Source organism: Phyllostomus hastatus, unplaced genomic scaffold, assembly GCF_019186645.2.
Source record: "Phyllostomus hastatus isolate PE091 unplaced genomic scaffold, TTU_PhHast_1.1 phas_scaffold_555, whole genome shotgun sequence".
Classification (NCBI taxonomy): Eukaryota; Metazoa; Chordata; class Mammalia; order Chiroptera; family Phyllostomidae; genus Phyllostomus; species Phyllostomus hastatus.
In genome coordinates this window covers 8,422,659-8,493,420 of record NW_025334036.1, presented here as the reverse complement: position 1 = coordinate 8,493,420, position 70,762 = coordinate 8,422,659, and the positions used below count along the sequence as shown (strand labels likewise).

General features: G+C 51.9%; 2 long non-coding RNA genes across 2 annotated transcripts; both read right to left on the bottom strand.

Moving 5' to 3' along the window:
* Positions 1–19,619: 19,619 nt before the first annotated feature.
* LOC123809755 lies at positions 19,620–26,806 on the bottom strand. The gene is made up of 2 exons (XR_006784087.1): positions 26,684–26,806; positions 19,620–20,019 (listed from the first exon to the last, which is right to left on the bottom strand). It is a non-coding gene; the product is annotated as an uncharacterized LOC123809755 (long non-coding RNA).
* Positions 26,807–29,409: 2,603 nt separating this feature from the next.
* LOC123809754 lies at positions 29,410–58,774 on the bottom strand. The gene is made up of 5 exons (XR_006784086.1): positions 58,643–58,774; positions 33,976–34,025; positions 33,020–33,132; positions 30,047–30,243; positions 29,410–29,650 (listed from the first exon to the last, which is right to left on the bottom strand). It is a non-coding gene; the product is annotated as an uncharacterized LOC123809754 (long non-coding RNA).
* Between the last annotated feature and the right edge of the window lie 11,988 nt (positions 58,775–70,762).

The following is a 70,762-nucleotide window of genomic DNA, read 5'->3' as shown; positions in this document are numbered from 1 at the left end:
ATAAAATCTTAAAAAAAAAAGAAAAAAATTAAATTATAATTAATAAAAATTGGGGGCAAAACAAAGGCAAGTGCTGATGAGCTGGCCTCTGCCCAGTCCTTTCTGGAAACCTGGATGAAGCCAGGGAGCAGGGGTGGGCCGGATGCACAAAGCCCCAAGCAATAGCCAGGCCAGCATCCCAGTTGCGCGCCTGTTGACCCCGAGAGAATTCCACGTGACGCTGACTCCTTGGAAATGCCTTCCAGCCTGGGTGGAACCGCCTGCTCTGAGCAAGCTGGGGGGGGTGGGGGGGGGTCTTCAGGGGAATAGCTACAGAGAAGAACAAGAGGAGTCCCCAAGCTGCTTTGGGAGACTTGTGGCCACATCATGGATGCATGGTCCACCATAGGGTCCAGAGGGTGACTCCCTCTTCTTTCTCCTTTACCTGCCTCCAGTTCCATCAGCTCACAGCCCAGATAATGCCTCCCCAAGTGCCAGAGCCAGGAAGCACCTTTGAGACCAGGAGAACACCGACTCCCTCCGTGTCAGATGAGGAAACTTATAAGTCAGCTCTCCAGTGTGGGAAAACTTCCTTACCCTTGAACAAGCCATCTTCTCATATTATATTTATCTTGCCTCTTTTCCACGGCTCTTTTTGTTTCTTCTGCTGCTGAAATCACCTATGCTAAAGCCCTCCCGAATTAACTGAACTTTCAAACCAACGACATGAAGGACCAGAAAAGGGCTTCCAGCATTGAAGTGGGTGAAGAACATGTTGAATTGGGAGCAATTCATCTGCAGCATTATCATCGACCTCATGGTATTATTTTAGCTAAAAACCTGTCTGCCTACAGTACTGCATCTTTTAGGACAATAATTTGGTTGCAAATGCATTTAGAAGATGTGACTTTTCACTATTTAGAGAAGGGAATCAAGCATGTTAAACATTTATGTGTCACTGTAGGCATTGTTTTGAATTCTGTGGAAGGACTGCTTCAAGAGAAAATTAGCTGTGAACTCCAATTTATGTTTTTATCTTTAAATAGATTACACAAATTGATTCCTTTTTAATTGAAAATTAGTTGGTTTGATTATGCCACTTCGATAATAATAACAAAGTCATTCTGCAGTCATGTGATTTGTTTCATGGTTTGCCACTCTGCCATTATTAAATTAATTCACCTTCTAATAAAAATAATTCCTAATGTTGAGAAAATACAGATAAGTAGAGAGAAGCTTTATTAAGATCATCAGTATTAAAACTAAATCCTTTTTTCTCATTAAAGAAGATACAGTCAATTTAATTAATTCACATTAATCCCTGCTTGACATTAAATTCATCTAAAAATCGACACTCATAGATTATTAACACCAAGGCATCAAAATATTTAAAATGATTCATACAGAGAAGAAACACATTTTTAGAGATCCAAGTGGTTATATCTTAAAATGTTCTATAGATGAACTAATCTTTTAGAGCAGTTTCTTTAGTTTCTCAAATGCTTTTGATTTAAAAAAATAAGAAATCGGGAATGTCTTTTTTTCGAAGGAGAATAAAATAGAAAATACTCCTAGGCTATTAATTTCAAGTTGATATTTCCTTTTAAATTAACTCAAAGTGATCACAGCAGAACCACTGAGCCCCAAATTTGACATCCAGATATCATTTAAATTCCTTGTGTAACTTTCTGGCATTTTTTCCAATTACTTTTCCTAGAAATGGGAAATTCTTATAAAGCAAGCAAGAATTCACTTCCCAAATTTTCTAACCATTCGAGATTATAAAGCGATTTAACTTCAAACCATGTGGATGTCCAAAAATTATGTTAATTGGCCTTTAGAACTAACCTCTAGTTAGAAGTGGAGGTTACAGTTTTAGTCTGGTCCAGTTTTGGTCTGGCCTTATCAGTCTGTGTTCAGGCTACAGATCAGCTAACAAAGAATGTCGTCGTGTATGTTAACGCCAGTTTCCGACTGAGTTCCTGTCTCACATCCCAGCAAATCCGCCGTATAAAAGTTTAACTCCATTATAGGTCTCCGATCGGAATCGGGACAAGCCAAACCAAACAATTATCTTCCTAACAACGTAAAGAACTCACCTTTCCCATCAAATAACCACAAGAAAGAGGCTTGTGTTTTATCCAGCTTTTTAGCTGGATGATAAACTCCAGAGCTAATTAATCGAAGAGATTCCGAGATGCCAATTTTCCTTATTTACCTTTTCCTCTTTTTGTCTTGATAAACATTACTCTGCTTGAGTGGATGTTTCTACTTTCCGTAGGGTTTTAAAGCTTCCTTTCATGTATGTGAAAAATGGGCACCTGTGTCAGGGTTTATCAAACAGAACCCGCCTTTTTTTTTTTGGCTGGTCCCTTTCACCTTATCTGGCAAACACATTACCCTCTCCATCAAAATGTGGCAGAGCAAACAGCGCCGAGGCCGGCACATAGAACCGGAGCTACCTTTAAACGGACTCGGTCTCTTTAAACTCAGCTCGAAAGCTGATTAGGTTCCAGATCTTGGACATTATCTTATTTTTGATAGCCGTGCTATGAAATGGTAATCAAAAAAAAAAAAAAGCTGTCTAATAGGACGGCCAGTTAAAGCGTCTGCTTACCTAAGGGCCAGACTTAAAAGGGAGAGAGAAAGGAAGAAACTGTGTAAACTGGTTTCACTATTTGCAAATCGCAAACGGAGCAACGTTTTTTTACCAAAAGAATTTATACGTGAGTTCAAGGCGAACCGTGATACTGTCTTAAATCTCAGCGTTCACATACAGGAAAAGACAGGTCACCATGGGAATATTCTAGGATCTTGCCTTAGTCCTTGTAGGTACCTTTGAAGCTTTGATTAGTACCATTATGAGAAAGTCAAAGGTCCCTTCCAGGCCTGCAGAACAATGATGGGAAGACAGGCGGGCAGTTTTGTCTACTTCACTGAAGCGACCTTCCCCATCCAAAAGAATGAATGAATGAAGTCATACATGACTCCCTAACACGGAAGCTGTGGCGAAACATCCGAGATTCACTTTCTCACCCAACTCTGCCCTGACGGATGCTAGTTAGATGGAAATTTCAGAGCAGTCATAACCTCACACAAAGCCCGTCTTCTCCGGACCTCATGGATTTCTGGCTTACGGGTGGCAGCAGACTGGAGGGGAAAGATGTGAGTTGGGAGGTCACAGGCTGACTTGAAGAGATGAGGGGTGTGGTTCCGAGGGGCAAAGGTCAGTGTTAACACGAGTAAGAAAACATCAGCTCCTGTCTGGGCTTGTTGGTGTGATGTAGTCCAGGGAGTGACATAAAATGGGAACTGTCGGTGCTCAGCTCTGTGATCATGCGCTCTACCTGCCTTGCTGGGGGGGCGGGGTGGGGGGGGGCGAGCAAGAGCTGGGAGAGTGCTGTCCCCTGTCCTTCAGGCACTCTGGTTTCCCTGGAGCTCCGCTCTCACGTTGCTCTCTGAAGTGGCAATAGATGATCTCGAAAACAGAGAGATATCCCACGGTCCAGGTAATGCCGATACGATTACCAGTTGAAACTGGTTCTGCCTTCCTTTGAAAAGTCGACTGGTGGAAAAGGCAACCTCGAAAAATGCTATTATTTAATTCCATCCATCTGCCCAGGAAGATTCTCAGGTTTGGGGTTTTTTTTTATTTTATTTTAATCATTGTTCAAGTACATTTTTCTGTCCTTTACTCCCATTCCAGCCCACCCACCCATCCCTCAGATGCTCAGGTTTTAATCAATATGTTAACATACTCTCAAGGAACATCTCTGTCCTTTCTTTTTTTTTAAGATTTTATTTATTTATTTTTTAGAGAGGGAAGGGAAAGAGAGAGAGAGAGAAAGAGAAACACCAATGTGTGGTTGCTGGGGGTCATGGCCTGCAACCCAGGCATGTGCCCTGACTGGGAATCGAACCTGCGACACTTTGGTTTGCAGCCCGCGCTCAATCCACTGAGCTACGCCAGCCAGGGTACATCTCTGTCCTTTCAATATCAGCTTAAACTTGAGTAGCCTGCCAGGGAACAGGGGCTCTATATGATCAGCGTATCATCAACCCCAACGTATGTGAAAATAATGACCCGAAGGACGTAGGTCCCTGAGTCAAAATGAGGAAGGAGCCTTCAGACATCCTCGAGAGGCAGGCTGTTTGGACAGCAAGCTGCGGAGCTGTTAGCCTTTTTAGGCTGTTGGTGCGGCCCAGCTGCTGTTCGGCGTACATACATTTCCAGGGTGTACCCACCATGCCCCGGGGCTGCATTCAAGTTTGCCATTGACATAGAAGCCTGTGGGTGCATCCGGGGCTAGGGAGACAGGAAGAAAGACAGCAGTGCAGAATGGAGAGAACCCCATGCCTTGAGAGAACCACTTCAGATTCACAGTCTAAGTTTTGGAGCCTGGTCCCAGCTTTCTGGGTGAATATAACGAAAACAAATGGTTGTCAATAATAATAGCACTAAGGAGATACTAATGCATGCTAAGGGTGTGATAATAGCAGATGGGAATGGAGCACCACGTGTGTGAAGGTGCGTTTGTAACTTCACATGAGGAAGAACGGGAGGCACAGAGAAGTCAATTATTAACTTGCCCAGGGCTGCACAGCCAGGAAGTGGTCCAATTTCAAGAAGTGCATTTGTGTGTATATCTGTGCACATTTATTAAGTATGGTCCACGTGCCCCCTTGAAAAGAAATAAGACCCCACCCCATTTATTTTTCTCCCCAGGAGACAACCTGTAAAATATTTTCTTCATGAGAAAGGGTAATGTAAGTTGTATTTGTGTTTTTAAAGGGTGGTGAATGGCTTCTGGAAATGTATTTTCAGTGCAAATCAATGATTTCTAAAACATTTTGGAAAATGGCTGTGAATCCGTTTCATACGATATCTCAGAACTCCTTAGTTTAGTGATTAAAACATGTAACTTTGCCTGCAAAGAAATCAACCTTTATTTCACCTTGCTTGATCTGCCTTAGTAGCCCGTGCCCGACACTGAGTCAGAGGTGAGTATTTCCTTTGTCAGCCTGTTCTCTCTCCCTCCCTCTCTCTCCCCCTCCTCTCTCTCTCTCTCCTGTGTCTGTACTTAAGTCTGATACCAGCTGTTTTCTCAGCAGAAAGATGTATCTCCTGGAGTTTGGCAAATATTTGGGGTTTTGTCCTTGAACACCATCTAAGGGTACATAGCAACACCTAGGGATAAAAACAAAGTTGCTGAATATGATGTTATCAGCAAAGAAGGCGTGCCATCCGGGGCTTCCCAGCCTGCCCCAAAGGCACGGAAGTATCCACCAGAATGGGAGGTGCGAACCACACCGGTCAGTTCGTTACCGCCACTAGAAAGTGCACAGCCAAGATAAAGATGTACTTCATGCATACCAATATTAAAGAATGAGATGCATGAATAAGTGGAGAAGAAATGTTTAATTATAAATGTTGCCATTATCGCCATCACTGGCTATATAAGGATTTTTTTCCTCAATATTTACTTGAGAGCTGAAGGGGAAAAAAACTACTCTACATATGTTGACTTATTGAGGAGATAATTCTGCCCTTAATATCTCTTTTAAATCCCCACCCTCCAGGGCAGCATTATATACATATCTAATAAACCACCCTGGTAATGACCTTCCCATCTGACCTAGAATGACCAGAAGAACCTCGACTGGACAAAGCAATTCACATAGCAATGCTAAGATTGCCTATCCTGGCTTCAAGAGTCACCCCCAGGTGACTTTGCAAAGGACAAATGTCAAAATAACCAGCACGATAAACAGCATTTCTGTTACCAGAATAGAGTGCACATTTGAAATTTCCCTTTTCTACACAAATACACATATGTACACACAACCACGGCTAGCCAGAATGATCATAATCCAGAAAGATACACAAAAAGTTCCATTTTCATTGTAGCAAAAAAAAAAATAGTGTTTATCAGCCACTCATTAGTTAGTACATATATATGTGGGTGCTGGCAATAATAGTAATAATAATAATAATAATGTGCCAAGGAGGAATGTTTCTTCCTTATAGAAACCTCCTAGGAATATTATTCATTATTCTCTCAGCAGCTAATAATGTTCATTTTAAGTCACACATTTCAGAACCTCTCTAGGATGTGCCAAGACCGTTGGGATAATTTATTTTTAAAAATAGGAATAGGATAAAGTTTGTTCCCCCCATTGGAGAGTTTGTCACTTGTAAAAAAAAAATTTTTTTTCCCCTCACCTACGGGGATGATACTAGATCTCGGTGGGCTGGCAAAGGACTTGAGAAACTAATTCCCAAAGCAACTTCTAGAGACTGGGAGAAGGAGCAATTCGCCTGTCCCCCTACGGCGTCCACACCCCATCCCCTGTGGCAGAAAGAAAGAAGCAAGGGAAGCCCACAGCCGCGGTCATTGTTGCCCCCCTCACTCCATCCTGGAGCCGCTCGCCCCCAGCCCAGGGAGTGTTGGTCCAACTACAGATTCAAATAAATAACCGGCCCACATTCCTGGAGCGGTTCCGGGAGCAAGGTTCAAGAAAGGGGGCGTGCCCTGTGATTGTACAAACTGACCCGTCTGGGGAGGTATGCAAAATATTTGGGGGTGGCAGGTGGAGAAAGGTGCATAGTCGTTCATTGAAATCTCTCAGAGGATTTTTTTTTTTTCCTTCCCCTCCTGAAAAAAAAAACCTCCTCTGCCGTGTGCAACCTGCTGGGCGGAATTACGCAGGGAGGGCTCTGGGGTGGGAACCATCAATCAGGATACCTGGGGCGGTGTGTAATGCGCCTGCTCCTGCCAGCGTGAGCGGGCCGCCCTCCACTCTGTCCCCCAGCGGGTTCAATAAATATGATGCTATAGACAAACCGACCGGATCGCACCGCCTCGTCAATCAGCTCTTGAGAAAATGCAATCTTCCTTTCATACACGCTGAGAAAGTTATTTAACACTTACAGAACCTGTGTCCCTGTCTCGTCGGCCCTCCCCTCCCCCCGCCTTTTTTTTTTTTGAAGTTATCTTGTAAAGTGTAACTCTTTGAAGGGGCAGGGGAGGAGGGGGCAGGGTGGGGAGGCGGAAGGAGAATGAATGGCAGCAAAGAAGCGGCGGGGTGCAGGCCTTGAACTCGGGGTGCGCAGGTAACAGCGGTTGGGGGCGGGTACTGGCCAGAGCCACAGGCGGGCGAGGGCCCACGCCACACCTGAAGCTTTAAACGGACACCCTGTGGAAAGTGTCCCCGCAGGGAACCCCCCTGCCGGAAAAGCAATCCCGTTCATGTCAGCCCTGAGTCTGCGTCCCTGAGTCTGGACCAGGGGAGGGAACTATTATTCTGCATGAATGGTGGGGGGCGGGGGGGAGAATAACCGGACAGGAAATCATTTAAAAGGGGGGTGCCCGGTGAACTTCAGAGAAAAGGGACCCCACAGGGGTGATAAAGGGGAGCTCAGGAGGGCATCACAGCGGTGACACCTGGGGGTCGGTAATGAGGACTTCCGCAATGTTCCCCCCTTCGCAGCGCACCTCCAGGTGTTGGCGTCTGCGTGCTGTGTGGTTTCTGCAACAACCACAGCTCCTCGCTGCGATTTGGACCCTGCTCTCCCCACTTGCGATTGGGCAACCATGACACAGGCTGGCGGCAGGCCCGGGCCAGGCTGTCCTGGGAGTTGATTTTGGCTCTAACCTCCCGCGTGCAAGTGGCGTCTCCAACGGGCTCCCCTGGCCCCCGGTTTAATCCCTGGTTCCTCGCTGTCGTGCGTGGACCTGCTGCGGCACTGCGCCCCGTGGCCGGGCCAGGGGAAGAGTGGCCCAGCACTGGGGGGACGTGCTCCGAGGGGCCCAGAGTTGACAGGCTATCTCTTAACAAGGGAGGATTAACGTCCCATCTAAAACTACGATCTCCTAAGTGCCGTGGGGACAGCATAAATACTGGGAGTGAGGAAAGGCGTCGCCTGCCGCTCAAAATACCGATCTTTCCCAGACTGTTGAAATAACTCGCCAGGCAGCGGGAGGTGTTGACCGCACGATTGTCAGCGCGGCCAGCCTCCCCGGACCCTCCCGGGCGGGCGGGCGGGGACGGGCGCTCGGGAGTGAACGAGTCTGGGTGGCTGCAAGCAGTCAGCGTCTCCTGCCGCCAAGGTCCCAGCGCTGCCACCCGCTGCGGTTTGTCAAAAATCCACACCAGGGCAGAGGCTGCTGCTCCGGGGACGGAGAAGCCAGGGGTCCCCGTGGGCTCAGACTGCTGCACCCCCCCCCCCCCCGCAGCACGTCCCACTTTGCGCAGCAGGCTCGCCCTGGGGGCCAGGCCATGTGGACACCCAAGTGCGAACAAATAGAGACCCGGACAGCGCTGGGGAGGGGACAACCCGGGCCTGGACTCTCCTTCTCCCTCCCCTCCCAGCTCCCCTACCCAGCGCCCAGGTCCCTTTGTGAGGCAGGTTCTCTGGACCGAGGGGCGGAGGTGACGGTAGCACGTGGGGATCTTGCTGTCTTAACAGCTCAGTAGTTTGCATCCCAGAAACTCCCCTGAGGCTCCCTCCTCCCCCAGGTGAGGACGCCTCCTCCTACGGTGGCTGCTGGCGCGACCCTGGCTGCAGGAACTTGAGGTGGCGCTGGAATCCTTGTAACCTTTTTTGGAGACTTGGCTGTTTCCAGAGCTCTTTACCTGAGACTGTCACGCACAAGCACTCTCCAGGGGCCTGCTGGGCAGATGGAGTGGCAGGGCCAGGCGGGGCCTGTTGACGAGACACGGGGACGTTTGTCATGGGTGACCCGGCGCCTCGGCTTCTGAGCCCGCGCTAATGTAATAAAGCGAGAGCGACAAGAGGAAAGGCCTCTTCTCGCCCCGGGGCCGCCACACGCTCGCTGGGTTTTACTGTCAGGGCCGGTGGAGCCAGTACCTTCATTTCATATTCCATTAATATTTACAGCAGCGATTGAATTGCCCATTACAAAGTTCACCATACACACCGCTAATGTGAAATTTTAATAGTATCGTGCGCGTGATGAAAAGTCCCACCATTGCGTGGGGACGTGGGAAAAGTTGCCAGGAAGTTCTCCCGCCCCTGAGCGCTTGAAACGCATCCCCCCCTCACCACCCCCCCACCAAGCTGGTAAATGTATTCATTTGCAACTATTACCATAAAGATGGGAACTGGTGGGCTTTTTATCAATATTGACATCCAAAGTGGAGGAGGGAACGAATGGGTAGAGAGCTTGCTGGTTAAATGGAGTTTGCAAAGTTGTGTATGACGGTGCACTGCCTGCCCGCTCCGCAGAAGTTTCCAGATCTTGCTGGCTGCAGCTGCCTCCTAGGGCTTGGGGACTGGCAGGTGTATGTGTGTGGGGGGTGGGGTAGCCCTCCCCTCCTTCCTAACTTCCCCACCCCCAGCCCCAAGCCCCAGAAGTCCCCAAAGCTGCAGTCCTTGGGGTGCCCCCCCCAAAACAAACTCCTCCAAGAATTATGAGAATCATCTGTTTTGCCACTTTTCAAGAGGAGCACCCTAGGGTGGTTTTCCTGGGAAATGTGGTTCCTTTTTCCTGGACCAGGGGGACAAACGCTGACTTGGAGTGAAGGGGGTGGGGCAGAGGGGGAAAGAGAGAGAGGGGGAGAATTGGACTCGGACCTCCGGAAGCAGTGGAATACAAACAGATCCCGGAATCTGGTTGCCTAAAGTGTCCCAGAAGGTGTGGCAAGCCCAGACTCCAGGCCAGGCCAGCCAGGTGGTGGGGCAGTGTTTGTCTCACCTGCCTCTGAAGGACCAAGAGGGGGAGAAAAGGTCTCAGGTGTGTGACAGCGGCTGGAGATGCACGTTGGACACAGAGGCGTCCCAGTGAGTGTCGCCCTCTGCCCCAGGGGGTGGAAAGGTGCACCCACCTCCTGTCCCCGACCTGCCCTCAGCCCTTCTGCCAAGGTGCCCGAGTGCCACCCACTTGTCGCCCACTGGGACGTGGCAGGCCCTCCCACTTCCCAGAACTAACTGCAAGGACAGCCAGCTTCCCAGAAGATGGAGCTGGTCTCCAAGCCTCCCTTCCCTTTTGCCCTTAAACTTGTCCTAGTTAAGCAGATAGTTAAAACAGAAGGAAAGACATACTTCCTGTATTTTGTTGGGGGTAGGCGCATCAGACGTAATTTCTCCAGTCTGCACCAGGCTTCCCCAGGCCCCCCTGCCCGCCCACCCCCTCCCCACCCTCCTAGGGTCTAAATTAATGGCAGCACTTTGCAAGATACTGTGGTATCTTAATAAGCTTTTATAAGAAGGCCGTTTCTGAATCTTTAGGTGACTTTCCTGCTAGGGCGAAAAAGACGGTGCCAGATGGTAAAGACCAGTGACATTTCCACAGAAAAAACCTGCTGTTTTTCCCCTCCTGGATTTTCAAACTTATGACTATTATCATTATATTATTATTCCCCCCTATTTGTGTGTGTGTGTGTGTGTGTGTGTCTTTTTCCCTTTACAGCCCTAAATGTGTCATGCTTTGTCAGACACTGTGTGTGTGTTTAGAGAACATTTGAATAAAAGGCGCGGTGCCAGGTATTGGTGACACTGGGGGTGGAATTTTCAGCCGCTCCACAAAGAGTTGGTCGCCTCTATTTGCATAAGGTCAGGGGAGTGCTTCTGATAGAACTTTAGCAGCATCTCTGTCTCTTAGCAACACTCTTGCACTCTTGGTCCCTGCATTAAATTGACTGGTCCCTTCCTTTTCTTCCTTTCATTGGGAGGCTTACAATAAAATGTCACCCTTCCAACCTGTGCCTGTCACCCAGTAGGTCATCTGTATCTCCCCCCTCCCCCCTTCCTCCACCCCCCTCGCCCCTCCCCCTCCTCTTTCTCTCCAGTTCCAATTAGGCGAGGACGACGACGAGAGGATTCATTTGGTGGATCCCCCAAAACTGTTTCATTTTCTTACGTTAATTAATATTAATACCATTTCTCCCTTTGTTATTAAGAAAGGCCCTCGTAAACAGAAGCGTGATAAGGAGCAAATTGCTAGCACCTGCTGCACAATAGGCCTGGAGAGGGGTAATAAGACGAAAGGAGATAGGGGGAGACAGAGCCCGGTTCGGGTCGACCTCCCCACCCATTCAGCTGATGCGGGTGGAGCACAGCCCGAGAGCCCCCGGCCGCGAGCCCCCCGGAATACGCCAGGCAGCCCTCTTGGCTCCGGGATGGGACACGGTGACAGGATCCAGATGCTGATAGGTGGTGTTAATGGAGGGTCACGTTTGGACAATAGGATCCATCACTTGCCTCCTGCCTTTCCTGTCCGAGGGAGTCATTTCTGATGACTGCTTCAGTCACGTTTGGGATGGATTCAATGCCCGGCACCTTGGCAACAGAATAGTCAAACCTATACCCAAAGGACAAAAGTATTAGTGTTATGGTTATATCTCTCCCCTTGTTCATTTTAGAAGCAGAGACCACCCCCCCGCCCACGTGTTTAAATATTCCTTCTTGTTTTAGCCTAACCACAGCTGCTGAGCTACTCGGCGGCTGCTTCATGAGCACAAAGAAACTTCGGTTGGGATGTCTGAGTGATTATTGCTGATTTTTATAACATGACCTGTGTCCCACTTGCAATAGCCTCTCTAGACAGTTTCTGAAGTATTGGAAGAGTCCAACTTGGAAAGAGTTTGTGGGTTCAAACCCCTTAAAAAATAGTGCCTAGAAAATGTTTCTTCACTTTGGGGAGATGTTTGCGACTGGATGACGACAACGGTTTGAAATCAGGTTACAGAAAAAAATAATAGAATCCTCCCGAGCTCTGCCTGGAGGGAGAGGTAAATAGGGTGATGCTGATGATTCTTTAAATTCTGTCTCTGCTTTCCTGGACCAGGAAACAGACCCTCTTCCTAAGGGAAGGTTTATTTTCCAAAACATAGTCTTCATCCCCTTGAGGGGAGCGAATGGGGTGATAAAACGCCTGCTTTTCCCCTGTATTTTCACAAAACCCTCGCTTTGCTTTCTCCTCTCTCCTTCCTAAGCCTGCACGCCCTGTAATTCTTGCAGTATATTGCTAGATAAATGTGCAGGTAATGGGGCCTGAGGAAAGCCGTCAGGGTGAAAAGTCAACTAGCAGCTCTTTAATAATTCCCGTGTCATATTTCTTCCACTATGTCAAGTTTGCTAAAGAAGATGGACAGGGGCTGACGGGCAGCCACTTGAGTTTATTATTCCAAGCCTCAGAAGGGGGAAAAATGTGAAAAGAGATGTCCCCCATGCTTCTTACAAAGGGGCTGGGACAGCCCAGCCTTTTGCAGAGTTCTTGGTCTCCTCGCCCTTGCCTGGCTACCCCCCACCCCCCGAGATTCAGAAAGAGAAGGGTATAAAAGAAATACCCCTGGAGAATTTGCTTATTTTCACTCTCCTCTCTATAAAGGGCCCCCCTTTTTCTTTTCCCCAGCACCTTCATTATTATTCATTTCCAAGCGGTGATTTTGTTTATAATTTTTTCCCCCCACAACACAGAACCCCTGTACTGGGGCAATTTCTCTTACATGGGATGGCCCTTGTTTTAACTTTCTTACAGACGGAGGACTTTTCTTATTTTTACAGCTGGTTTTTTTTTCCCCCCCGTGGTGTTGCTGCTGATGGCTTCGCCTATCTTCCACTCAAATCTCTATATTATTTCCTTTTGGAAGGGTGCAGGGGAAAGTTCAAGATGTTTGGTTCTGTTTCCTCTCAGTCATTGGCTATGTCCAGAAAAAAAGGGACAGGGCACAGCATGTGGAAAGGACGAGAACATGTGAGATCAGTGAGGTTTTAAGCGTATTGGAGCTTGATTTTGGAGAACAAATTGCCATATAACCAAATCCCCAACAGGACGAGAGAAGGGAAAGAAGGACAGAGCTTGAGTCTGACTGTTCAGACTTCGCCTAAATGCAGAAACAAAAATCACCCCATGCTCAGTATAATTTTTATTTTCCCATTGTGGGTGTCAGCCCAGCAGATTTTTAAAGGATTCCAATCCCCACAGACCAAGCCAGGGGAGTGATTTCGTTGACAATGATTGTCCCCCAATCTTTTCAAAAGCAAACCGTCCGAGGGACATTTTCCATCCACACGGCTAAAACTTTTTCATTTCGTGTCACTGATTGAATGAAAAGAACCGTACAAACCTGAGAGCCTTGCAAACCTGCGAGCCCATTAGTTGTCAATGGACGGTTATTCGAAAAACAACCGTGTGCAATATTTTCTTTTGGTTCTGAAGAGTTTTCTAACAGAAATCACACAAACAGATCGATTTTGGGTGGGCAAGGGGGGGGGGACGGTTTTAGCTTCCAGGCAAAGACATCACTGACTGGTGCATCATGGCAGAAAAATAGTTAGTCTCTCTCATTCCTTTTATTGGGTGACTTCGAGGTTATAAAAATTATCTGTTTCCCAGATCCTCATTCATGGAGTTCTGTGGTTCTTTACATTTAAGAGAAGATTGCCCGCAGTCCCTCGGTGCTTGGTGGCTATTCAGGACTTGATTGTCAGGCTCAGTTCTGTTTGTAGGAAACTTCCCCAGCCTCTCCCTGTGTCTGACACAAGGGCAGGGGGGACAGGGGAAGGTGCACGGAGAGTTCCAGAAACACAGCAAAGAACCGAGGCTTAGGAAAACCAGGTGCACTTTGGACATGAGGGGAAGAAATAGCTCTGAAGGAAACAGAGTCCAGGGTTGGGTGGCGTTCAGGGCAACAAAACTGGCTTTTCGAGGGACTAACCCAGCAGGTGAAGGTAAAATACCTCCGAGATCATTATCCCCAGAAAGTGCCTGTTTGAAAGAACTTTCTAAAAACATTTGGGAATTGTCATAGTTGAGCCCCTTCAACCAGCAGGCAGGCGCTACGGCAACTCGGAAGCACGGGCAGGGCCCAGTCCGCTTTCAGAGAATGAGAAACACTCGTGTGTATCAGCTACATATTCGCAATGTACCTACTGTCCGTCCCTCCTCAGTGGTGGAGCTAGACGGGGATGCTCATATTTGCAGAGATTAAAAAAAATAGGAGAGAGAGAGGAAGAAAAGAGAAGGACCTGTAGGGTATTTTTGGGAGGTGTTACGCCTTTTGCCACAGTCAGCTAAGTATTGCTGGTAGAAAGTTTCTAGTCCGTTCAAAGAAACCAACATCATAGAAAAGCTTGCTTTAGAAACTGCAGCCCACCTCCTCTCGGGATTTGGAATGGAATTTGGATAAACCTATCACGCTTTTTGGACTGCCACGGCTGCCCCCTTGCCCCTTCCCTCTAGCGTTTCTGCAGATAATCGCTCCCTCGAACTCATTTGGCCTCCTCAGACCAACCCAAATCTTGCAGGCCCTACTTCGAACTGGGGGCCTGTCTGTGGTCCTTTTGCGGGGTGCCCCACCCCTCTGGGAGTTCAGGGCGGGACAAGGCTCTGCAGGTCTGAGAACTCACAGAGACAGAACTATTTTCCGCTGGCGGAGGGTGATGATAGCATTTGTAAAGTTGCCAGGGGTGGGAAGGAGGACGGGTCCCCCCACGCCTGCAAACTCAGCGCATCGGGGGGCCCCAGCAGCTGGGGCTAAGGCAGGACGCGCTCCTGACTTAGAAGAAACCCCCAAGATGCATCCGCACCTGGCACAAAATACAGATCTCTGGCTTGATTTCACTTTTTTATGTATTTATTTTAACTACGTGACGGGGTGGAAATGCAAAGGAAAACCAAAACAACTCTGAGACGGTCTAGCGGAAGTGTGTGCGGGGTGGGGGTGGGGACACACAGGAGGTGGTAGGAGGCCCGCCCTCCATCCCCGTCCCCAAGGGCCCTGAAAGAAACCGGCCAGGAAGGAGGGAGGCTCCGGTTTCCCTGCACAGAACCTAAAGCACGAAGTGGCCCATTTAGGGGCAAGGGGATGGCGTGAATTTTCTGGGGCGGTCGGTGGGGTCGCGGTAGAGGCCGACCCTCCGAGGCGGTGGAGGGCGGTCAGCAGGGGTGGCGTGACCGCCGGACCGGAGCGCGCTCAGCGCCCGGCCCGCGCGTCCCCTCCCGCCAGACCGGCCACACGGTGCGCGGGCCCCCGCCCGCCCGCCCGCCCGGAGATGCCATCTGGAGTCCGGCTAACACCTATCATCTGAAGTCATCTTCGCTCTCCGTCTTCCAGACCTCCCGAGCCTTTCTGATGCCGCTCGCCGCTGCTTCTTATTGAGTTCCCCGTGTCTCTCGGCAACTTGTCATAACCTGTAATCAAGTGCCCTCTCTGGCGGGCGTTCAAGTCCAGAGGGCAGCGCTTCTATTTGCAAGTGATAGCCGAGCAAAGGACGCGCGGCCTCCCTTTTGTCTGCCTCTGGGTTTAACTCCTGCGGGGCCGGCGGGGAGACCCGGCCCGAGGTCCGGTCGCCAGGCCCCGCAGCCGAAAGCGCAGCCGCCCCCCGCCCTGCCCCCCCCAGCTCCTGGCCCGGCCCGGCCCGGCGGGGACCTCGGCCTCGGCCCCGGCCCACCGAGTTCTGGGCCTCCCGGGCTGCGCGCGCACGCCTTCCTCAAAATCAGAAGAGCTGGCTTGCACATTTTTTCTTTTTTTAATTGGAGGCGGGCTTGACCAAGAGGAACAAGGGAATGGGGACAAATAGAAAAATGTCGCGGAGGCCACTTCGGCCAGCATCCCCGGAGCGCGCACCCGCCGCTTGGTGGTTCACTGGTTCGAACCGCTTCTTTAATTCGTCAGACTCATCCTAGGATTGCTTCTAGAATAATCAAAATGGGAAGATTTATTCGATATTTTCCACCCTACGTGTGAACGTTTAGGACTGGGGGGAGGGTGAGATTTAGGGAGGTACCAGAGAGTGCCAGGGCTCAGCACCCTACAAATGGCCAGGAGTTGGGGTGTCCTGCAGGCTGTGTGGCCAGGTGTGTCCTCACCACACCAGGGAGTGTCCCTGACCCTGACCTCCGGGTTAGCATCCTCCTAACCCAGGAGTGCCCTGCCCAGTTCTCCCTCCGGGACACCCCTCTGCCTCCCCAAGATGGATTTAAAAGGAGCCTGTCCCCGCTTCTCCTTTCCTGGATGCCCCCAGAGAAGTCACCCTAAGGGTCCCTGTCATTCTTGATTTGTCTCCTAATGTTGGTGACAGTGGGAACTCGATGGCTCCGATGTCACCCGCTTGGGGAGGGGGGTTAGGAAGGCAGCTAGGAGGGGACAGTGACTGAGAGAGAGGAACCGAACCAGGACCCCACCGCTGCCTTCCTGGGGCCCCACTCTGTGGCTGGTGTGTTTGTTTAAAGATGGAGGTAGAAAGTGCCCTCATGGAAATGGTGTCTCAGTGTCTCCCCCACCCCTGTCATATGGGCCTCATTCCACAGAGCCCCTCTTCCAGGTCCCGAAACAAGGAGGGGGACGTGAGCTTATTATCATCCAGCTGTGACAGAAGCAGCACCCCCCCTTCCCCTTGCCCCTAGACCTGCCACCCTACCTCCTCAGGGGTGTCCCCAAGAGAGATGCTGTCCAACTCTGGCCTGTGTGACAGCTTCCAGACTTCCTGCGCCCGCCCCTCTTCCAATTCACACACTTGCAGCTCATTTCTTTCTGCACCAAGAAGCTAGCGAAACCTTAAGTACGATACTTTCAGAGCCCAAACCACATTTCATTCCCTGTGGGAAAACCCGCGGAAATCGGCCAGCTGAAAAGGGCAGGTGGTCCCCCTTTGCAGCAGGGACTGGGGGGGAGGGGGGATGTGAGGTGGGGGAGGGAAGGGTTTGTATCATAACCAGCAATAAGACAGGGGAAGTAGAAAAATTTGATTTTGGAGTAAGGGTTATTTGATATTCCTCCACATAAACTTCATCCTGTGCAGTTAAGGAGGAAAAACTCCATTTCGGTTCCCTGCATCAGGAAAGCCCTGGTGAGATACCTTGGGGAGAAAGTTGACTATGTCTAGAAAAACTTAAGTGGTAGAGGCTTTATATCCCCAAATTAAAAAAAAAAAGTAGCAAGAACATAGCAAAATGCACTTGTGCTTGAGGAATTATTTTAGGAATATTCCATTACATTGTGGATAGCAATGTCCTGCCTCTCTTTGTTTTATCTCTCAAGGCTGGTGGGTGGGTCTGTGTGTCTTAAAGTGGTACTTAGCTATGGGTGGTACAGGTGTTGCTGCCTTGATGGAGGTGGTTGTCGCTGTCCCTTTTAATCTCTGGACAAAGCCCAATTCCTTTTTCCTGTGTGTCCTACTTTTGTAGAAACCATGAGGCTGTGGATCTCAGAAACAGGACTCATTTTAAACACCGTTCCAAAATATTCAGGACAAAGTTGAGACTTCTGAAAATGATGGCCCCGTTCTCTGCAGGTGCTACCCAAAATGAGGCTATTTGGGGTTTGTAAAAAGCCAGCAAATTTCCTGGTGCACCAAGAAAGAAAGAAAAAGAAAAAAACAAAGTGTGTTCTGCCCACTCACTGCCTACTTCCACTGGAAAGTGTATAATGCCACAGTTACCAACGAGGCCTGGCTTGATTTATCTTCGTTAATAGGATTAGCATGTCAGCCCCTCTCCAGAATTTCCAAGTGCGATCCAGGGTGTCACTGAGGCCCTCGTGTCTTTTTTTCCTCTCCGATGGGCACAGTGACGCACCTACAAGCAGAGGGCTTTCGTCCTCTCGGAGCAGACAGATTATCTGTCTCCGGTGCAATAAGGCGTGTTGTGGCCACCTTTGCCAACACGCAAAGCCAGAACCCAGCCACTATAAAATAATCGTGTCACTACCTCCCCCCGTGCACGGCTCGTGTTGCATTTGTCTTCTGACTGTAATTGAATGGTTGAAAAGCAAACAATGGAGACAAATTCCAGCCGTACTGAGATTTGTTTCTTCCTCCCCTACCTTGGCCCATCATTAGGTACTTTCCCTCTCCGCTCGGCAGGTCAGAGGGTATAAATATAAATTGCATTTTGCATTACTTCTAGATGAGTGAAGCTGTCAAAGCAATAATATGAGCTTTCAGTCCCACATTCAACCACTTCTTTCCCATATTTTGGCCAGGAGGTCATGTGCAAATTGAACGTGACAACCCAGAAGACATGTCCAACGGACTCGTATTGTTACTGCGTTCGGCCGCCTCGCTCATAACAACGTTAAACCCGCATTGATCTCCCGCCTCTCGGCCTGGCAGGAACGAGGCTTCTCAGAAAGTTCCTGTCACTGGTGACACTGCATCTGAAAGTCACAGGCAGCCCTGACCTAAAATATTTTGCCCCTAAGATCTGTGAGGATGGGATGCTTAGAAAGACCAGGCCCGTGAAAGCAAGGTGAAGAGTTAAGGCCCCTTTAGCACACGCATGCACACGCACGGAGACGGGGGAAGACACAAGCTTCTAGCTGAATGTATGCGAAATTTCCAGGCTCTGATAGCCAAGGGGTTGAAAATCATTTCCATTGTTGTTTGAACAATCGAGATGTCACTCAGGAAGCCCCCTTAAAATATGGCTTGACCTTATTAGCATTGCATAACAAAAATTAAACTTAGAGCAATTGATTCTCCTCCTCGTTAAAAGAGAACCCTCCTCAAACCACAGGACTCAGAAACTTCGAGCCATATCTGAAAAGACCTAAATGTCTCGGAGGATTGGTAATTGGCTACCGACGTGACCCATGCGTGTCTCGCCCAGATTGCGGTGAGCGGAGAGCTGGTGTTCGCTGACAGGGTGTTTGATGGTTTCTAGGCGGCGAGTGGCTGTCTCCGCTCCCGTTCCAAATGGACAGGTGTCTACATCAGAATTGGCAACCTGGTTGGCACGCTGCGAGCGTGGCCGAAGAGCGGCTGGTTGATGGGGAATCGACTCCCCTCCCTTCTGGGACGCTGGCGTGGGGGTAGGGCAGAAACGAAGACGCCAGAGGTGGAGGCGTTGATGTGGGTTTACGCCACAGAGGCAGGTGCTCCGTCCGTGGGTTCCGAGGGGCTCCCTGGACAACCACGTCTGTCCTGCATCCGTCTGTCCCTCTACCAGGTTGCACTCAAGTACGCAGACAAAAGTCCTCGAAAGGGACTTCATCTTCACCAGGATGCTTATGTCAGTCTCTGCAAGTCCAATAAAATAAGCCAAGAGCCCCTCATACACTCTGTTAAATAAGTATTCTTGTCACTCATTTTCTTCTTTCTCAGAGGAAGCGTCCTTATTTTCATCGCTGTACATGAGATGAACTGTACGTCCTTAAGATGAAATGCAAGGAGATGGGAGCTGGCACGTCACACCTGGGGCACCTGGTTCCTTGCAGGAAAGAGCCCCGTGTCCTCAGTGGGTAATGTCACATTTTATCCCGTTGCACGTATGTGATGACCCTCAGAACCGTCATTGTGTTTCCCCTGCTTTCACGTTCCCTCAGAATCCTCACACGCTCGAGTTATTATTCACGCAAATGACTTATTTCCCAGGTGTTATGATAAAGCAAGGCATGAGTCATATTCTTAAGAAAGAAAACAAAAGCATTATAATGCCCCTGGATCTGAAGTCCTTTTATTGTCTAACATCCATTGTGCTTTTATAAGTATTAAAGTTGTTTTAAGCTTTGGGAATGTTTAAAAGAGGAAAGAAAGAAAGAGAGAGAAAGGAAGGAAGGAAGGGAGGGAGGGGGAGGGAGGGAAGGAAGGAAGGAAGGAAGGAAGGGGGAAACGAACCACTTCTGACTATAAATTGAAGCAAAATTTAATTCAAAAAATATAAATAACAAAACACTTAAAATCCATAATTTTATTAACCAATGTCGCTCCAACAAATTTATTAAAAATTTAAACAGTGAGACAGTCAGTGTGGCTGTAGAAGACATTTGCATTTACTTTGGGGTTACTTTCCAGGGTGTCTGTGGTTCTTAAGAATATTTACTTTCTCAAAATTTAAAAATGCTAGGCTTCCAGTCACAAGATAGTATAGTTTTACTCCTTCGTCCTAACTTTTCCTTTCTCTTCTTAATGAAATACTTGTATAAACCTGACGTTAATTTCTCATTCCCTTTTACTCCACCAAGTACCAGAAACCGTGGCAATGGAGACCAGCGAGGCTAACTCCTCCCCTTCTGTGCGCTGTATTTCGGGACCGTGGGCACATCAGTTATTTCTCTGGGCCTCCGTTTCTGCATCTGTAATATGGGGATATGAACAGTCGTTAATCTACGAATTTGCAGAAGGATTCATAGAATAGCCTGCTGTCCGTGTTCCTGGAAAAAGAGTTCGCTCTCAGCACACCACCACGATTTCCGCTGACGCCGGTGACGCTAGAGCCTCCGTGAGTGTGGAGCAGAAATGCTAGTACCAACAAGGCTGCGCGAAGCATTTGGCCTGGTGGCTGAACGGAGCAGGCTTTCAGTAAATGGGAGATGGGTTGTTGTTGTTTTAATCAGAAATCCAGTGGAAATGGGGGAAATACTCCCTTTGGGAAGAAAATCCATTACTTTAAAAGAATTTTGTTTTCTTTTATTGATTCTAGAGACAGATGAAGGGAAGGAGAAAGAGAGGGAGAGAAACGTCCATCACTTGCCTTCCTAACACTCCCTGACCAAGGACAAGGCCCGCCATCTAGGCACATGCCTTGACCGGGAATTGAACCTGTGACCTTTGGCTTTGTAGGATGATACCCAACCAACTAAGCCACATTGGCCAAAGCAAGATATCCATTCTTTAAGAGTTCCAGTGGGTGGTTCTCTGTTTCTGGATGTAGAGGCTTAGTTGGCATGAATGAAGCTAAGGTGGAGAATGATCATCCTTTGACCTGTGACTATACCTCATCCCTTCGCTCTCACAAACCGATCCCACGAGGCCGAGGTGCAAATCTCCAGCAAGAGCGGCCGAAGGGGACGGCCCAAGTCCACCACTACCACTGAGGAAAACAGACAAAACCAACTCAGATTGTATGTTCCAGCAATCCAAAGCTGTGTCCTGAGATCCGAAGGAGGGTGTAGATGGTTGGAATATACTGTTTGAGTCCCAACATCATTCATTCGCTTCCAAGAACAGGGTCAGAGCCTTCCACAGTCTGCAAGGAGGGATAAACTCTGGTGCCATTGACAGATCCATTCCGAAAGGAAACAAAACAAAGGAAGCAGTAGGAAGAGCCAGACACTCCTTAGAAAATTGAACTTGACCCGGGAAGGAGACAACTTCACACTGAGCCAATAATCACATGGCATGGAGGCCTTTTCAGAGGGTCCCTATATCATGAATAACATTTCATGTTGAAGATAATATTCATTCTATTCCTTGGAAAATGTCCTTGTGTCAGAGTTCATGGGTATCATCTCCCTGGAGGGATGAGGGGTGGGGAAGAATTGAGAGTTTGCTATTTATTTGTTTGTTTGTTTATGTTGCATTTTTTTCTATTACCATTTATCTCCCTTCTGCCCTCTCCTGCCTCCACCCACTCCCCTCCAAAACATTTGTGTGTCCTGGCTGATTCTGCACAGAAAACCCAGCATTCCTTGAGTGATTAGGCGGAAAACCAGTTCGTTCCTAGAAGCCCCGTTCCTGGTTCCTTGGATCAGGCGTGTCCGTGCCCAGCGACGTTTAAAACTTCTCACGTCCTTGCTTCGGCAACAAAGCCGAACGGAATCGAGTTCGCTCCGTTCTCTCTCAACACAACGGCCTTGCTCTCTGGAAGAGCACATTGGATTTAGTGGGAATTAAAATGCAGCCCAAGAGAAGCGACTTCTCTACCCAGTCGTCGCCGAAGACCCCCAGGGCCAAGCACTCGGTGTCTGCCAGTCGCCTGCTTTCCCGACCACAGGGAGCAGCTCGGATGACAAGCCCACAGATGGATGCGTCCTGTGATTAATGGCAGCTGCCGGGCCTGGTGGCGGGAGGGCAGGAAGTGGCGACAGCCTTGAGCAAGCCCCCTTTTTCTGCTTAATGCTCCTTCCAAGGTTTGGAGTAGGGAGGGATCAGGAAAAATTCCAGCCCCGTTCGTTCTTTGCTGGCAAAACTGAAGGCACCTTTTTCCTTTCTTCCATGTTACTTGCCAACACTGGACCTTTCATGGGGAGCCATACTCACTTCTTGATTGGCTCATCAAATTATAGTCTCCCTCCCTCCCTCCCTCCTTCCTTCCCTCCCTCCCTCCCTTCCTTCCTTCCTCCCTCCCTTCCTTCCTTCCTTCCTCCCTTCCTCCCTACTTCCTTCCTTCCTTCCTTCCTTCCTCTCTTTTTGCTTCTCTTTGTTTCTCCCTTGCCTTCTCCTTCTCCTTTTCCTCCCAAGCTTTGTCTCATTTTAGCAACCTCAGAGTGCAAGCTGGCCCATGAGAAGGGGCTGTTCTCAGGGTCTCTGAGGAACAGGTTAGACTGCGCCAAACTTGGAAGCCCTGGAACAGGCAACCTGACGCCCTCGGCAACCCCGGCCACTTACTAAGCAAGTGGCTCATTCCTGAGCATGGTGCATCGAAGTCATCGAGACTGCAGGAGTCTGGTTCAATTTTGCTCATTCGTTTATGTCATTCCTTAGATTCCACATGTAAGTGAAATCGTACGGTATTTGTCTTTCTCTGGCTCACTTACTGCACAAAGGCTATAAGACATGAGAATTTGAATGAGCGGCTCTGGGGCACGCAATAGGGTCACGAACCAGCCAGCTGCTCAAGAGAGAAAGAATAGATACAAGAAAAAAAAGATTCTGACCGCGAATTCAATGGTATTTTGTGCAACTACCTAAGTTAATTCATGAATTAGGTGTGCAAAACATTTTTAAAAAAGGATACAGGGTACCAAGATTCTACCATTCAAAATGGGCCAAACTGGAAAATAGCCCCAGAATCACACCCCAAGTTGAGAATTCTTCCCTGTGATGGCTTAAAACCTCACTTTGCTTTCCATAGGTAATCGAAATACGGAAAAGGTAGGAAAGGGTGAAAAATCTTCCTTCAGTTCTGTCTCCCAGCCTCTCCTGCCCAAACTCACCAATGCCCATTTCTAAAATTAATAGACGTTTGTGGGGAACAATTTGAGATTTTTAGAAAAATTGAGTAGAAAGTAGGAGTAGGAGGTAGAAAATGTGAGAAAGTATATATATCTCCTCTCACACCCTTCCCAACCTTTTCCCCTATTACTAACAGTTTGCTTTAGTGTGGTGCATTTGTTACAGTTGGTGTATTATTGTTAGCGTAAGTTCATAGTCTTCATTAGGGTTTGGTCTTGGTGTTGTGGGTTTGGGCAAAAATATGATGATATGTATGAATTCCACTATGTTTCACTGCCCTAAACATCCCCTGTGGTCTACCTCTTCATCGCCCCTCTCCACAAAAAACTCCGGCAATAGCTAATTTTGTACTGTCTCCATAGTTTTGCCTTTTCTAGAATCGTCTATAGTGGACATCATACAGTATGTGGCTGTTACAGACTGGCTTCTTTCACTTAGCAATATGCAGGTAAGATTCCTCCGTGTCTGTTTGTGGCTCGACAACCGATTTCTTTTTATTGTGCGTAATATTCCATGGTCTGGATGTACCACAGTTTGCACAGCCATTCACTCCTGAAGGGTACCTTGATTGGTTCTATGTTTGGGCCAATGATGAATAAGTCTGCAATAAACATGTGTGCAGGTTTTTGTGCGGACACAAACCTTTAGCTCCTTTGGGCCGCTACCGAAGGACCTGACTGCTGGATCATGTGGTAAGAGCATGCTTACTTTGGTAAGAAGCTGCTGGGTGGTCTCCCAACCCAATGTGGTTTTGGTGGTTTAAAGTAAGTATCAGACCTGGCTGGCGTAGCTCAGTGGATTGAGTGCGGGCTGCAAACCAAAGCATTGCAGGTTCGATTCCCAGTTAGGGCACATGCCTGGGTTGCAGGCCATGGCCCCCAGCAACCGCACATTGATGTTTCTCTCTCTCTCTCTCTCTCTTTCTCCCTCCCTCCCCTCTCTAAAAATAAATAAAATAAAATCTTTAAAAAAATAAAAATAAAGTATCAGTTAGCACAACAGATACTTAGCAAAGATGGAGACTCTGGTGGATGATAGACATCAAGGCAAGAGCTGCTCTTAAGAGCATGAGCTTTTGTCAAGATTTTATTTATTTTTAGAGGGGAAGGGAGAGAGAAAGGGAGGGAGAGAAACATCAGTGTGTGGCTGCCTCTCACACGCCCCCTACTGGAGACCTGGTCTGCAACCCAGGCATGTGCCCTGACTGGGAATAGAACCCAGGACCCTTTGGTTCACAGGCTGGTGCTCAGTCCACTGAGCCACACCAGCCAGGGCAGAGCGTGACCTTTAACACATACAGACAACAGCACCGTGACCAGCAGAAGGAAAGAGGCCTGGGGGTCGGCGGAAGTGAGCAGAAGTGGGGATGGGGGGAAGTGGGATGGAAAGAGACGTTGCTTGGGGCGGTGGGTGCACGATGCTGTGTGCAGGTAATGTTTTGTGGAGTTATGCACTTGAAACCTGTGTGGTTTTGCAAACGCATGTCACCCTAGTAAACTCAATATTTTTTAAAAAAAGAGCATGGCCTTGATCAAGCTACAGGGGTTCACCACTTGCCTTTGCTATTTGCTCTGTGGCCTCAGGCAAGTTCCTTAGCCTTTCAATGCGTGGTTTTTCCTTAGGTGCAATTAAACTTGGTAACTCGATACTCAGGCCCTAGGGTTCCAAGAAATATCCCATGCATGTCTTAGCACACCTCTTGGTCCAAATAGGTGCTCAAGAAGCGTCATCTCTTTCTATATCTCCCTGCAAAACCCAGCATCTCCCCCCCACATTAGCCAGTACATTTTTCAGTGACCAATTTCTATAACAGTACATGCAGGACTACCAATGGCAGAAAAATCTGATATATTTGTGAAATCCGGTGAAGGAAAAAAAAATGCAGCAGCTAAAATACAAGGAAACCCAAATTAGAAAGAAACAACAGAGGTTCCGGTCCACGGATGAAACTCCCTCACCCTTTTCCCACTCCTGGTTCCCCTTAGCGACTTGCGGGCTAGAAATCCTCCGAGATTAGGAAATAGCCTCTCTCTGGGGGCCTGCCAAAGCCTGTTCCGCTGACAGACTAACCCTGCGCTGGCGGGTGGTGGTGCGACGCGTCCCTACCCCGAGGGCCTGACTCATCCCTGTCTTTCTTCCTCAGACAACTCCACACACGCAGGCAGCAGAGAGCCATTAAGCAATCCAAGAGGTAATCTTTTTCAATTTCTTTGGGCAATTCTTGCCTGATGACATAATGATAGATGCTAACAATGAAAGCTAAAGGCACTGTGGCTGGATCTCTTTGTATTGGCTTTATTTGGGAAATGCACAAACAAACCCAAAAAGGAACTCTCCCGTGTGCATTCCTTATTAATAATCTACGGGTCACCACAATGCCCACCTGCCAGGGGCCTGCTGGGAAGCCCGGGAGTGTGTCGACTGGCTGATTTACCTTGGTGGCAGCCGGTAACTAGTTTTCCTGTTTTAACTACACGGACAGGGCTCAGGCATCCTGAGGTCAGAGCGTGTGGAATTAGTTTGAAAACGAAAGGGTAAACAAGGAACTTCTTCAGGGCGTACGGCTGAAAAGCAGGCACTGGCTAATAGAAGTCTTACCGCTAATTCCGTGCCTAGCACAATCGTTCACACGCGCAAGTGCTCAATACGCCTTCTTAAAAGTGACACAGAGAGAGAAGGCAGGCGGAGGCAGGGCATTGGAGGGAGGGGAGGAAGGAGGAATACAAGGTTATAGGAAGTACCCCCAGAAAAGGGATCATTATAGACACGTTCCTGATTTATCACAGTCCCCAGGAGTTCTCTCCCTTCCTTTCGGTTTTCCTCTTTCCTCTACCGTCTCCTTTTCATAGAAACACCAAAATGAAAACAGGATTCAAATCACCCCTGTCTCTAACTGAGAGTTACCCTGCATACCACAATTTGGTCTGTCTGGGTTATTTTCTCCTGGGGGCGCGTGCCGGGAGCTCCTCCCCCACCACTCAAAGATATTTCCAAGCCCATGTACTCAACAAACATGTCTCTCTCACACACATCTGAACAAATAAAAGGACAAAATGAGCTTCGTGAAAATACACATATTTTTAACGATTTCATTTATTTATTTTTAAAGAGACAGGGAGGGAGGGAGAAAGAGAGGGAGAGAAACATTGGCCCGCAATGCAGGCATGCTCCCTGACTGGGAATCGAACCTGCAACCTTTGGGTCTGCAAGCTGGCACTCAAGCCACTGAGCCACACCAACCAGGGCAAAATACAAATTTTTAATTTAAGGTTTGATAATCTTACAGGGCTTTTTCCCCTAAGTCATCGGATAATTTCCTCTTGACAGTAACGTTGCAAAAATCGAAAGAAGGGCACAAGGAATCAGATTATTTGAGGGTCTGCATGTGGAGATCCGCACTTTGATAAAAATCTAGAGAAAATGTGGTTTTTGGATAGATCAACATTTTCTTCATAATTTCATTTTATTAGTAACTCACACTTGAGGTGTCCATTTATTTAATAAAATAGGTGTCTATTCTATTTAATAATAAAAAAAAGGCTTGATCCCATCCTAGGGATGTAGAAATTGGAACAAAGATTGCGCAAATTGCCTTTAAGCTATTTTCTATAGGTTATCACATTCCAAGCTGTACAGAGCTATAACAGAGTATATGTGAGTATGAACTACATTTAAAAAATCTTTTTTAAAAAAGCTTTCTATTGCTTTCAATGAATTTCCTTTTTATGTGCAGAAAAATCAAGAAGATAAAAAAAAAATAAGAAAGGACTTCATACAATAGCAGTATAGAAGAGGATAATACATGGTTATCTAATTTCTTGTCTTCATCTTTCATTTTCTCACCTTCAGGAATATAGTTCAGGGATGCCACAGCTCCGGACCTGGGCCAGAAATTGAATGCAATGTAGATGCATTCACTCACGACGAGACATTTCAAAAGTTAGACTGAACCAATCTGGGCTGGAAAATAAGAGACATTTACTTAGGCATTAAAGGTAGGTGCCGGGCAGTAGAACTGATAGACCCTCATTACGTTGTCCCGTAGGAGACTGGGCCACTCTGAGAAGTCAATGCAGAGGACATTTAAAGCGAGTGATAGGAAATACTTCTTCACCGGGTAGAATTTGTTCTGTGGAATTTGCTGCTATGGGCGGGCATGGCGGGCATAAAGTCAACCACTGAGCTGGGGTTTTCAGAGGGGCAGGATAATGCAAAACCCACTCTTCTGGCCAGTTGAGAAGGGCAGAAGCCACCCATTTGCCTGCTTTTGGGGGTCACAGTTGATTACAAGGGGGGTCAGAAAAAAAATATTCTCCACACTCGATCAGGATAATTAAAAAAAGTGTTTGCCCATGCTCACGTGCCCTAGAAAGAGGAAGTAAGATATAAAATGTCATGTTACCTGACAAAATATGACAAATGTTTTTGGACAGGGACAAAAAAAAATTAAACAATGCAAAAATCAATTCCAGAAACTAATTAAAGATAGTCCTGAAATGTTTGTTTAAAGATTTTTATTTATTTTTTTAGAGAGGGAAAAGAGAGAGAGGAACACTGATTGGTGGCCTCTTGCAAGTTCCCAACTGGGGACCTGGCCCACAACCCAGGCATGTGCCCTGACCTGGAATCCAACTGGTGACCTTTCTGCTTGCAGGTTGGTGCTTAACCCACTGAGCCACACCAGCCAGAGCCTGGAACACTTTTTTTAATTAGAAGCATTTTTCTTCTGGTCATATGAATAGTACACAATGTTTTCGGTTTTTAACGTGGTTCTCTGACAAGCATTCTCAGCATCCATCTGCCAAACTTGAAAATAATTACCATGCGTGAATTTCTTTTAATCGAAAGACATAGAGTTTAGTCAAAAAGTGTTGAATACCCAGTAAATATGAAGGCCATGTTAACTTTGGGGTCGTTATGTTGAATATCAATAACAAAGGCTTTGGACAAGGTCATCACCATTTAAATTCAGCTTCCCCCCCCACCCCACTTCTTTCATGTATTTTTCTAGAAAACGTATGGTAGACTCTAGAACTACACTTGATGCCACTGGACGCGTCAAAAACAATATTGCACCTTTGACATTCTAATCTAGGAGCTTCTGAAAAAGGACCAGAAAAGCATTTTGTGTGGTTGCAGCCTCCATTTCCACTTGGGGACAAAAGAAGGACACACAATCTACAAAAAAAATAAAATAAGGGGGGGTTGCAAGAAACATTGCTTTTAAAACTTACAGAGCAAATTAAAATTCAAAATAAGGCACTGTGAAATTTAGTGTTTGAGTTTCCATGAAGCACAGCAGAGCTGGGAAGGCCTCCTCACCCCCTGCTGGGAACCAGGGCATGTTGCTGACTTTAATGGACGTGGGCCTGTCTAGGGTCATCATGCCTGCGAAGGAAAAAGCAAAAGAAGAGATAAAAAGCACCCGGAAGTTCTTCCATGGTACACCGCCATCACCTGCCGTAGTCATGAGAATTTGGAGCTTAAAGACATCCTTATTTTTGTAAGCACATTTTTCATTTCAATATGGTTTTTTTTTATTCATTTTATTGTTGACATTATAATTGTCCCCGTTTCTCGCCCTCTTTGCCCGCCCCCCACCTAACCCCTCCTTCCCTCTGGCCACCCCCACGCTGTAGTCTGCGTCCGTGGGTCAGGCATATATGTTCTTCGGCTAATCCTTCCCCTTCTTTCATCCAGCGCCCCCAACCCCTCCCCTCTGACAGCTGTCAGTCTGCTCCACGTGTCCACGCCTCTGGTTCTACTTTGTTCATCCGTTTATTTTGTTCGTTAGACTCCACACAGAAGGGTGATCCCATCCAAGTCTTTCCCCGACTGGCTTATTTTACTCAGCAGCGTAATCTCCAGGTCCATCCGTGCTGTCGCCCAAGATAAGAACTCCTTTCTTCTTACAGCCGCATAGTGTTCTGTTGCATAAGCGCGTGTTATTAAAACATTGTCCTGCCCTCACAGTAAAAAAGATAAGCGCAGATAGCGCCATGTGAATGTCAAGGGAGTTAGTCCTCCACGGTCGCATGACGCTGGGTTGGAAGTTCTACAGCGGATTCCTGACCAGGGCCTGGGCCACCCGCTGCTGTAAGCATTCCTGGTGGCGGGGGCCCATGTCTGGAGCAGGAACACCTGGGGCCCCAGGCCCTGCCTCTCGTCAGCTGGGCCACCCTGGGCAAACCATCCACTCCCCTTGCCGCATCATCCTCATTTGCAAAACAGGACAATTGCGCCTACCTACCTCGGAGGATTGTGGTAAGTTGAAATGAATGTAAAATAATGAAAACTGCCTAGCACATGTGTTCAGACGTTGTTATTCTTCCGTCTCCCAAAGGCCTGGGCTTTAGGGGAAGTCGTCGGAAGGAAAAGGGACAGGGGAGGCCCTGTCCTCATTCACGGAACCTGGTCCCTACCCTTTCTGATGTCCCCTCTGCTGTCTTCAGTTCTGAGAACTCCCCAGATCGGAGCCGGGGGGTCCTCACACATGTTCTCTCATCCCTCTACACTTCCACGGCCACTTCTCATTACCTGAATGATTCACCGTTAGGTGGCGGGCTCTAGTCGGGAGGGGCATTGGTTGTGTTCGTGCGTGACTGCTGGCCGTCACTGACTCCCGATTCTGACACCATCCAGCGGTCGCAGGTGGACGAGAAAAACCCCGAGGCCAACAGGTAAGCAAGCCTGACTCTTCTCAGCGCACGCTGGCCTCGTCCACGTGCTGTGTTGGGGCTCCTCGAATGCCATGGACGCTTCGACCATTGCATCTGACCAAAGCCAGCGTCACGGAAGAACCAGTACTGGCTGGAGTCAAACAGAAATAACTGGTTTCTCCTTTATGAAACTAATAATGGGAAAATCTAATCTAGACATTAGGAGACCTTCAGAACAGAGTAAAATGGCAGACATACGTTCTCTGGGGCTTATTTAGTCTAAGAAGAGAGACTCACGTGAGTGGCGGTGTTTTTACATAAGTGTAAACTGAATTGTGGAATCCCATTGCAGAGTTTATTTACGCTTCCCTCCGAGGATACGTGAAAGAGTATTAACCTGGTCATCTTTTGAGCGCGTACAGCGTGTATACGGGGCTTTGCAGTGGGTGCTCGGGATGGAAAACAACCATAGGCCGAGCAAATAGAAGGTAAGGGGAATGAGGTGAAGGGCTCCCTGGGTCAAGTCATCGTTCCTCTTTACCGGTACCTGAAGGATGTAGTTCACAAAGACCATCCAGGTGAAGGCCTCAGGTCCTCATTCTTTTTTGTGAATGCAGATGGAATCTCCTTTCAGACACAAGGGGTAACGACTCTACCCGTGACAGCATTTTCAAGCACAGGCTACATACAGAGCCCCTGCCGAGCGTTGCCCATGGATCATGTCATTGTATCATCGCAGGAAACCTGTGAGGTATAGAATGATTCTAACCTGGCTGGCGTAGCTCAGTGGATTGAGTGCAGGCTGCGAACCAAAGTGTCGCAGGTTCGATTCCCAGTCAGGGCACATGCCTGGGTTGCAGGCCATGGCCCCCAGCAACCACACATTGATGTTTCTCTCTCTCTTTCTCCCTCCCTTCCCTCTCTAAAAATAAAGAAAGATTCTAACAATACAGAAGAGTCATTGGAGGCTAAGTCATGGCCAAGGTCATACAGCTAACAAAAGCAGCAGAGCCAATGCTTCAAACCATTGGGCATCCAGTCCCAGGGTTTTTCCTCTTAGCTTTTACCAATACCACCGCCCTTGCCCAAACTCGGAGAGTCAGATATAGTGGGAAAAACCTGAGGCCTGGAATCGGAAGAGTCACATTAATTACCAGCCTGAGTAGGCCCTTCCACCTCTGTTTCATCACTGATGATATGAGAAGGATAATATTGCTATCTGCCCTGCCTGCCTGCTGGAGCTCTGCAACAGGCAAGAACTTAGGACATAAGAATGCGCTAAACAAACATCAGTTGATAGGGTTTATTTACGAGCGCAGCCTGCTGATGGATTTATATGAACTGAGTTGGTATTTAGGGAGCATTTTATGTATGACAGTTGCAACTGATGAAATAAAAATGATAGAGAAATGATAGAGTCTTCCCACACAGGTAAATGGTTGTTATTGGAAGCAGGCGGAGGGGTAGGGGGCTGTCCCATAACCGCACACTCCAGGCGTGGGAACAGTAATTGGCTCCTACGGAAAAGGCGGATACCACAGACAAGGTTCCCCTTCTGAGCACAGTTGTGCTTAGTTAGGACCAGCTCTGCTTACAGATTAAGCAAAGGTAAACCCATTTGAATGACGGGGATTTCCTGGGGATTGAAAAAGACGATCTTATCTAAAGAATACACCAGTATCTTCAGATTTCCTTATTTGTAAAAGACCCGATCGCTTACAAGGGTTTAAAATTTTATTTTATAGCATGTACCTTCTCCTCCCCCTCATCTAGTTTTCTATTAGGAAATGAAAATGTAAAAGATGTTATCTACCTCTAGTCCATGGGCAAAGCTCTGGGAAAATGCAGTGTTCGAGACAAGAAGGGAACTTGAGATTCAATTTCATCTATCAGATGTTTCTGCCCATGTTGAGCATGCTGACTCTCCTTGTCACATAAGATGGCAGCCTTAACTATAATAATTTATTTTCTCCCCTGCACTTGTTGCGTGCTAGAAGAGAGCTGTGATTTTTCTCTGGCCAGCATCCAGTTCCCCTCTATGTAATAGTATCTCGATTTTCCTTGGAAACACTACCCCTTTCTCATTTCGAAGTCCTTAGATTTATTTTTATTTTTTAAGGATTTTATTTATTTTTATAGTGAGGGGAAGGGAGGGAAAAAGAGAGAGAGAGACATCCATGTGTGGTTGCCTCATACGCCCCCAACCAGGGACCTGGCCCAAAACCCAGGCATGTGCCCCGACTGGGAATTGAACCAGTAACCCTCTGGTTCGCAGGCCCACGCTCAATCCACTGAGCTACGTGAATCAGGGTTATTTACCTGTTTTTAGAGAGAGGGAATAAGGGAGAAAGAGAGGGAGAGAAACATCAATGTGTGGTTGCCTCTCAAGTGCCCACAGCTGGGGACCTGGCCCACAAGCCAGGCATGAGCCCTGACTGTCAGGACTCTTGATAGCTGCTCAGGTGCTCAGGAATAGAAAGTACAAATAAGCCCTGGCAGGTGTGGCTCAGTGGCCTGAGCACAGGCCTGCGAACCAAAGGGCTGCCAGTTCGATGCCCAGTCAGGACACATGCCTGGACTGTGGACCAGGTCCCCAGTAGAGGTGCGGAAGAGGCAACCACACCTTGATGTTTCTCTCTCTTTCTCCTTCCCTTCCCCTCCCTCTAAAAATAAATAAATAAAAATAGTAAAAAAAAATAGAAAGGGAATTTGTTGAGCTGGATTTACTTCTTTTGTTTCACTTTTTCTCTCTGGCTCAGTCTTCTCAGAGCCTTACGTGTGTTTTATTGACACTCACAGAAGCTCTAGACTTGTATCTGAAATTGAACTGGATCCACAAGAAAAAAAACTCATTTGCCGGACAAATTCCAAAGTGCTTTTACAATGGAATCACATAATGTAAATAAGGAGAAGGGAAGACAGGGAGGAACCAAAATGGTTCCAGTCCCATCCCCAGCTTTTTGCCCCCTCAGCCCCACCGTGGATGCGAGGTAGATAGAAAAAGGGAAGGAAAGTGAGGGGTGAATTGGCAAAAGTGAAGAAGGATTTGCAAGATAAAAAGAGGAGAGAATATGCAGGAAACTCATCGAATGTCAAGCCAAGGCCAAGCAACCATGTGATAAACAGGAGAACTACCTCTTGACCTGACCCCTTCACTAAATAGCCTGGAAATCTGCTTGAGCTGTGCCTGCAGCAACCAAAGCTCAGAATGGCAGCTTGGAGACATGCGGGACCCACCATCAAGGTCACTGTCCGTGGGACATCAGGAACCTCCAAATACGTTGAGAGAGAGCAGTCAAAGGCAGAGCCCAGACCGGACAGAAGGTCACGTGGGGCCAGAACAGCAGCACGAGTTTCCGGCATCTTCTCCAATTCCGGCCCCAAGGGCTATACACGTGCCCATCAGATGCCCAATGGTTTTAAGCCTGGCCCTGCTGATATCTAGTTGGGTGACCTCAGGTAATTTTCTTACTGACTTAGCCTCAAATCACTCATCTGTGTTGTTCTAATGGATCCATACCTCGGAGGATTCTTGGGGTCCTATGGGAGCAGGCTCCTCCTCGGGTAGCAGGGAAGTCCGACCAAGTCCTGATCATACTTCCTCACTCTAGATTTTCAGACGACCCCCCGGAACTGCACACAGGACAAGACGGGGGTGCACGTGAGTGAAGAAGCAGCCACACAATGTACCAAACACACCAACTCCTCATGAGAAAAGGAGCTAACGATTTTTGAAGTACCTGCTGCTAACCCTAACCTTAACCTTAACCCTAACCCCTTGTCTATTAAAAACTATATCGTACAATGCGTTTGCTTTATTTGCAGATGAAGAAAATGAGGCTGCAGAAGATTAAATGAGTTAAGCTCTCACAGTTGGTAAATAAAGAGGAGGGATTCCAAGCTGTAGTCTCTGAGCCAAAAGCCAGCGCCAGCCATGGAGTATGGGTGAGCCACGGTTGTCCCAGAGTGTTCCCATTAACTGTGCAGGGGACTCACATTGTTCATAGCCCTCAGTTCCAGTGTTGGTCTCATTCTGGTCTACGAAAGCCTCTAGTATCTCTGAGGACAGATCATTTCAGTCTTCCACTCATCCTTCACTTTTCTGGGCCACTTGTGTCCACCTACTCCCAAATCTGAGTTTTAACTTCTAAAACCCTGGCCCTGGCTGGTGCAGCTCAGTGGATTGGGCACAGGCCTGCAAACCAGAAGGTTGTGGGTTCAATTCCCAGTCAGGGCACATGCCTGGGTTGCAGGCCAGGTCCCCAGTAGGGGGTGTGCAAGAGGTAACCACACATTGATGTTTCTCTCCCTCTCTTTCTCCCTCCCTTTCTCTCTCTGAAAAAGAGACTGGCAGCAAGAGCTTCACTAAATATTTCTTTCTAAAAGCTTGGCAGAAGCTCAAATGGGTTCACAGTCAAAAGGGGGTTGGTTCATTGACAAACGGTCACAGCAATAAATATTTGTTGAATGACTGACCTTTTAATAATTAAAGAGATGGTCTCTCCAAACACTGCTCCCTGAAGCTCCTTAAAAAGAGGCAAGAAAAATAGGGAGAGATGTGGAGGAACATAAATTAAACTTTTCATTCCTTTACTTCCCTGAATTCACTCAGCAAATATTTATCCATTTTCCAGTCGATACCAGACTCCGTGCGGGCTACCGCTTAAGGATGTCCTAGTTATCTCTAGTTATGTAACAAATTAACCCAACACTTGGCAAGATAAGACAGCAATCAGTTATGACCTCACAGTTTCTGAAGGTCAGGCATCTGAAACCTTCAAGGTCTCGGGTGAGGCTGGAGCTGAGGTCATCTGAAGACTGACTGGGGCTGAAGAATCCAGTCCCAAGTTCACGCCCACAGCTGTCTCCAGGCCTCAGTCCCTCGCTAGCTCTTGGTGGGGGCTTCAGCTCCTGGCCACGAGGGTGGTGGGCCTTTCTGTAAGGCTGCCCAGAGCCGGGGGTCTAAGAGAGACAAAGACGGGGAGCGTCCGCCCCAGCCTGAAGTCACGGTGGGCCTCTCACTACCTAGTCTTCAAAGTACTTCCGTGTCACCAGCATTCCCCACCTTTCCAGGAGGACCTTTAGGAAATGTGTGGATGTAATTTTCAAACCACAAGGGTGGTTGATTGGAAAGGAAGCCGGTAAAAACGTCTTGATGTAGATTTTACTTTTCGATTCATTACGATTCCCATGGGCTGTTTTATCACTTTGAGTTCTGGGAGTAGGTGACACATGGCCATGGGCTGGGGGGTTGGGAGGGGAAATAGCTGGACAGGAGTCCAGGAGGTGAGCCCCTCCCCTTCCCCAGCCCCCATCTCCCTAGGAGACCAAGAAGGTGACTGTCCCTCACTGCGATGTTTGGTATCGTTAGAGGAGGGATGTTGTTTTCCATTCATGCACTGTGGCATATTACAGAGACCCCAGATCCTAGCTGGGCACCTCAGGGCTTAGGGAGAGCGGGGTGAACCGCAGATGACATTGATAAGGCTGTCACAAAACACCATCCGGGACCCTAGAAACTGCCACATAGCTGTACTGCCCAAAGATTTTTCAGTGTTGCAAGTCATTTAACTTTTAATGGCCTGACTGCATTTTGACCCGTTGAACTGTTAAGCAGGTTCCAATTGTTCGCTGTGGTCCTTGCCGTCACATAATGAATTCTGAAGCGGAGTTTCCACCTGCCGGTTCAGAGAAGGCCGCATCTCATCTCTGCATGGAAATCAAGTTCCCCTCACCTCTCCATCACCAAAGCGCCACTTCACCGTCAGCCATGGGAAAGCCGCGAATCAATTAAACTTACCTTGCATCGCTGAGTGCCCGTGAATTGCACTCACAATGGCACGTGCGTTCTCAACAGCGTCACGCAAGGAGGAGAAGGGAGGAGAAGGGCACATTTGGGCACAGTGACACCTTTCTTTGTCCCGTGACTCAAGCACACTTCTTCATTTCTTCCCCCCTCGGGACCTCTGCCAGCCATTTCAACATGGCAGTGTTTCCTTGTCATTTTGTGTCAGTCTAAAGCCACACACAGCCCTGGCTGGTGTGGCTCTGTGGATTGAGTGCTAGCCTGCGAAGTGAAAGGTGGCCGGTTTGATTCCCAGCCAGGGCACAGGCCTGAGTTGTGGGCCAGGTCCCCCAGTGGGGGCATGTCAGAGGCAACGGATGGATGTTTCTCTCCTTCTCTTTCTCCCTCCCTTCCCCTCCCTCTAAGAATAAATAAATAAAATCTTAAAACCACATGCAGGTTGCGGAAGAGCCTGTGGCTAAGCCAGCCTGGGGTTGGAACAGAGCCCCACAATCCCCACCAGAGGCAGCGGGCAAACAGCTGATCCAAACGCCCCCCATGCCCCTTGCAGCTAAATGTTGCATTGCATTCCTGCCTTAAAATCTCCATTGGCTGCACATCCGACAGGCTTAAGAAAATAATTTATTCTCTATAAGTTTCCCAGTAACTTATGCTCATAAAATGGACAACATAGGAAGACTTTTTAGAGAGAGGGGAAAGGAGGGAGAAAAACCAGAGGGAGTGAAACATCAATATGTGGCTGTCTCTCACAGTCCCACCTACTGAGGACCTGGCCCACAACCCAGGCATGCGCCCTGACTGGGAATTGAACCGGCAACCCTTTGGCCCATAGACCTGCACTCAATCCACTGAGCTACACTGGCCAGGGCTAGGGAGGCTCTTTTCCTGAGCGACTAAAGAAGATTGTTAAAGGCCATCCGGTGCATAGGAACACAGCGCAGATAGAGAAGAAAATGTTAGCAGCATCCCAAGGTGTAAATTCAAATCCTTTTTTTACCTTTTTAATTTATAAATTTATAATGTAAGGTTTTAGATGATTACTCCTTCACACAAAATACTTCTCTAGATGGTTCAACTCCAGGACACAATGTATATAAATCTCTCTTCTTCAAACCAGGTACAGTCAAGAGGAAAAAAAAAAAAACAACTATTTCTGCAACTCTACTTCCTTTTTTTTTTCCAGTTTCAGGTTTATGCCAAGGCACTAGCTCATGGAATACCTGCTGTCTTGCCAGGTAAATATGAACTGTTTGCTCTCAGCTCTACCTTTCCTGGTGAGAGACAGAACTTAGCATCAACGCTTTCTTCGATTTGTCCCTGGACGCCAAACAACGAATCCGTGTCCCCAAAGCCAAGCCCGCAGTAGCAAAGCAGCAGATGTGTTCCGCGACTTCTATAACAATTCCCCAACCTCTAGATAGTTAATATGTATACAATGATTAATGAATTCTTCATTCTCCTCCCAGTCTCTTTTGAATCCAATAAAGGCACTCGTGGGTTGAAGAATGTTATTTGTAATTATTCCATAATGATGTGATAGATCTTTCTTGCTTATAATTTCTTGGGAATGTTTGCATGGAGAATATTATTGATTCATTTATTATAATAGTTATTTAGATTCCTAGGTGTAGGCATGCCTGTGCGAACATAAATCTCCGAGGTGGTCAAGCGTACTATTCTGGCTTCCAATCAGAATTTCAGAAGCGGAGTGACCACCATTTGGAGTCTCCACAGAGCCACCAGAATGGCAATTGACATAAACATGGACCTTCCACCTTTATTTTACATTTGCGTCATCTAATCCCATCTGAATTTCTTGTCATGGGCTCTCTGGAGTCATATTTTAATAGTGCTTATAAGAGAGCTTGAATCCAGTCCTGGCTCATGTGGCTCAGTGGACTGAGCACCGGCCTGGGAAACAAAGGGTCGCAGGTTCGATTCCCAGTCAGAGCACATGCCTGGGTTGCAGCTAGGTCCCCAGTAGGGGGTGCGTGAGAGACAACCACACGCTGATGTTTCTCTCCCTCTCTCTCTCCTTCCCCTCCCCTCTCTAAAAATAAATAAAATCTTAAAAACAAAGAAAAAGAAAGCTTGAATCCAGCAATTCTACCTCTGAGAATATATCTAAAAAACACAAAAGCACTAATTCAAAAGGATACACGAACCCTCATTTTCATTGCAGCATTGTTTACAATAGCCTAGATAGGACCAACTACGATATAGATATATAGACATAGAGATGAAATATTCAGCCATAAAAAAGGGAAAATCTTGCCATTTGTGGCAACATGCATGACACTTGAGGGCATTGTGCCAAGTGAAATAGGTCAGAGAAAGACAAATACTTACAATCTCACCTATATGTGGAGTCAAAAAAATTCATAAATTCATAGATGCAAAGACAAACTGGCTGGTGGCTGCCAGAGGCAGGTGGTGGATGTGAGTGAAATGGTAAAAGGGTCAAAGGTAGAAACTTCAGTGATAAAATGAAGTCATCGTCCCTGGCTGGTGTGGCTGGGTGGATCAAGTGCCAGCCTGCAGACCAGGAAGTTGTTGGTTCGATTCCCAGTCAGGGCACAAACCTGGGTTGTGGTCCAGGTCCCCACTTGGGGGTGCACGAGAGGCAACCACACATTGATGTTTCTCTCCCTCTCTCCCACCCTTGCCCTCTCTCTAAATATAAATAAATACATCTTTTTTAAAAATGAAGTTGTGGGGTACAGTGACTATAGTTAATAATTCTACATTGCATCTTTGAAAGTTGCTATTAGAATAGATTCTAAAAGTTTTCATCACAAGAAAAAACTGTAACTGAATGATAACAGGTGGGAACTAGAATTAATGGTGATCATTTTGCAATATATAGGTAACTCAAGTCATTATATTGCAAAATAACATTATATGTCAATTATACATAAATAAAAATATTTGTTTTTAATTCAACAATTAGAGTTTGGTTTTGTCCTTGTCACTGTAGGCCCACAGCCTCAAAGTTTTTCCTCTCTTTGAGTCTTGAGCTGCGGGAAGATGATACTTGGGCAGTAGATCAGCTGTCCATGCTCCAAGACTAGGGTCTCTAAGGTGATTGTCAAGGTTGGCATGACTTCCACAACTCAAGGCAAACAAAATCTCTAAGCTCTTTTTTTAAAAGACTTTATTTATTTATTTTTAGAGAGAGGGGAAGAGAGGGAGAAAGAGAAGGAGAGAAACATCAATGTGTGCTTGCCTCTCACGTGCCCTCTACCGGGGACCTGGCCTGCAACCCAGGCATGTGCCCTGACTGGGAATCGAACCTGTGACCCTTTGGTTTGGAGGCCGGTGCTCAGTCCACTGAGCCACACCAGCCAGGGCTCTCAACTTCTTTACTGAAAATTTCTACTGATCTCTAGAGCCGTGAACCGTAAACGGCGTGCTAAAACATGTATTCCCTTTCCCTTGCAAGTTCCTTTGCAATTTGAATTCTAAAAAGAGAATTCACAAGAGAGATGAGGTGGTGAGGAGGAGGATTTTTATTTTAAGGGAGAGTGTATTTAGCAAACAAGAATAAGAAAATGCCTGGCCACTAAGCCAGAGGGAATTTGAAATTACTCCAAGCCAAGAAGCCAGTAGACTGGCTAAAATATAAGATAGAATTCAGAGTGAGCTGATCATGTTTTTTTCTCATTTGATGCTTTTCTTTCGGTTTGTTTCCCAAGATTTAATGGGTGCCTGTGTTGGAAAATGTTAATGCAGAACAGCTGGGCAACAAGAAGGCCTCAAATTCATTCTAGATTAATCCCCCTTCCTCCTAAGATCTGGCCTCTCCCTGGGCAAGTGGCTATAAGATACTAACTTTTAAGAATCCTGATTATTCCCATTTTAGTCATCCAAAAGTTATAGGGAAGGCATGGAAAGAAGATAAAGTCTTCTTAACCACACTTTAGACCAACTAACCACCTTTACTTTAGACTATACATAAAATAACAACAAAATATACACACAGAAGTAAGTTTGGGGTGAATAAGATTTTACGACAACCACGAGTGGTAAAAAAGATCATATAGGGAGTGTGCTTGAGGTTTACCATCGTGCGAAAAAGTCATAAAACAACCAAGTGGACAACATTGATTTGAAGCCTTGAAACGGTGGTTTTCAAACCTGGGCCTCTTGAATTTCCTGGGGGTGACTGCTCGAGGTCAAGGCAAAGGCACAGTTGAATGTCCTTGTGCTTATGCCCCGCGCTTCAACCAGCTGGTCCCACCGTAAGTGAGAACTGAGTAGACAGTGAAGGTTCTACGCGACCACAATGAAAAAACCCAAAATGACTCTCATAAAAAGATACTCAGATGCTCCCCCTGATCATTCACACAAATGAAAAGCCAATACTCTTCAACTTGCCTCAGTCATTCATTCAGAACGTACCGAGGTCTCATCCTGTGCCTGGCATGGGTCCAGGGCTGGGAACACGAGTGAATCAGCTCCACTCCCAGCCTCTGCGGAGCTTCCGGCCCCAAGGGAGAGAGACACACACAGAACGAACCAAAACAGCATGTTTCATCTGTTCTGATAGAAGCAGAGACAGTAACAGGAAGCGATGGTACCAAGACTTTGGCGTCTTTGCAAAAGTAGGACTATGTTCTGGCAGGTTTTTTTTTTTTTTTGCCACAGGACTCCTTATGCTAATCTCCTCTGCTAGCTCTACAACCTTGACTATTTCCTCTCTGTCTTAGAGCTTCAGGTAAATAAATGCTCAGGATACAAGACACCAAGCTTCCTCATTCGAGAAGGAAACCTCGAGGTAGCTCATCCGTTGGACTAAAAACAGCAACCACCACAAAACAAGAAAAAAAAATCCTCCGCCTCCTTAGAAGCCATTTCAAACCCAGCCCTCCCATCAAAATGACAGGGAGGAAGACGCCACGCTGTAATTAAGAACTTGGGAAGCAACCTGGAACTTCTTTGCACCAAACTCTGATCACCCAAGGAACCGTGACCTGGTTTTACCCCCAAGAGAAGGGAGAGCCCCGGGGGACCTCCCCTGTCTTTGCTCTGAGCTCCCCTTTGGTTGCTCTCCCACTCCCACTTTGATCCGCACCCTGGCCCTGCCCCACCTCCCACATCTTCTGAGTCCAAGGTCAAACTCACCCCCGCTGTGAAGTCTTTCCCAGGCAGGAGGGAACACTCTCTCTTTCAAGTTTCCAAAGCTCTTTATACCATTATCGGAGTGTGTTCTGTCGAGTTTTCTTGCCTCTCCGCCACAGAGTTCAAACCCCGCCGAGGGCCAGGGCCAGGTTCCGTGAGTTAGTCATCGCTGTATCCACAAGTGCTTTGAATCGTGCTAGGAACACCCTCCCCGCTCAACAAGTAGATGTGAAATCAATGCAGAAATGAGAACGTTTTCCTGGAGGACAGGAACATAATCACCCTTACCTTCCTACCAGATGTCCACAGCCTCTGCGTTATGTGGTTAAACCCCAGGCCTCACCTACCCTCACTTCCACCCCTGCCCAGCACCCCAGGCCCGCTCCCCAAGGCAGGAAGCTCCAAACGCAGAGCAGGCCTGGGGCGGGACCAGCCAGGCCCAGCTGAGCCTGACGCTCCCAGAATTCCCCTAGGGCGGGCTGGCCCCCTCCACCAGGCAACACACAGGTGGGGGTCCTTCCCACCAGCTGCAGATGTAACTACTCTCTGTCACCTGTGCCAAATCAACTAACGACTAACCACTAGACTAACTCTAACTCGGTGCACTGGATGTTTAGCCTCAGGGAGATGCCTTAGCCTCATGGACATGGCACCTCACCTCGCCCTTGGCCACCACATTTGAATCTGAATCACCACCAGTTTTCTTGGCGTTGGATTTTTCCTTTCTGGTTGGCTGAACTGCGTATTTTGGCTTGGCTGCCAGTCCCCCAGGGCTCAGCCTAAGGGGACAAACAAGAAAGCTAGAGCTGTCCTACCTCTGCGACCAAGGGGGCCAATCCAGAGTCAGAAGGCCCTGGGACAACCGGCCAGAGCCTTGGCTCCTTAGCATGCCCGTATCTCCCGTTCATCTCGGCCCCTTTCCTGGCGTGGTTCGGCTGTTCGATCACAGTCTGCCCATGAAGAACAAGCAGAGATTCTTCTCGAGAAAGGAAAAATGATCCCAGGCAGGCAGAAAAACAGGGGGAAAAAAACTCAGGCAACCTTCTGAATGGCTGTGGGAACCTACCCATGAGGCCTGCACAGAAGACAGGGGAAAACATCAGGCTCTCTTGAGGAAGGGATTGTTCTGAAGACAATCAGGACATGGAACATTGAAACAATGCGGAGGAGGAGGAATACATTATGGTGACATTCCTCACCCTTTGATCCAGCCATTCCCCCTAAATAAACAGATTCTTCAATTCGGGTACCCTTCTGCATATGGCAAAAATGGAAACCCGACTTTGGTTTTATGAGCAAAAACTCCTCTTGGGTGGGACCATGCCCATGTGCACCTCGCTCCTACCACCAAACAGCTCTCTATGACCTTGCGTGACCTCTCTGTGGCATTAACAGGGGGATCATGCAACTAACTGTTTCCTATGCTTGTCGAAAGAATTAAGTTAAATGACATAAATAAATCAGGTAGGAATGTGTCTGGATCACACAGCTGAGAGCTTCTTCAGATACAGGTGAACCACAAACGCTACGGGTCTTCTCGTTGGAAGTGATAGGGTACAGTCCTGGCTGGTGTAGTTCAGTGGATTGAGTGTAGGCTGTGAACCAAATGGTCGCAGGTTCGATTCCCAGTCAGGGCACATGCCTGGGTTGTAGGCCAGGTCCCCACTGGGGGCCCCATGAGAGGCAACCACACATGGATGTTTTCCTCTCTCTCCCTTCCCCTCTTTCTACAAATAAATAAAATAAAACCATTAAGAACATTTAAAAGAAGAAATGATGGGATACAGAAAGAATTGCCCGCATGCTGGCCGCTCGCCGGCTTTGACGTGCTCTGCCTGAGCGAACATGTTTAATGTCAGGGCAACTTTCTGTTTATTTCTCGTGCTTGCTCTGAGTATACGGAGAGAGACAGGGTGAGAGAGCGCTTCTAAGGCGGGTATTTTCTTAAATTCCCCGACCATGGGCTTGTTTACCTTAAGGAATCGCCCTCCTGAGAAAACTGAAAATAGAAAAAAAATAAAAAGGAAGAAAGAAAGAAAAGGGGGTAAGTTAAACACTCCGCACGCCGATTTTGCAGGATAGTTCACGGTTCTCCGTCGTTGCTGCCGCCTGGGCTGCGGTTCTGCCCGAGGCCATAACCCACTTTCCTCGTTGAAAGAGGAAATCAGTTTTAAAGGCTTTGCTTCTGCGTGGAACGTGGGAAGCATGTTTGGCATGGAGGCAGAGGAAGAGGAGGACGTGGGGGGAGGCGCCCTCCTTGCCCTCGGGACCTCTGGCGCCAGAAGTGGACAGATCTCTGCCCCGCCCTGCGGACGGGTCCCGCGCGGGCTCCCAGGACAAACTGGGACGTCTTCTCAGGGAAGGGCGGGTTTGCGATGAAACTGCTCGTTTTTGATGTTGCAAGTTGTGCTGGACGCCGTGTGCCAACCTGCGCTCCTGGATAAACGTGCCCAAGTGCGGCCTCATTCCGTTCCCCTCACCCCACTCCACCCCTGCAAAGGGCAGCTGTTCTTCTAATGGGCTCTCCAAAAGGCACAGCTGTCCTGCGCTCCTTTCGTGGGGACACCGGACCCCGCAAGTGCCTCTGGTTCATCTCCACAACGGAAAGATCAGGGTTAGGCTGACTGCCAGCCCTGGCCAGGCACTGGGCTCTGCTAGGAATTCCTTCCCTGGCTCCCTGTGGGCTGGGACAGATCTCCAGGGAAGGCCACCACCACCCTGTCCCAGACAGAGGCTCCATTTGGCGCCCCAAGTGACCCGGTTTCTGTCCCGAGTCCAGCCTGGGACCTAAGCTGGCTGCCAGGCCAGCCCACCCCGTTCCGTTCAGAGCATGCGTGTTCCTAACTGGCTAAGCCTGACCAGGGCTCTGAACTTCCCGAAGCCTCAGTGTCCCCAGCAGCAAAAAGGAGGCAGTAAAAATAGGTCTGATGTCCTGGGGGCGGGGGGCATAAAGGCAGAAGGCTTTGCCGTGTGGGGCTGGGGGCGCACTTCGCCTCTCCTTATTTCTCTTTCTCTCCGTGTGTTTTGCAGAAGAATGTTTCTAGCTGCTGGCAGTCAACTTTGTTTTTGCTGAGGTTAATACTGGGCAAAGCGAAGACTAAAGACGGGAAAGGCGAACGTGCGAGGGTTCGGATTTCATGAGGACTGGTAGGGTGGGGGAGGTGGGGGCAGACAGGGGCTGCAGAAGCCGAGGGAACGGATCAGGGGACCTGGAGCTCTGCGGGCGCCACCAGCCCAGCCTGCGCTGCGATCCCAGACGAGGAGGGTTTCCCATCACCCACCAGGCCTTTCGACCTTGTGAGCAGAACCAGCGAGGTTTTGCCCTTGACTCCCCAAGGTGCTCTGAAGAAGCCCTTTCTCCCTTGGGCTCCTCCTGGCCCTCGCCGGGCTGCGGTGCAAGGCAGTTGCGGGCCTGTCCCATCTTGGGAAGGCTGGGGTGCAAACCGAACACCCGGAGAGAAAACCTGGTCCAGGGGCCCGCAGGCTGAGCGCTTTTCTCCTGCACTCAGCTGAGCCTGGACGCAATCTGCCCCCCAACACAGCCCCTGACGCCGTCCTTACCGCGCCCTCCCCGTCCCAACCCGAGGCCACGACCAGGCGACAGGGAGTCCCTCTGGCCACGCAGGAACTTGATTTCGTAAAAAAGTAAATGTAGGCGTGGGGGCTGGAGGAGCGCACCCTGGCTCGGGTTGCTGGATGCCTCCAAGAGCGATTGACTTTTTGGTTTAAAGAGTACATTCCGTCCATGAAGCCCCGGGGGAAGCCGAAGCTCTCCCAGGTAAAGACAGGGCGCACTGCGGCCACGGTGATGCGGGAGGCGGATGCCAAGCCCACATCTCACGTCTTCCTCTCTCTAGCCCCCCTGGCGCTCCTCCGCTCCCTGACGCCCCTCGCCCCCCACACACACAGTCTAGATGCACCCCCAAACAAAGGTTATAAGGCTTCACCGCCCGGTGACGGAGAGCCGGACTCCAGGGTGGTTCCTCCCCCGGGAGCTTTGCTCCTTGCGGCCTGTCCTGCCCTCGGGTTTCAGCCCCAGCCGCACGGGGCGCGTCTGCGGGGGCTCGCGGACGTGTGGCCCTCACTGCTCTAGGCGCAGGACGGAAGGAGGAGCCCCAGTGCCCGAGAAAAATCGCAGCCTACTGGGGCTGACCTGCAGCCGAGAGATGCCCAGTGTCGCCGGATACCCTCGGGGGTCAAGGCGCCGGTCTCAGCCTCACTCCGGACGCCCTCCCAGGGCCCGCGAAGCACCCTCCTGTCCTGGCCTTCGCCTCGGGGCCCCTTTGAACTAAACACGGGGATGTTATTCCCGGCAGTGGGGTGGGGAGGTCCCTTTGCAATACCACCCCCCCACCACCACTTCCCTCAAACTGATGGGCTCCTGGCACCCCCGCCAAAGGCTGTGCCTAAAGTCAGAGACCCAGGCGGGGTTGTGGCGGCGGTGCATGAGCCCAAAGGTCGCTCTCTGCTAAGCTAAAAAAAAAAAAAAGTTACGTGGAGCCCGGGACAGGAACGAGCACGCAGTGAGAAGTGGCAGAGAGCGGAGCTGGCCCTCGGGTCAAAGCGAGGACTCTCCTGGGGGAGAGGGACAGGCGGCCAAGAGTGACAAGGCGGAGCCAGGCTTCCAGGCGCCCAAAGCAGGAGGCCAGAGGCCGTGGCTGGTGGGTCTGGCGGGCTCTGAGGTGCTGCCGGGTCTGCAGGGCCCGAATCCTGGGCTGGGGGCGAGGGGGGCAGAGCCTGAGCAGGGGGTGCAGGGGAAGGGCCCACCAGGCGTCTCCGCATGGGACCCCGACTTCCGGCGCAGGGAGCTCATTTCCACCGGGCGAACAGGTGTGCAGAGAGGCACGGCCCGTGCCGGGGGCAGTAAGAGGGAAGAGGAAGGGGGCGCTGTCGAGCCACGCAGGCGTGGGGCAGCACGGGAGAGCGCAAATCCTTCGCAAACGCGAGGACCTAGGCCCTCGCTGGAGTTGACCCCCGACCGCATATTGATTTTCTGAGTTTCTGCAAGTTGGGTCCCGGGCTCAGCATCGCTTCTTCAGTCTCAGCCCCGACTGCAGCCCGCCCCGCGGCCCCGCGGCCCCGGAGGACTGGGGACGTGCGCTGCCCTGTGGATTCTCCGGGAGCCGGGATCCTGCGGCTCCGCCCGGCGTCGCGTGGAGCCCTGTGTCCCCGTCCCCTTGGGGCGGGCGCGGGCGGGGAAGGACAGGCAGCCGCAGGCCTGGCGGGCAACTTTCGTGCGAGGCACGGCGGTCCCCTGAAAGGTGTTACAACAGCAATTCAATTACAGTAACTGGCGCGCGTCGTCCTCGCAGCTGGAAAGTCAGTAACTAACTGCGACCGACCGGCGTAAAAGCATGCGGCTCAGCGCGCGTTGTTAAACTTTCTATTTCCCTCCCTTCCGACTCGTCCCCTTCCTTCCCCTCTGGTCTTCTCCGCTCTGTATTCATTGTAGCTGGACCACAGGTTAATTAACTCCAAACGGCTCCGTCTAGCTGGACAGAAACACACTGAGACATGGTCAGGAAAGCCCCAAAACGCGGAACCATGGCGTCAAAAAGATGCCCCGAAGTTCCTCGCGTTTCTTTCCAAGGCCAAAGCCCTCGCCTGCAAGGAGCTGAGCTGTGGCTCCCAGTGGCCAAGCCGCCTAGGAACGAGGTCACCTGGGCATGCCTCGTGGTGAAATGCCCACGTCCGGGGATTGACGACGCCCAGTATTTCCGACACGGCCATACGGCCTGGCCTGTAGGCACCCACGGGAAGGTAGGGCGTCCTCCTGGTCTTTCTCGCCCCTTCGAGTTCAGTGCAGACAACCGACACACTTGCCACTTGTGCCCTGGCAAGCGCGTTTCAAACTAAACTTCCCACTGCGATCCCTGAAATTAACAATATCCTCTAGAATGAGGCAAGGTGTGTGTGTGGGGGGGGGGGGGGCTCCTCGCACGCCAGAGGGGCGCTAAATCATTACTGTACTCCATATGTTAAAATCTAGGAAGGAGGGCTGAGGGAGGAGGGGGGGGAACCTCACCAGGCAGCCCCCGGCGTTCATTTAAATAAAGGCAAAATTAACACGCGCGCCTTTGAAGTGAGACTGTAGATGGCCTAAACGAGGGTTGTGTTTAGTTAATGTCATAGCAAAACAGGAAGAAAGGCGTTGCCTCGCCTGGAGTTTGTAGTTTCATGATTGCGGGGGAGTCATGTTAGAAAAGACCGAGGAGGTTAACACCGGAGTTCCAGTGCGTTCTCGCCGCCCCGCAGGGCGGGCCTTTGCCGGTAGCCACGGGAGGTTTCCCACGCTGGAAGCGCTCCGTTTCCCGCGCCAGTGCAAACGCAGCGGGGCAAAGCCTCCGGCCCTACCGCTTCTCCCTCCTGAGCACTCTGCTAGGCCCGAGCATTTTCGCGTTTGAGTCCTGGAGAGGCAGGACCGGGACGCGCGGTGCTGGGGTCGGGACAGGGGCTTGGCAGCCGCTGCCCGGCCTCCAGCGCCCCCGAGCTCTCCCGCTCAGCCCCGCGCCCTTCTTGCTCTGGTCGGCGCTCCGCCACAGCGCCCAGCAGATGCGAGGAAGGGTGCACGCAGGGTCTCCTGACCCGAGGCCAGCCAGGAGGGGCGCGCGCGCGGGGGTCCAGCCTAGGGTTTGGCTCTGGGTCGTCCCGGAGCAGAGTGCTCGGCGCCCGCGCTGCGCTAGACGCCCCGCGCTCGGTCTGGCCGAGAGGCACCGCCAGAGGCGTTTGGGTTCTTCCCGGTTTTCTTTGCTTTAACACCTGGAGGTTCGGAATTCTCTCCGGCTTTGTGAAGCCTCTGACTCGGTTTACAATTCACTCACTGACTCATTTATTTATAAGGCGAGACGGGGTCGGCGAGAGGAAGGTTCCTCGCGTGGCCTCAGCTCCCACGACTGGCGATGCTAGGACCCGGGGACCCCTGCTCATAACCGGAAGTCGCCGGTGGCCTGCGCCTTGGCGTTGTCCCTCCTGTTCCCCGCCCCCGGCGGCCCTGGTTACGAGGTTGCAGGTGACCGTTCCGCGCCCCGTCGCTGGCCGGTCGGAGCCGCACTGGTCTCACTGCCCCTTCTGGCCCGAGAAAACCCTCTGTTGGTGGGCAAAGCGGGCGGGCGCTCCAGGTCGCTTCGTTCTGGGGTTTCCACGGAACCTCAAGCCAGCTCGGTATTCTGCCGGGAGGGTTCCCCCCCCCCCGGCCTCCCACTTCCCACCCGAGGAGCCTCTGATCATTGTCCGGCCTGGCCGAGGGGCTGTCCCCGGCCCTGGGCGCGCCCGCGGTGGCGGGGATGTCAGCCGAGCCCTGGCCCCGCTGCGCCACCTCCCACCTGGGGCCCCGGCGCGACTCCAGCTCCGCGGGGCGGCACAGTCCCCGTCAACCCAGAGTCCCCCCTCTGCCTGTCCCCGCTTTCTTTGGTTATCTCGCCGGCCCCTTTGCACTGCGAGAGCTTCTCCGGGAAACCAGCACAGGCCTTTTCGTATTCAGTGCACAAAACCCCCGCTTTTAAAGCCCAGCTGGGGGCCTTGGTCCTGCGTAGGAGCAGGAGCTAGATGGAGAGCCCCGCAGGGGGGCCCCTTCGTTCGCATGTCCGCTCAAGCTTTTAAAAAGTTATACTTAGGACGGGCTCTCTGTTCCTGACCTGTGGACCTGGAAAAAAATATATTATATACACAGGACCGCTCTCTCCCAAACCTCCGGGGCCGGCCGGAAATTCTGCAGCCCAGATCGCCAACTCGGGTGTCTGCGAAAGGCTCTAGATGTGGGGTTTGGGGGCCACGCACAGCGCGTTTTCCCCGCCATCCTCCCGGAATCACCAAACTCGGGGCTCCAGGGGCCTAGATCCCCTCCGCCAGGCGCACCAAGGCCAGCGCACTTGGGGCCTATCGCCGCACCCCAAGTCCGGGGCAGCCGCCCCAACCGGCAGACGCTAGGGGAGCCAAGGATTTGAACTCGTAAAACCAGTTGGATCAACCTCACACGTTTCCCTTTTCTGTCCACCTGTTAACGAACACACATGTGTTCACGGTTTGAGCTGATCATTCAGGAAACAGACATATTATTGATACCGTCAAGAGAGATCTCCTATCTGCGTGCATCCGTTCGGTTCTCAGGAAACCCGACTTATGTTGTCCTGATTTCAGAATTCACGAAACCCAGCTATAATTCAGAATATCCCCCCCGCCGTCCCAATACTTCGTTGTTTGTGTATGATATCCATGTAAAAATTAAAACTAGCCAAGTGGTGATACATGTGTCCTTTCCCCTCCTGCTTTCTCTCAAGTTCGCCAAACTAGTAGAAATTAATTTTACACGATTCCTGTTTGGGGCGTACCTGGCTTGGTTTACTGGCGGTTCGAAAAGTGTTCTCCAGGCCTGGCTCTCTCTAACCAGCTTTTTTTTTTCCTTTCTTCCCTTCCCCGCCCACCCACCCCTCACTGTCACCTCAGCCTGGTTCCATTTCAGAGTTCCTGGGTTTGATGTGCTTTCACAGAACCCCCTCTCCTCACTTCCTTTTATTTTCTCTCCCTGGTGGATCGATCCCAGCGACCATTGATTTCCTCTGTGTCCTTTCTGAACCAGAAAGCGCTGACATCCCGATGGGGTGGGCAACACAGAGGAAGCACGAATGCCCAGGAAGTGAGGCGGCCAGGCCGAGGTCCCGGGTTGGCTGTTACAATCGAGCGTGCTTACAAATACGTGTGAATGCAGGCTCACGTTTTTGACACACCTGAACTTGCGTGACATGGACAGTGGTAGGAAATTTCAGGGCAAGGCAAGAACACAAACGGACTGAGAAATCCACGTCACACTCTGGAGAAATAAAAAGGAGGAGGGAACCTTCTAGGAACCTATCTAGGACTGGGTCATTAATTACAAAATAAGAAACTCTTCTGGCCTACAGTCTCAGGCGGGTTAGCAAAGACTCATTCCCGACCCCCGACCCCTCCCCTTTCCCTGGCAACAAGACCCTAAGTTCCTTTGGACTGAAAGAAAGTTATGAGACAAGACGCATGTGCTCTCTCTTTTCTGACGACTCTGCCATCCGGAGGATCACAGCCATGTCAGAGTGTCTGTCTTGGAAAGGAAAAAAAAAAAGAAAGAAAGAAAAAGAAGGAGGCTGAGCTACTGAGAGAGACCCTGCAGCTGCCGCCATCTTTGCATCAAAATGTTCCAGACCTCTCTTGCCGCCTGTGATCCCACTGATGTGAGTTTGAAACGCGAGCGCCGAGAAGCCCCTAAGTCTTCAATCGTGTGAAATTTTCAAAAGATCCCTACGAGCAATCTCAGGCTGCCTGGCCTCTGACAGGCGCGACGTCTTTATTCCTCCCCTCTGCCGGGACTTCATGGGTTGGAATATCTCTCAGACTGGCATCTCCGGATGACAAACCTGAGTGTTTATTATGTGGACGTGAACTGGGAAGCTTCAAGCCCGCACCAAAAAAAAAACCACCATCTTAAACATAATATTTAATTTCCCAGCCTAAGTGCCTGCTTCTTTCTTTGCTTTTCATTAGCTTAAATATTTTTTTCCAGGTCTCCCCACGTGTCACTTTGATATTTAGATGATCCTCTCTTTTAATCAGCATTTCCCCCTGGAAAAAAACCCCTGTCGAAGGCGCCCTCGGCCTCCCAGGGCCACGTCACCGCGCAGCAGGCGGCGAGGCCACGGAGCCGGGCTCGTATCCAGGAGGGGTGGCGGCCCCGTGGGTGACACAGAAATGCTTGCTTTTTAGCCAGCACCCGAGGCTGGACGGGGACCAGTGACGAATCTCCGTCTCATTCCACCTCTCCTCCTGCAGGCCTTTAAAAAATGTCTCATAGTATTATTATTATCTTTTTAACAAAACTTCAGGTGCTGGAAGTCTGCCCCACCAGCTGAGCTAAGGCGTCCCTTAGGACCTGCTTCCTGCCCTGGCACCCCCTCCCACGGCCGCTCTGGGGACCCCTAAACCCTGGGGGTTTCAGGGCACCAGAGGGAGAGGGGACAGAGGGGTCTTCTTAAGAGAGGTCTGTTTTGTTCAAATGCCCTCTGCCACATCACTGCATAGGCAAGATTTGGGGAAGCGGAGAGGTTGCCAGCCCTTCCCCCAATGGCAGTCAGATTCCAGCGGGGCACCCAGGGGGACCGGGGTGAGACAGAGCTGCACCCCACCCCTGCAGACTCGGGAGGTGACTCACCGATTCTCCAGCCCAGGCCCAGACCCGGAGGTGGGAGGCTGCAGCCCGAACCCCACCCCCTGTGTGTGTGCATGGGCCGTGTTGCTGTGATTAACTTATTAAACCTGCTCGTAATTATTTTCATTTGACTCCAAAAAAAAGAAAAAAAACAGTTTGGGCGGCGTCGGGACGTGTTTGTATTTATCCACCCCTCCCTCCCCCCCATAAAACCTGTGTTAAAACAAACGTTACTTTTCCCTCCGGTGCGGAGACCCTCCCTTTTGGAAACAGACCGCAGGGACCGCCATTAGATCGAATGGCGAGTCTTTATGGAGAGTGTTTTGCATAATTACATACCAAAGCCGGAACAGTCACCTCCACATTTTATGGGTCACAAACCATCGACAATTGCCACATTATTGTCCACGAAACCTCAGTCCCTTCATGGATGTGGCTCGGACTGCACGGCCTACTCTAGAACGAGACGGGATGGAAATCTCTCCTAATAAGAACCCGAGACGCTGACGTCCCCGGCAACGGCGTGTTTACATCTAGTTGTAAAGTTCAGAGGACCGGCGCGGGGAGGAAAGGAAGCCGGACCCGGCCTGAGCAGGAGCCGCGCTGGGCCAATGTAGGCCGTGCTTCAAAGGGGGGCGCTCGGGGCCGCTCCCCTTTGGAGATCCGACCCCTTCCCCACCTTTGTCTTGCAGTAATTAAGATATTCTTATTTAGACAGACAGCTTCTCTGGTAACTGAATAATAATATTACCTCCTTTGATGTCAAACTTTTGAGAGTTATCACATCAGCACTGGGCAATTCAGCACAAATGCCCTCCTTAAAAAAAAAAAAAAGAAAAGAAAAAGAAAGAAAGATTTAAAAAAAAAACAAACCATCGGCTTTGAAGAAATCTAATAAGTAGGATCCTTATCACCCAATGATGTAAATGGCCTGCGACAGGCCGCGGGGCTGTGCGGAACTTGCGGGGTTCCATAATGAAGCCGAACTTGGGTGGGGGCTCCATGGGGTGGTGTTGGTGGCCCCCGGAGAAGGGAGCCCCCCCCCGTAATTCCAGCGCCCCCATCCCCCCATTCCTGGCGCGGACCCTGACGCCCAGAGAGGGAGGAACCCCCCACCAAGTCTAGCGGGTCCGGGCCGGGATGGGGAGAGGCGGCCGAGGTGGGGGCAGGTGCCCGCCGACCCTGCCTCGCCCTCGCCCCAGCTCTGCGCGCTGGGCCCGGACCGGCCACCCACACCCGGAATGACACGTCGCCGTTGCTTTCTGAGCTTAGTCGCCAAATTTGGGATTTGCCAGATGGCAGGATTATCTTCGCGTCTGTTATAGTGTGTGTGTGTGTGTGTGTGTGTGTGTGTGTGTGTGTGCGTGCGCCTGTGTGTGTGTGTGTGTGTGTGGTGGGGGCGGAGGATGGAGAGAGAAGGCAGGAAAGTCCAGAGACCACCGCTGATTCCTTTAAAACACACGCCCGCCCCCTTTGCCGGTGCCCTCCCCGGGGCTCCGCGCGCCCCCGGGCCGCCCCGCCGCAGGCAGCGGGCCGAGCCCCCGCCACCCCTGCCCCGCGGGCCGGCCCGGCCCGGCGCCCAGATGCCAGGGGCCGGGGGAGGCGGACCAGAGTTCCTCGCTCAGAGGAGGAGGAGGGGGCAGCGAGCGTTGGGAGTGAGGACGGCAGAGGGGGCGGGGTGGGAGGGACGAGTCTGCGACGGTGACACCTGGAAGGCATTGTCCTTGCGAACGACACCTGTCAATCTCCGCTCCGGGGTCCCGGGCCCGGGGCGGGGAGGCCGCGGGTCTCCGCGGTGATGTCATCGCGGAGTCGCGGCCCCGCGCGGGGCAGGGAGGGGCGCGAGCCGGCGGCCGGGCGAGGGTGGGCGAGGACAAGAAAGAAAATCAACAGCAGTCGCGCTCCCTCCCCGCGCCCTGGACTCGGGAGTCACAGGGCGATCAATAACCCGACTCCGGTGTTATTTCTAATCTGGGGTGACCCGCCTCGCCTTTCCGAGGGCACGGGAGGGATGGGGTGACACCTCCAGCCCCACACAAGCCGCCGCCCCTGGGGGGGCCCGGCCACCCCGGAGCCTTAGGCGTCCGACCCGCCGTCCAGGTCCAGGGCCCGGTTTTCCCGGCGGTTTTTTTTCCAGGCGCAGGCTTCGGGTTTAGGAGGGGACACGCGGGGATGGAGTTTGGAAAGTCCTGGGCTACCGCAGGGGGCGAGGGGAGTGGGGCCCCGGCGTGGGTGGGCGCGCCAGGGCCACGGCGCGGTGCTCTCGGTGCGGGAGGAGGGCGAGCGGGAGGCCCCGGCCCGCAGGCCGCGGCCGGGGGTGGGGGGCGCGGGAGCGGCGGCCTCCGCGGGGGCTGCCGCGGCGTCCCCAGGAGTCTCCGGTGGGTCCCGGGGAAATTCTCCTCTCCCACCTACCGCGTTCCCACCCCCAGCCCCCTGCGCACTACTGGACTCCCTTTCTTTCTATTCTTTTCCGCCTGAGCTAATTAGCAGCCTGCCAGCGGCCTGATTTATGGAAACGCTCGGGCGGGCGGAGGCGCGTCGCCCGCCGAGTCCGGGCAGCCTCCGGGCGGAGTGGAGGAGGGGTCTCCCCCGGCCCCCTCCGGCGGGTTTCCCTGCGCTCCGCCGGAAAAATGGAAGTTGCTGTGCTCTCTGCCCACCCTCCACCCTGCCTGTCCCAGAGGTCCCCACGCCCTGGAGGCCCCAGCCTGGGACCTTGGCAACGCTGGCGCCAGCGGGGTGGGCTGGGGGGCGGTGGCCGCGCAGAGGACCCCGGAGGCCCGGGCGGACAGGTGCCAGCTCCTGCTGACCCCGGCGGGGGGGGGGCGAAGGGGCTCGGATAGAGCGGGAGCCTGGTGTGCTCGGGGTGGGCGCCTCCCTTCCCAGGTGCGGGTTTCCAAGGCAGGGAGGGGACGTTACACCAAGTCCGCATCCGGCCCCCAGGCCGCCAGGGAGGTGTCTCAGGCCTGGGGTGGGGCCGGAATCGTCCCGAAGTCACCTGTGACTGCCCCAGGGGAGGGCGTGGTGCACTTTCACCAACCCCCCCCCAACCCCACCCCACCCCGGCCTCTTTCTCCCGGGACTGGTCTTCCGAGGGGCCCTCCCAGTCGGAGGGTCCAGCCACCAGTCTGGCAATTTCAAGCTAAGTGCACTCCCGGCCACAGACGGCCTCTAGAGCCGCCCAGCCAGACACTGACCCCCCCAAGTGGCCGGGTCTCCTCGCCCTCTGTGGGCTTCCCTCTGTGGTCAAGGGCGGGGGGAGGTGTTCTCCTTCTTTCCTGCTGACCCCAGAAACGAAGGCGGAAAGAGAGGAGGCTGGAGGAGTGGGGGTGAGGGGGGGAATAAGCCGCAGCACCTGTTGCTGGCGAGCCGGCTGTCTCTGGCCTCTCCCAGGCCAGGTGAGTCACCGCACTCCAGGTTGCAGGCACCGGGAAGAGGGCTATCCGACCCCGCCGCCCCACGTGAGGCTATGATCTACATTGCGGTTGTAGAGGACCTGAGATTTCCTAGAAAATTTATTTTAAAAACACCCACCAGCTCACCTTCCCCAGAAGCCATGCCTGGACTCGGTGAGTGGGGCAGGTGCCAGATGAAACCTCCCCCCATCACGGGACCTCTGGGTGCTGGGCCCCAGTCCTGGCCTCACCTGGGCTCCCTAGCAGACCAGGGCCCTTTGGTGCCACTGAGAACCCACACCCACTGGCTTCTCAGGGCCCCTGGAAGATTTAATTTCTCACTCTTCTTCCTCCCCTCCACCTGGTGCTACCATTTCCAAATGGGTTAGTGAGCGTAGAGTGTCCTGCAGGCCCCACCTGACGGAAGAAGGAAAAGGACACCCTCAGCCTTGCTGGGGACCCGGGCTGGGCCCCATCTAGACTGTGGCCTGGCCGTCAGCCCCTCTGAACTTCCAACCGTGCTGAGGGCTGAGGCCGCCTGCCTGGGCGCATGGAGGTGGCCCAAATCCAAAGTCAAAGTCTGCATGGAGACCTGCCCCAGCCTAAAGGGTCACCTGCAGGCAGTGCAGGCCCCAGGCTGCCTGGGTCGCGGGAGGGCCACACTCCCAGTGCAGCTGCTGGCCCTGCTCCTGCTCAGAAACCCTGCTTACAGGGTTCTTGCAGGCCCCTCAGCCAACGCTGGCTCTTCGGCGCCCAAACAATAGTCTTCGTTCGTCTTTTTCAAAGCTGATTTATGGCAACCGACAGGTTAAAGCCTCATCTGACTTCATTACGTGTAAAACCTGTCCATTCTGAACCTGTCACTTTTCATGGCTGAACTCAAATAAACATTTGAAGAAATGCACTGGAAGAGACTCGGGTCGTGTTTATCAGTCTCGGTCACCACGTGAACACGCCTAATGACCCGGCCCCCTGAGTTTCCGTGGACTCCCAAACGGGGCCGAAAAATACTTGCATTTATACTAGAAACTTCGGGGAAGGTGAGGTGGTAGGGAATGGGGGCTAAAGGAAGTGCAGCTGACACTATTCCGTGACCACGTGCAGGCTCAGCAAAGCTTCCCAGCATCCAGGGCCCAAGGCTCCTGGGTAAGGGGTTGTCACCCAGGGGTCAAGGAAATGGCTCAACAGAAAGGCCAGATCAACAGCCATGCCTCTGGCCTTGCTTGGACCCCACGGAGCTAACTGCAAACCCACGAGGAAATTCATGCAACATGGCAATGCTGTGCACTGTGACTATTAGTAGAATTATTTCTATCATTGTTTCAAAAATGGTTTTCAAGGGCCCCCTCCACCGCAGGTTGAGAGAGGCGGGGAAAGGCATTGTGAGATTAGTAGGGAAAGCAAAAGTGTAGAAATGGAATCGCAGGATGGAATTGTGTCCAATACATCGAAATAGTTTCGATGTTGCTGTCACTTGCCCAGTGCTGGGTCTTGTGGGGCTGCTGTTAATTTCTCTCTTTCTTTCTCTGTCTCTCTTTCACTCTCTCACCCACCCACACAGAACTAGCTCTCCGAAGTTAGCCTAAAGGAAAAGAAAAACAGACACGGAAAAAAAAGGGAGGGGGGACGAAAAGGAGAGGGAAGTAAAGCTACAAGGAAGGAAAGGAAAAACCCTATCGAATAGGAAAAACTTCTGGTTTGGGGGAACAGCAATACGGAGTGCATGCGATTTTCTACCCTTTTTTAGTTTTCGTTAAAGGAAAAAGATAACAAGGAAAATAAAAGAGCAGGGGTTGCAAGAGTTGGGGGCGCCTTCGGTGTGCGTGGGCCCGGCCTTCCACGCTTGGACCGAGCCCGACCCCTGCGCGCCGGCCAGCCAGGCTCCGGGGGGCCCGCACCCCGCGTCCCACGGCCAACTCCAACTTCGCTGACTCCCCGCTGGAGCCACCCGGTCCGGCAGTGTGGCCCGCCTGGGCCCGGCCGCGCTCTCCGCTGCCGCCGGCCTTCCTCGGCCGCGGCCTCGGGCCTTCGCCCGCCCGCCGACCCGCGGGTCCAGCGGGTCCGAGCGCTCCCGGATTTTCGCGCCCAGGCGCGGGGAAGCCGGCGTCCCCCCGGCTCCGTGGCCGCGGCCTCGCTGCGGGAACGCGGCGGGCAGCCGGGCGCGCTGCCGTGCCCTGGAGCGCCACCTCGCCGCGGAAACTGGAATTACAGGGCTGTGCCTGCCAGCCTTCCGCAGCCTAACTTGACCGTCTTCGGACTTTCCCCCCAAACCTAAGGGAAGCTTAAACGCACAGGCCTCCTTCCCACCGGCTACACCCGGTTGCCTGCGACCGACACACCGCGCAGCGTCTGCATTGACGTAAAAGGAACATAACAGGAGAAAGAGGAAAAAATACATAGATGCAATTTCGCCAAGTCGAAGTCGTGACGCTATGTTCGTAGAAAATAGAAAATAAACAAGAGATGTCCCTAAGAGACCAGGCGTTTGCGCCACCGTGTTCCGGCCACTCAGCTGTGGCCAATTCAAATATCTCCCTTCAGGCGGTGCCTATGAAGTCATCCCTTCCCAATTACGATGTCCACCGAATCCCACTCATTCTGGTCCTTCGTATCTCCAAGGTGCCCTGCCATGCAGGGGCCCACCCGGTCCCCCCTCAGCCTTCGGCTCAGATGACAAAATGACCACACAACTCAGTCCCTAAACCTGCACATCCATAGGCCAGCGAAAGCAGCTACCAGAGTCACAACTTACACCGAATTTCTCGCAAAGTGTAACTGGGTGTTTGACCCTATTTTATCCAGTGGGTAACTTAAGAGGCTCACCCTACTCTTATGTCCTCAGGACTACAAAAATAGAAAGAAAGTGTAATTCACTTAGATGGTGAGTCTCTGCTTCAATTTCTTTCAAAACTCGCCATCCCAGAGATAGGTGTTACAAGTAAAAACAAATTTCAGAAAACAAGATTTTTCCTGCAAAGGCGCCAAAGGTGGTATTGCAATGACAGTGTCCTATCTTGTCTCGTAAGGATTTGCATGGGGTTTTTGAGCATGTGTTTGTTTGGGGGGGGGGAGTGGAGGGTGCACAGAATTCTTTCTACTGTGGTTTTGACTACGGTTGTTTTTGTATAAAGGAGCTCAGTGGATCCCATGGATAGCGCTGGCTGAGCTGGGAACTATGGCCACAGAGTGGATGTGGCTGTGTTTTATGCCCTCCCGTTTCCCTGCCTGGAAGGACCTTTCTTGAAACTTTGCCCTTCCTGCGTGGGCAGGTGGAGCTCCCAAAGGGCATGCAGGCGATGCAGGGAGTGTCTTCTCCTCACAACCGACACTCCTGGCAGATTAGGAGGCTCTCGGAGCGCCTGTGCTCAGAAATTACAGGGCTTAGCCAAGGAAATAGCCACGTTGGCTTTCTGGGTGGCGTGTCTCTTCCTCATCAGGCTAGGGAAGGCCCCTGAGAGTCCCCCGATTTCTAAGCAGAGATTGAGTGAGGACCCCTCACCCCAGACAGCTGGAGAGGGGTAGTGGGGGCCCCTGGGAGTCCTGGGGCCTGGTTGGGGCGCTATGTCAGGGAGAAGGGGTCTGCTGAGAGATGCTGGGACCCAGAAGGCCCTGGGGTCCACTGGGGGGGGGCATAAAAAGGAGGAGCAGGCACAAAAAGAGAAGAGAGAAGAATGCAGAAAATTAGAAACTTGAATCTAGTTGTGTCCAGGTTTGAGAAGTCTCTACATAGCAAAAGGCTCCTCTCTCTCTCCCTCTCTCTCTCTCCCTCTCTCTCTCTCCCTCTCTCTCCTTGCTTTCATTTTTATCTCCTCCACCCCCTCCTGTTCTCACATTCAGATTTTCTGGGTTTTTTCCCCCCCCACTGAATAATGCCTGGAGATGAAAAATGATTTTTTATTGCTATTACACTTCCTACCGCAAGACGCAGTGCAAGGCGGCAGAGTTTGTATTACAACTATGTCACAATGTTCCATTGATGCGAAACATGTAGCCAGAGGGTGTTGCTAATGATTCCTGGATTGGAGAGAGATCCAGGCTGGGAGAGGAGAGGGCGAGGAGGGAAGGAGAGACAGAGGAAGGGAGAAGAGAGAGGAATTTCATTACAGAAGGTGGGGAGGGGGGAGGGGTCGGCCTATCATCAGGTCTAATAATCTAATCAGGATATTTTCAGATTTCGAGGGGTTTTTTTTCCCCCTTGCTTGAGTGTGAGCTAGAGAGAAACCAATCTCTTTTAAAACACCGCAAAGTGGGGTGGTTTTTTTTTGCATGTTAATAACTATTAATTATGTTTACAGCCAGTTAACTGAAGAACTCTCCTTTGGAAAGAATCAAACTTCGGAAAACGCTTAATATAGATTAAAGGCTTTGCCAGGAGCCGAGGCCGTTTGCAAGGAGGCGGGGACCCGATAATCACCCTGCGGTGGTGTGCCCCGCGCCCTGCGGCCTGCGGAGGCTCCGCGCCCCCGCCGCGGCCGCTCGCACACGTGTGCGCACGCCTGTGACCGCCTGGTGGGGCCCAGGGTGCCCGCCGGGCGGCGCGGGCTGGGCCTCCGCACGGTCTGGGCGCAAATGTGCTGGCGAGGTCCGAACTCCCCGGCGCCCTCCCCCGGGACGAGCCCTACTTAGGGAATCGGGAGATTTCGCGGTTCCTACCGTGGCCCAGGCCGGTCCCACCGCCCTGCAGTCCGCTTCTGTCCCCCGGGGCATTCCCTGGGGGGCTGCGGCCCTTTGAACCCCGGAGCCCCGGGCTCCCGCCCGGACGCGCGCAGCTCGCTCGGGGCCCGGCTGCGGAGCGGAGTGTGGGTGGCGGGTGGGGTGGAAGGGGAGTGGGGGAGCGGGAGGGGGTGGAGGGGCGGGGGCGGGAGCCGGGCGTTAAGCCTGGAAGCTTGGCTGTTTACCCAAACGATTTTCCTTTCAGGCCCAGACGCCAATGAGACAAGATCAAACTCCCCTCTTCGGGATGTGTGTGTGTGTGTGTGTGTGTGTGTGTGTGTGTGTGTGGCCTCTTCCAAGCCAGGCTTTGTGAATGGGTGCCCCGGGGACGACGGCGGGGAGGGACCGCAGGCCGACCCGGCCACCAGCGCCTCCTCCCGGGGGCTCGCAGCAGCCAGCGGAGGACGCAGGGTCTGAGCGCCAGGGAGGGCGCGCCAGACGCTCAGGGGCCCGGAGCCTGCGAAGCCGGTCGCCGGGACACAGGCCGCGGAGAGCTGCGGGCCGCGCGCCCCGCAAGGCCGAGCGGGGAGACGCACGCACGATCCTGTGCGGGAGGGGGCGGGGGAAGATCGTAGGAATCACAGCCTCCTTCCAGGCCCTCCATCTCCAATCCCTCCAAAGCTTAAATCCAGCTCCTTAGGCCACGGGTTTCTTCCCGACTCCCTCGCTCGAGACGCACTAGCTTCGAATGAGGCCAAGGTCTGGGCCCTGACGATACACTGGGGACCCGGCAAAACGCGCCGCCAGGCCTGCGCCCGGGTCCCTCGCGCCCAAGAAGGACTAGAAAGAAAGAGAGAGCGGAGGGTCTGCATTGACAAGACATTTGCCATTTTTAAAGGGGCCCAGGTCCAAGGATACTCGACAACCTGGTGAGGGGAAGGGGCGGGGAGGAAGGGGACGAGCCCCCACCCCCGGCGGCGCAGCAGGTGGTCGCCGCCCTGGGCGTGGCTCCTGCTGCCGCCTCAGAGGACGACTGGGGCCGAAATGTCGTTTGCAAGTAAAAGCAAAGTCAGACCAACAGCGATGTTATTAGTATTCTTGATAAGAAGAAGAACCAGGAAGGGGGAGTTATATTTACTGAAGATGGTAACATAAAATCGGCTACCTGGGGTGGGACGCTGTGCCTAGAAACTTTTGTCTTCCAACTCATGCCCCTCGGCCCAGGCCGGTGAAAGGCTCGCCCAGAGAATTGTTTCGAAAAGAAAAACGTGCCATTCGGACGTTTCTGACTCAGCTGCTACTACTCCCTCCTGCCTCCGCCTGCCCCGGGTGTCCCCCCCGCCACCCCCTCCCACACACCAGCCTGTTCTCACTAAAGGTTTCCCTTTGGGTTGTTTGCTTTAAAGCCACGAACCACTCTCCGCTGTCAGAGGATGTGATGGGGCAGAAAGGCCCCTCCCCTGGCGCTGACCTGGGCAGGGCCCCCTGGGGACCTAAAACACCTGCTTCAGGCCTTGGTGCCTTCCGCCCAGAGTGGCCCAGGCCTGGACAGACACCCTGCGGGAGGAACTGCAGGGGCCTCAGGTCTTCCCCGGCCCCGTCAGAGATGGGGGGCTGTGGATCCCGCCTGTTAGGGGGCAGAGGCAGCGGGTGGGCCCCTAGGCGGGGAGGGTGGGGGGCACAGATGCGCCGTGGTGGCTCTGGAATACACGTGTGTGAGAGGGGAGGTGCTTGTGGAGGAAACCGGATGTGCCTAATACTGACAACAGTGAGCATTTATTGAGTGCTTACTGTGTACCAGGCATGGTGTCTGGGAGCCTCCAGACCTGAGGACAAACCGTCGTGGCCAAGGGTAGGAGTGGGAGGCTGGGTGGGGGAGGTAGGTGGGACGGTGCACCTGGAGATGAAGGTTTCTGGCTTGAAATGCATTCTCCTGGCCGGGAGAGTACGGAGCGGGGCGGGGCGGGCGGGGGGGGGGGGACAGCCAGGAGACAGCCAGGAGTCAGGCCGAGGCTTGCTCCCTTCCTGCTGGTGGTCATTTTCCAACAACCCGCCTGCCCAGCGGGGCCGTGCGTTGTGTGGGCCCACGGCCCGGGACGGGGCAAGGGAAGGCGAACAGGTTCCGGTGATGTTCCTACTTCTTGGAGCTGGCACTGTGGAGGGCAGGAGCCTGAGTCGAGAAGGCCGGGAGGGCCAGGCCCAGGGCGGGCGGCCAGGCTCAGAGCCAGGCCCGAGGCCCCGCATCCTGCGCTTCCTCCCGCGCAGGTCGAGGCTGCGATGCTCCAGGCCGTGTGCGCTTCCCTCGCGGCACCAGCGGGCGCTTGGTCAACCCCGCGTCTCGGCAGCTGAGGAGGGAGTCTTGGGCCTAGGAGGCCCCGTGCGGCCGCAGCACGACAGGCGCGGGGCACGGGCCAGGCCGCGCTGCGCGCCCCACCCCGCCCGGGTGCTCCAGCCTCCGTCCCAGGCGGCAGTTTGGCTCGGTTCGCCCTCCCATCCCCCTAAAGCAGAGGCTGAGACTCGCCGGTGACCCGTGCCGTGCCCCGCGAGGGTGGAGAAAAGCGGAGCTCCGTCTGGAGACAAAAGGCCTGGGCGCCCAGGCCTCCACTCTGCGCGTTTCGCACCCGCCTCCTCCTCCGCGGAGGAGGCCGGAGCAGGTGAAAGGGGTGCTTCCTAGGGGTGCTGGGGGTAGAGAGCCTGGACTGATCCCAGAAACTGGACACCTCCAAGTGGAAGGGCACAGGCACACCGGACATCTGCTCCAAACGTGCACAGTCTGCGCCCCCCCCCCCGCCCTGCTCTGTCCAGCCGTCCTCCCGTAAAGAGGTCCCTTGGCGGCTGGTCTTTCCCTTCCAGTCTCATTGCAAACCTCCTGGAACCGAGAAAACGCTCGCCCCTCATAGCGACCTGCAGAGGTTACCTCTTTCCCTAAAAAACAAACAAACAAACAAACGACTCTGGTTTTCCTTCTACTAGATCAGAAGGAGAATTCACAAGTTCAAACACTAAAAAAAAAATCTTTAAACTCTCTGTGGGCGTGAGAGGTGGTTGGAACGTGCGCCCTGCGGCCCCTGGAACGCTAGTCCTGTGAAGGAGAAACCGTCTTTTCCTGCAGTCCATCCGGTCGGCATCACCAACCACCACCGTGGAGCGAGACAGACCTCCCTCCCGAAGACTATTGATACAGGATAGTAGCGATATTCACGATCGATCCTTTCATGGGCACACGTCATAAATCATGTTCAATTCCCTGACAGCACAGTATTTCACTTAATAATATAATTAAGATGAAAACTTGAGAGGTATTGGAGGCAGCGGGTAGGCATGGCATAAAAATTGTGTTCTGGATATGGTGGTGGAAGGAAAGGGGACCTTTAGATTATATACAACCCACCTTGCCAAAAGGTGGGGGCCTCAGGGTGCTCCTGTTCTCCAGAGCCCTTTGGACCAGCCCCCCCCCCCACACACACACCTTTCCTGCCCACCCACCATCTGAACTCCCATCTCTGATAGGTTAGCCGACAGTGAAGCGACCCCTTAGAATTGGTATCCAGGAAGATAAGGAGAAATAGGACTTGGCTTGGGTAAGTTTTCTGGGTTTAGGCATCTTTTAAAAAAACACATTTTAATCCATTGCTTTAGCCTGGCATCTGGAGGAAAAAAAAAAACGTCCACGAGACTTAAGAACTGATGTGCCTTGGCTCTGTCAATACAATGAATTTGCTTGCCCATGTCCCAAAAGTACAAATAAATCTCTGAACACACACCCAGGTCTGCCAGTCCGCTCGTCCCCTGCTTGTGCTTGAACTGCCCCGGTGACACTCCCCCACACTGCGTTCCAGGCCCGGCCGTGGGCCCCAGGATGAGAACCAAAAGTTCAGGTGAAGAGTAGAACCAGAGGGGGGGTTCCAGGCAGGGAGGGCCCCCACGCTGCTCTTTGCTTCGTGGGGAGAGCTGACTGTCAGAGCAGCGAACATGATTTCAAAGAGCGGAATAGGGATCCAATCCATCAGAGCTGACAAATGGGAGAGATTTGAAAGTCAGTGGTAATTTACAACTTTGTTATTAGTTAAGAATTGTTATTAGTTAAGAACCGGCTGCCTTGTAGCAGTAATTAATAATACTTAGAGGGGAACCATTTGGAAATTCCCTGCCATTGTTTTATTTTTTTTTTTTCCTCTCTCTCTGTCTCTTAAGGAAGGAAGGAGACATAGGCAACAAATGCATGATCAGGAGAAAGAGGAAAAACACGGAATCGTCTGAGGGGAGAAGAAAACTGGACAATATAAAAGGAAGGGAGGGGGGAAGATTGGACCCCTGGGAGGCCATCAAGAAATAAAGAAAATATAGGAGGAGGGCTAGTAAACCAGAAAATGAATTCTGTAACCATACCCCCACGAGCAGGCTGGCTAAAGGTTGAATTCTAAATGGCCCAGAAACTCCATCAAAATGAACAGTGCTACTAAAAAATCTTGAAAGTAGCTCAGCTCAGAATCAAGGCAGAGCTCGGGGCATTGTCTGTTTTGTGGTTGTTAACAATGTATTTCTTTACAGCCTCCGAGCAGACGTGTGCGCCGGCTCTTCCCCAAATTCCATCCCCGGAGACCCGGCTGGCTTTCATGTTCTGGTGCTAAGTCTCTTCTCCATCCCAGACGGCCCCCTCCCCCACCCCTCCCTGGCCTTACATTGATTATTAGATTGTCTCAGCCCCACCTAAACAGCACACCCAAATAGTGACTCGTTGGAAAACTATAAATCATTTCAGTGTCTGTGAGCTTGGAAAAGCACTCCAGTCAACAGGCTTGCTGTGAAAAGGTACAGAAATTCCCAGCCATCTGCTCGTGGAGGAAAAGCTGCTACTTCCCTGAACTTTTATTTGTTGGATGGGGGAATTTTGCGGATTGGCGGAAAAAGGATAGAAGGGGGAAAAAATAATAACTTTGGCGAACTTTATCTGGTCTTTATGATGAGTCCCAGTCTTGTCTCCTTGAGCCCAGGCTGGGTCTCCCAAAAGGTGCCTAGACATGGAGATTTATTGGTCTGTAAATTAAAAGATTCATTTGCTGGAAGAGGCTAACTCCCAGTCCCTATACCGTGACTAGCTTCTGGCAAACACCGCTGCGGAGTCTGCACAAAGGCTGTTCGGAGAAATTTGCAAAATGCAGACACGCCGACACACTCCCTCCTTAAGCCGCAAACGCTGCTTTCTTTTGTTGTTTCTTGGGTTACAAACCTCCAGTTTCTTTCTAGGTGGCCGGGTGGCCTGGCTCTCCCTTCCCAGCTGAACTCTGCCATTTTGTATCTTTAGCTTTTGCTAGCAGTGAATGAAAGAATAAGGCGGTGGGGGGGGGAGGCGCAGGAAAAGGGAAGAGGTGAGCTAATTCAAATAAAGCAGGACACTCCAGGAGGGGTGTGGAAGGGAGAGGTGTGGGCAGGAGGTGCGTTCTAGGGAAGAAACAGGCAAACTGGAGATTGACGAGATGCATTTTCGGGGATCAGCCTGAGGATCCATAGGAACCTGGCAGAATGTAGGCTGTGGAGAAGAGACCCAGAGAGAGAGAGCCAGAGGGAATATTCCAGAGGGGGAACTGGGAGGAGAGAGCAGCTAGGACCCCAGATCCAGAGCAGGGAGCAAACTATGGAGATGCTAATGAAGGAAAATTAACCCTTGGGTTGGGTCCGTGACATGGGCCGTCGGCTGAGTGCCCTGACCCCAGGCGCTGCCCTCGGCTCTGCTCTGCACCCGCGAAATGAGACAATCGCTCTGAAACCGGTAGCCTGGGTGCTGGAGGCTCCCACACGCTGCTGCTGTGGGGCCTGCAGAGTGCGAGCAGCTCCTCCCGAGGAAAGAAAAAAAAAACAAAAAACAAACGGAGAGCGCCCAGAATCTCGCTCGGGAGCCCAGGGCAAACCTGTCGGCGATGGGCAGCTCGGCCGTGCCGAGCCATAGGTGACCTCTGGAGCTCCTGCAGGCTGGTGCACTGAAGGACAGGGGAGCGGGGCCTGGGGACTGAGAAACGGCCTCCTCTCTGTCGCTCCAGCCTGTCACCAAAGGCCCCGAATGACCGGGCCTCTGCAAAGCAACACAAGGGATAAATGGATTTTGTCTCCAGGAACGTGGCCACTGGGCCAGCGGATTATCGCTCAGCCAGAGAAAATGTATGGTGGTAGGTGGGTGGGGGTGGGGGCTGGGGATAAAGAACAGAGAGGAGTGGAAGAGGACAGGCGCTAGAACAAATGGAAAGGGACGTTTAAAAAGTGGAGTGGCTGGAGTTACCCATCACACACACCGAGACTTCAGAAAACAACCACACAGGGATTTTTATTCAATAAACCAACCAGATGCACGTCTAAAAGACATTTGCTTCTGCTGTCGTAGGGAAAGGGGGCTTTGAACCGGTGGCCCGGGCCCTTCTGGCCTTTATTGATCACGGGGGTGTCTGTCAGTCCGTCTGTCAGCTCGTCCCCCCCCACCAAACCCTGCGGTCCCGGGTGAGGAAGGGGCCTCCCGGAGGAGGCCGAACGGTGAGGGCTCCCCGTTGGAGGCAAAGGGGTCGTATTTCCAAGGAGAGACATCAACAAACCGCAACCTTAGTGACAGTGACAGCGCAGAATTATGTTTAATGTGGCCGGGGGGAGAGGGGAAATATAAAATTAGCGCGGAGAAAATGTTTCCCAGACCTTCCTCGCAATGAAGGCAGCGGCACAGGGGCGAGCAGGCGGCGGGTGGAGGCGCGGAGGCCGGGAGGCCGGGGCGAGGCCGCAGCACTGGGTGTGGGCTACGGCTCCTCCCGCCCCCCCCCCCCAGTCTTCCTTCCCTAGGAGGCAGAGGAAGCTTCTGCAAAGAGGTTAATGACACTCCGAATAACCACTTAGCTTGGTGCAGAATCTTTTTTTGGTGAGGGGAGGGTGTGCAGACAACCATCCTGGTAGAGAGGATGGTTGGGTGAGTGGTTTTAAAACCCAGGCCCAAAGCCACAGGGTTTTAAAAATAGGGATGAATGTGGTAAAGGGGTGGTTGGGCCTAGAAAGAAATGAAGGAAATTGGGGGAGGGGCCATGTCTGTGCAGCCTCAGACCCCTCTTCCCTCCTTTTGGGAACTGGGTGGCCAGAGGATCTAAGAATGTTTTGAACAAGTTAACACTCCACTCTTTGGAACCTGCTATCTGACCTGGTCAGCGGCCTGGTCCAGGTGGGCAGGATCCCACAGCCTTCCCAAGAGCCCCTTCCCCGTAGGTGCACCTACCCGCCCACCCCCCAGCCAGGGCCAAGGGCAGGCACCAGCTGCCAGGCGGCCGAAGGGACTGGCTCAGAGAGAGCCAGGGAGGTGGAGACGGTGGCATTTGCAAGGCGGAAGCAGTTTCTGTTCAGTCAGTGCAAGAGATTATTTCCTAAGATGCTTATTTAAAGAGAGAGAGAGAGCGGGGGTGGGAGGGGGGACAGAGAGAGAGAGAGAGACAGAGAGAGAGAGAGAGAGGGAGAGAGGGAGAGAGAGAGAGAGGAGGGGGGCTATATCCCCTACCCTTGTCCTGTTGTGGTTATAAAGAATATAATCTTGCCTTTGTCTGGACACTGGGTTGCTAAATGACACAATTTCTCTCCTTAGGGCAAGGGGAGGAGGGATGAGAGAGAGAGGGTAGATGGAGAATTCATTTTCAAATAATCCCAATGAAAACTAAATGTATTTTTTTTAAAAGAATCTGGGTGATGAAGGCAGGGGCAGAGAGACTGCAGTGGAGGGAGAAAGTTGGGGGGGTGAGAACAGAAAACAGTCTGATTCTTTAAAGACGAGTCTGTGCAGAGCAATCGAGAAAAAACAGCTGGGGAGGGGAGAGGAGAGCCATTTTCCAGGTGGTCACTCGGCAGCTTGAGGGAGACACAGGGAAGCCGCCATAGGCCAGGCACACTTTTACAGTTTGATTTTAGCAACAAGTATCCAAAGATCCGAACTAATTGATTGCCGAGTCCCTTGGCCCTTCTCCAAAGAGCAATATAGATTTAATTGTATGTTGCTTAAAACTCCATTTCTCGAACAGTGTGAAACATGTAATAAAAGTCATAAACCCTATCGGGGAATTTTTTTTTTCCCCTCCACAAGCACACATACCCGTCTGACACTTTGGAAATCTTAGCTAATACTCCTAATGGGTTAAAAAAACAAAATGGCATGTGGGAGGGGTAGCCACATAATAAAATCTAAACTGTTAATCCATTTTAACTCATTCAAAAAGGACCTGCGGTTGCGGGTGGGATGCTTGGCAGGGGAGGGGTGGGGGTGAGGGAGACCCCACATCAGACAGCCGACGGGCTCCAATGCGGTTCTGGGAAACCACACTCCCTTAGAGGGAAGCGAGCCCTGGCTTTCCAGAAGACACCAGAAGAGTCTCCACCCCAGGGAAAACGGACCCGAAAGTTGCAGCTCAACTGCCTGGCCCGAGCTCTCCTCTCTCTCTCTCCCTCCCCGAGAGACTGGGAAGCCACTCGGAGGCAGCCGAGGCTCTCAGTCGGCTTCCCCCAGGGAGAGAGACAGGGGCTGGAGGCCGGCAGGAGCGCTCCAGATCGGCTTGATGAATCTCCCCGCCCCCGCCCCTCCCAGGCAGCCACCCCCGGGGCGGGGTGGGGGGGGGTCCTCCGTTCTCCCGGACCCCTCAGCGGCTGGTGGCATCGAAAACCAGCCCCAGAGCCCCCCTTCCCCCTGGCCTGGGGCATGCATCTCCGAGCCCCCCAGCCCCGCCTGCCATTCGGTCCCTGGTCGCCCCTGTCGCCAAGTTCGAGGGCCTGGCTGCATGTAGAAAATCCACGTGAGCCGCCCACCCCCTCCCCCCCCCCCTTGCCCAGCCCCTGACACAGCAGCATTGAAGCCGGCCCGGAGGTCCCCGAGGTCTCCGAGTGCGACAGTACTCAGCATAGCGGGTAGATGGCACAATTTTCTAACATTTAGAGAGAGGAACCCACGCTGGGAGCAATAAGTCCATTTAAAAGCCCTTTATTTAAAAGGAACAAAGATAACTGACAAGCGAAGTACAGAGACATCTCAATGAAATTTCCAAAGAAGAAAGAGAAAGCGGAGGCCAAGGCAAACGCGAAGGGGCTGGATGGAACAGGCCAGCGCTTTGCTCCCCCGCGAAGAGGAGGATAAAAGACGAGAAGAAAGGGGTGGCAGGCACGGAGGCTGTGCCCGCTCGCCATCCCGGTCCCGACCCCACGCTGCAGACCCACAGCCACACGAACCTGGGGAAGGCCGGGGTGGGGCAGAAGCCAGACCTGTTCAGGGTTGCAGACTTGGAAGTGTCGCCCCCACCTTCAGGGCACACCCTAACCTGGGAGACCAGCTGCTGGCGATGTGCTTGGCCGCGTCCAGGCAGCCGGATGGGGGAGAGCATCCAAGGCTCCCGGTCTGGGCACACTGGGCCTTCCCTAGGGCCTGGGGACCGGGGGTCCTCTGTCCTTTGGTCCCATGTCCTAGAAGGGTGCCCAGGGCTGGGCTTGGGGCCCAGCGGGGATCCCACAACCTGGATTCAGCCAAAGCCAGGGTGCTCAAGAGCCCACTCGCAGACTCAGGAACAACTGCCATCCCTTCCAAACCGAGAGGGGCAGAGGGTGGCCACTGATACCTCTGGCAAAGCCAAGCTCTGCTGCCAGCCGCCCCCCACCTCCAAACCTAAAATCTCAGGTGCTCGACGCCCACCAGGAGAGGGGCCCCAAAGGCCAAGAGAGGTGACAGAGGAGGGGACCCGGGGTCCTCCAGCTCGGCCCAGGCCCTCCAGGCGGGAGACAGCGGGGTGAGGCGGCCAGCGCCCGCAGGGGACCGGATGATTGTATCTGGGTGGGTGCTTGCCGGCATATTTGCTGAGTAACCCTCCCTCACGGTGCTGAAGGCGAATCCCCGTTGATAAATCCATCATTACCGTTTGGATTCAGGGAGGCAGCCGCGCCACTAAATTCATCTTACATTTGTAGCGCTTTAATAGACATTTATTAAATGCTTTTAGAGAGAGGCATGGGGCGCGTGATTACATCCCAGTTGCAGACAGAACATAAAGACCCGCGTTAACACCCATTTGCAGGAAGGAAGGAAGAGGTGGAGAGAGGGATGCCTCAGGAGAGGCCAGGGGCGATGGGGAGGGCGGGCGGGGGCACAGACCCTGGGCGTTATTAGCCGGTAGCTGGGGCTGTCTGGCGGGGAGCGAGGCGAAAGCCACGGAAGTCAAGGGCCGCGCGCGCGGGCGGGTTGGAGAAGTCCCCGCACGCCTCGCAGTTCCCTGCGCTTCGCCTTCCTTTGCAGCCCCCGCCCCCACCCCGAGTCAGGGGGGCCTTCTGTTCTCTGTGCCCCGCGCAAAGGACCTTCGCACGGCCTCCGACGACCCCTTTCTGTCCCCACTGCTCCTTCACTCCATTCCAGGCCTCTCCAACGGCCACTGCGTGGGTCAGCCAAACTAGAGACGGAAGGGCGCTCCCGCGCTTCAGGACCCACAGGAGGTTTTAAGAAGCACCCTAGCTGCTCACCCACCTCCAAGCCAGTGAGCCACAGAGCCGAGCCAGGCCTCCCCCCTCGGCACAAAGCAGGCAGCCCTGGCCAGGGGGCGGATATAGCCTCGCGCGAGCTCCGGGGGTTCCTTGGCCTGACTTGCTCTGCGCTGGGTCCCTCCTCCGCCCGGCGCCAGCAGGGTGCCACGCCACCTTCGCACCTCAGACCACGTCGTGGCGTGGGGATCTGCCCTGGGCTTGCCCCGCGCCCCGGACCTCAACCTCAGGGAGCTGGGCTTGCGGGAGTGTCTGAGCCTCCGAAAGGCCTGACGCCTTCCTGATCGCCCCAGGGCCTCGCCTGAAGGCCCAGTTCCCTGGGCTCCGTGAGTTCTGCGCGCGCCCTCGCTGCCCCAGGAGGCAGGCAACGACCCGGGGCGGACGGTCGCGGTCAGGACCCCAGGCCCTCCCTGGATCTCGGGTAGGAACACTTCTTCTACCTCCAAGTTGCCGTAAGAAAATAAATACGAGTGACACTGTGCTCGGCGAAAGCTCATTAGTTCGTTGTCCAGGCCTAATAAAAGAACAGAAGCGCAAATTATAGAGTTCAGCTTCAACACACGCTCTGTCACCCGGGATCAGCGGACCTCGAGACTGATTCCAATTGCTCCCAACTTGCCGCGCGGTTCGCCCCCCACCCCCTCCTCGCGAGCAGGAGGTTGGGTGGAAAAATATAGTTCCGAAGGGGGTAATGATGGAGCTTTTCCTCTCGGAAGCCTGCGCCACCTCATTTCCCATCAGTAATCCCAATAAAATTAACGTCGTGGCCGCGATTGAAAAGAGGAGGGCCCGCGACACTCCTGAAATAACACGCTCTCCCCCAGCAAAAGGTAAAAACCCAAACGGCCCTTTGTTCGGCTAATTAACGAAGGCCCAACTCTGAAAGCAGATGTGTTTTCTTAGCTAATCACAGCATGTTTCTTTCAAGGAACGTCATTTTGAGGGGGGCCGCTTGGGGGGATGGGGAAGGGGACAGGGGACACAGCACACTCCCCTTCAGACCCTTTCTGCCTTTGGGGGGTGTATCACCCTTGACTAAGACCCAGAGGCTGAACCCCCGCAGCTCACTGCTCACGCCCACCTCCCCCTTGACCTTACCCAGAGGCCCAAGAGCCACCTCAGCCCTGGCTTCCACGCCAGGCCTGCTGGACTGGAGGGGGGACAACAAAAATCAAAAAACCAAAAAACAACGATGACTGTTGAGGACACCGATGCCATCTTAAAAGAGGCAGTTTTACAATTCCCTCTGACTCGGACGCTAACTTATTGCGAGAGAGTTATCAGAAGGACGATAAGATTTATGACTCTGAGAGGTAGCTTTTCGCCTTCCTGACAATGGATGTTAACCAGAGGAAATCGGGTCTCTATTAGAAATGAGCGTCCCTTCCCTGTTTGGGGGCAGATACCAAGGCCCTTTGTGTCTCCTGATGGAAAATTCTCCCCTTTCTTTCTGGTTATGAAACGGGGTCTCCTTGGTGGATAAGCACCTGGCGCAGCTTTTGAGTGTGAGTTTGGGAGAGAGAGAGAGAGAGAGAGAGAGAGGGAGAGAGAGAGAGAGAAGAAAATGGGGATGGAGGTAGAGGTGAGAGGGACAGTTCT